Source organism: Uloborus diversus, chromosome 2, assembly GCF_026930045.1.
Source record: "Uloborus diversus isolate 005 chromosome 2, Udiv.v.3.1, whole genome shotgun sequence".
NCBI lineage: Eukaryota > Metazoa > Arthropoda > Arachnida > Araneae > Uloboridae > Uloborus > Uloborus diversus.
The window spans coordinates 87,815,109-87,885,963 of NC_072732.1; the positions used below are offsets into that span (position 1 = coordinate 87,815,109).

The following is a 70,855-nucleotide window of genomic DNA, read 5'->3' on the forward strand; positions in this document are numbered from 1 at the left end:
TAGAAACGAATTAGCACAAATAGGGCACAGGTACATAGTCGAGATGAAGTGCGAAACAAATTTAATCCAATGCTACTCAGTTAGCGTTGGTAACCAAAGTTATTTCCATGCTTAAAAATCGCATATTTTTTTCGAATATTTAAAAATCATTAAACTTTCTCAAAAAGCTAAAACATCGAAGATTAGCTCTTATAGCCTCAAAAGATAACAGTTTATTTATTCTGAAACACCATTTATTTCTTACTGATGAAATACTTACAGGTGTAAAAGCTTTCTAAACTATATTTGGCAAAATATCCCAAGTTAGGGTAGCGTCCCAAGTATGCGGGCACTTGACTATTATTAATATTTATAATAATACAACAGAAAAAAACACCTTATTGTTACATGTTTCAGGAATGATACATTTTTGTTTTGAAAAAAATAGTTTTACAATTTAAAAGCAGCATTGTACAGTATTTTAAAAATGCATCTTAAAATATAACATCCAGTGTAATTATATTGAAAAATTTTCAACCAAGAAGTAAGTAAAAAATGCACTTTAACAAAAAAAAAACTACCAAACGTGCATTGCTCTTGAATACACTCTACTTTGCGGCATTTTTCGAAAGAAGTGTAAATTCGATAAACATATAAATGTTCCACTATATTCACGTCTTTTACAATTTCCTGTAGCATCACGTCTACCATTCAGCAATTCTTGACTTCTGCAGATGTCGCACTTGCATCCATATCTTTATCCATGCATATTGCAGAGGGGGAGTCGTAAGTCCGCTCATATTTCTTTCAGCAGCTAGCAAACATTCCGTATGGATGTATTCTCTGGCGTCGTGAATATCTCGCGGTCGTGAAAGCTTTTACCTCGACTCTGTATTATTAAATCTTTCATTTCCTGAATCTACATTTATCCATGTTTATTGTTGGAAGAAAGAAAGATTTTTTTTTTATTTTACATAAAATAAGGAATTCGTACATCTGAGTCCATAAATGTATAACTGAAATATTCAAACGTAATGCAAAGGATTACAGCGATAGTTATAAATAGAATGTATATTGATGTTTAAAATATTTTTCTGGGTATGAAAATTGTGTAAAACAAGGAAGAGGAAAATGACGTAAACATAATTCATTCATGAGGAATGTAAGCGTCTTTTTTATGGGATTTCTGAAAATCTGTTTTGTTTCGTGCTGGAGTTATGTTTTAAGATACAAACACTGATGCATATTTTTCGAGCTTTGATCCACGTCTTCGTTTTTGTGTTAAAGGAATAGATTTCGGTTGATTTCTTGCCATGAATCTCAAATTTTCTTTTCCCTTCCAACCACTATATAATTTACCTTTACATAATTTTTATAAAAACTGTATTGCTTTGCATAATAAACATTTCAAGCAATGGTAAAATATTAGAAGCTTATGTTGAGAATTCAAAATTATTATGTTATGTAAAGCTAATGTTTAAATTTCGTTTGATACATAGACATGGCTCTGGAATTTTTCTTTCATCTTCCAACCACTATATAATTCACTTTTTAATCATTAAACCAACCTTTGTAATAATGTGTTGCTTTTCATAATATAAATTTGTTGCTAGAGTAAAAATGAGGAACTTTTGTTGCCAGCTTGAACTCGTATGAATCGCAACGTCAATGTTATAATCTTTAGTGAACATTTGTTGGAACGGACATGAAATACATGCTTTTAGGACTGCTTAAATGTTAAATAACTCTTACAGAGTGGAAGTTAAAGAAAAAAAAACATTGTGCTGTTATTCAAGCAAGTTGTCATTTAATGCATATGGGAAATGATAATCATGTTCGAATTTTAAGACAAGACATCTGACAAGTCAAAACAGACAGCAATTATATTTTAAAAATTGTTCATTCGTTAGTACAAACTTAAATTTTCAGATTTTCCAAATTGCATACAGGTAATAACTGTGTTTAAAATATAATTTTTAACAATGTGGTTATTGATGAATAAAACCGTTACCAGAGCATGAATTGATATAAACTGTTGGTACAAATGAGTACTTTTATTTAAAAATTACTGCAGAACAAATACATACTGCAAACTGCTTTGACTCGCCTGAGCACAGGTCATCTAAAAACCCTCAGATTTTCCCATGGTAATAGGACTTTCCCAATTTGCACCAAATGTCATACTGAAGAGGCTACTGCACAACATCTGAATTTTTGTGTTGGTTTGGTACGACAGGATCTACTGAAGAGACCTGCTTCTGTCTTGAAGTTGATTAAGGCGAACAACCTCATGGATCTGATCTAATTCAGAACAAAGAGATAAGAAAGAAGAAGAAGAAGAAAGATTGAAATGTTTTAAATATTTTGAACTATCGTATATTCTTGGACGAGTAAAACGACATTGCTGACTTTAAAAAGATATTTGCCACAATAGCGTCGTAGATATGGACGCTTTTTTTTTTGTCAAAGTTAAATGGTTAATTTTTCACAATCGATAAAGTTCTTAAAATAATTTAAATTTTTGATGATGAAAATGCGATGAAAATTCTGAATAAAAATCTAGGTCGTGAGATAAAGCTCTGGATCTAATATTCAACAAATTAAAAAAGGAATCATGTGACTAGTCTGACCAATCAAAATACAATGGAAATCGACAGAGTATGGAATATAAACGTTAGATTTTCCCGAATTGAGATCAATTGGCAATCTTTTCGATTTCTCAAAATATTAGGTATGTGAGGATGTGATTATTCGAGTTACTAGTTTTGGTGAAAGTCTTTAAAAAAACCTTTTGGTCCAGTTGGGAAGATCTCCAATTTGAAACATAATTTATTTTAACATAATTTGAATAGTTTTTTTATTTTCAAATGCAATTAATCTAGCAAAAACGTTTGAGTGCACAGATTCTCATTGTGTGGCCTTAAGTGGTCGAGGAGTGTGGAATGTGAATAAAGTTCAGTTTAGTTGCTAAAAGATTCAGGGTGACACGAAATAGTTTGCTCAGCTTGAACTTTTCGGATGACATCAGAAGCTGCTGCAAGTTAATACAATAGGTCAAGAATATGAGTCACGTCAAATAGGGGATCTTATAGCATTTACTTTTTTTATTTCCTTAGTGTGTGTGATCATTGTTTTTCTTTTTCTTTTCGTTTAAAATCACCTCTTTTGTTTCTTGAGAAAAAACAGCCAGCATTCACTCTTGAAAAGAAAGGAAAAGTGACTCAGTTCTTACTTTCTGGGGGAAAATTCTCCTTAATACCAAAACTTATTTCAACATTGATAAATTTCAGTTATTCAAATGCTTATCTCTGCTCTACCAGCAAGTGTGCATGGTTCGAACATCTGTTTTCGGACTTTAAACGTTTGCAAATATCAGGCAAAATAATAAATAAATCGGGTAGTAAGGTAATCTTCATGTAAAAAACTACTCATTAGCTACTGTGGTTAAATAAAACGAAACGGCAAAGCACAAAAATGAAAACCTACCTTTCTTTTCACATTACATTGCCCTCCGGTGTCCCCAGAATCCACCATTTTACGTGGCTCAACCAGTAGGACGGTGCACTGAAGACAGCTCTGTTTTTTGATCCAAAACTAGGAGTCGAGTAACCCCAGAAAATTTGATTTCGAATGGCAACTTGGAAGAATTTGTGACCGCGAACACATTTAACGTGTCTCAATCACCGGGGGATCTTCGAATGGCCGGCATTGAACAGAAAACCCTACAGTTACAAGTCCGGCGTCTTACCGATTAGACCACAACGACCACCATTTTTTTCACAATCATTACCCATTAACGTATTAGGATGAGAGTACATATTTATTATTTTTTAACTTAATTTTCTTGACAATAACTCCTTGACGTTTTTTTTTTTTTTTTTTTTTTTCAAGTAGACCATTTCAAGATCTGAAACATCTTCAAATTTCCATTAATATTTATTATTTTTTAACTTAATTTTCTTGACAAAAACTCCTTGACTTTTTTTTTTTTTTTTTTTCAAGTAGACCATTTCAAGATCTGAAACATCTTCAAATTTCCATTAAAAATCTAGAAAAATAATGATAAACTTTAAACAAAACCCCCTTTTCCTGATCAGTTAATAATACGCACCAAATTGATGCAGAAGCGAGTAAAGATTGGAATGAATCAATTTATTTGAAGAGCTAGAAAGTAAAGGTCTACCTTGACGTAATGTAAATCAATGTTGCTCACCTACAAGAAGCACGTGTCTCATAACCAGAACAGAGATAATGACTGAGTGACTACATTTGATAGGAAGGGAGTCCACTATTTGGGTAATTGACCGAGAAATATCTACAATAGGTATCACTGTCATTTGACGGATTTCGAAAACCTACCACAATTGTAACAATATGGATGTATGATTAACTGGGCAACAACATTTACAGGTAGTAGATTGGGGAACTAAGCGAAGTAGTTAAAAAAAATAACAATTTTCAAAATTAGTAGTTTGGAATTTATTAAATACATATAGTGCATAAAGAGGAGAAAATGTGATATTCGTTATTGAAATAGTAATGAACTGTCATTTTTCAAATTTTTGCAGTAAATGTGCACCTTCAAAATAAATAGTAAAAATGTCACCTTGATCGATACTGGTACTTGCTCGATATAGGGGTAATTACTCGTGCAAAATCTCAAAAAATACTTGCAAAAAAGATAATTTTTAAAAAGAAAGTTTGTTTTAAAAATTCATTAATGGTTGAGATTTTTTTTCTCAAGAGAACATTGTATGTATAATAGTTGTTTCGTTATTTTTAAGTTAAAAACTTAATTTTTAGGATTGGAAAATGTCAACATTAATATTTTCTTTTTAAGAATTCTTTTATGAAAGTGTATTTTTTTAAACCAATTTATAGGTTGCTTCTTCTTATTAAAATCCATGAAAATGGACAAAACATAAAATATATGTAGCATTTATCAAATGTCTACGCATTTATCAAAAATGAAAAAAAATGAATTAGTTTTTTTGAGGTGCGTTTTAAAGCAAAACTTATTTCCTAAAAGCGTTCATTTTCCCGATGCAATGATTATAAGTTACTCCAAGGTTGAAAAAAAAACACAAATTAAATCATCACAGCTTTGCCCGTTTTAAAAAAATTAAAACATCACTTGGTTCGCTTATTTATTAACAGTTTACTCCTATTATTCTCAGAGTTTTTTTTCCCCCAAGATCTCTGCACAGGTTTTACAGATTTGAAAACTTAGCAATACGATTTATAATAGATTAGCTTCTATTACTACAACTCTATTTTTTCTAATGAAAATATAAAAGAAAACAGAAACGTTGTTGCATATGCTCTAGTATGCAAGAAACTGAATTTTTCGAAGTATCTATAAGTTGTGGTCAAATGTTAACCCATTTATGATCTCATTTACTTCCGCCATTCAATTTTGCCCATTACTTTCATGATTTCACTACCAATGTTTGTTGAAATCTCACCTTCATCGGGCTAAAAGTATTATAACTTAAAGATTTGTGAACTTCAAAAATTTTTTTTTTTTACTGAATTGAAATTCGTTACAGCAGTTTGGTTATAAGTATACTACCTGCGTTGCCCGGCTTTGCCTGGTCTACCTTGAAGAAAACCATTGCGTCAAGTGAAGTATCTTCAATAACCAGGATTAAATGAAAGAAAAAAAAAACATCATGCAAAATTTTCTTGCCAAACAATGACTGATACTAAAATACTTTTAAGAAATTAAAATAAAATGAGAAAGATGGATTTAAAAGGCGTAACCATGAAAACACAAAATAAAATAAGTTTAAGAATTGAAAATGAGAAAGATATAAATAAACAATGGATTCAAAAAGCGTTACCGTGGAAACGCAAAATAAAATGGTTAAAAACTTGAATAGAAAACAGATTTTCGAACTTCATTTAATTCGCTTGTAACTTTTTTTCTGATGGAGATAGAGGGTTAAACTTTCCTACCCTAGGTCGAATTCGATGTGGAGTAAAAAAAGCAGCTCTTTCCAATGCTGTCAGAAAAAGAAAACCGTGGGACGATTCCTTCACTTTTTATTGATGGATTTAATGAAGAAAGTAGTCCCTAAATTTCACTAAGCCTAAAAAAATTCGAGCTAAAAACGTAAAAAACTCCAGCCGCAATTAAGTTAGAGTATTGGAATAAATTTCGTAGAACGCGGAAAATTCTTCCCTTTCCAACGATATAAAATATTACTATTTGCGAGTAATTTTTCACCCCCATATTTGGGATTTTATGTAAAAATTGGACCTAAATTGGAATACAAAAAGAACTATTCATCGAATTTTTTTCGAACGGGTCTGCAAACTTTCTCAGGACTTAAAGGAACAAACTGTGAAAATTTCAGCAAAATCGGCTGGGTAGTTCTCGAGTTTTGAGGGTTCAAACACACAGACGCTTTTTGGAGACTTCATTTTATACTAAGTAGAGATGTAACGATTAATATAATAACGTGCCACTTAATAATAAATCATACACCAAATCATAAATTGCATAAACTCTAAAATAAAAGAAAATTGTCAATTTCTTCCTGGAATTAGCTTCAATTAAAAATGCTTTTGGTATTTGGAAAGAAAAGTTAACATTTTCAACCAGAATCAGCAGGAATAAAACAAGCTCGTAACACTTAAAGAAATTTCAATTTTAATTTAACTACATATTAGGGTAAGCAATTCGAAGCATTTTTTTAAATCGATTTTATTCTTTTCCATTCCAATTTTGAGCTCGTTGTTCGTATAAATTTCGTAATATGGGGGTAAAATATTTTTTGCACATTTTACAATTTTAAATCATTTAAAAGTTTGGACTTTTTAAAATGAGAGGAAGTTTTAGCGAAGTTTGTGTAAGTAAAAAGGGCAATTGGTTTTCGTTAGCGTTTTGTTTTGTTGGCATGGTTGCGTCTTCCATTACCTTTGTTTCGTTTTGTGTTTTTCTTTCATTATTTCTTTCTTTCTCTTTTTTTTTTTTTTTTTGTTTTAAAAATGACTTTATTTTATAGCTATCCAAGCACTTCAGTTCGCAACTTCTGGAGCTCGAATACGCTACCTTGTGGTGATTTACAAAACTACAGAAAAGAGTAAAGCATTGATTTCCATGTGTAACTTTTGGGGTAAAAAATAGACAACTTGTGATGCCTACCATTTTTTACTTCATTATTCGTTATCATCAGCAAGTAGTAGAGACTGGGGAGGTTTAACCACACGGGAAGTTTGAATATTTAAGCACATTTTTTAATGATGAGCACAGAGGGCACCATGATATTAAGTCAAATCAAAAGCTGTTTCTATTTTGCAGCCATTTTTAAGTACAATTAAGAAAAATTGCGTGTGATAACTTTTTTACGCAAAAAAAGTAAAATTTTTCGTTGCAAGTACATCTCCTCTGTGCGATTTGACATTCACTTTTATAGAAATAAGTTGCATTATTTATATATTCTGATTAATGTGCTGAAAGCATGTATACTTACTTTTAAGATTCACAATTCACTTTAATACTTTTCAAATTATATTTTCTAAAATGGCTATTAAGGGAGGTTTGACCAACGTCAGTTACGGGAGGTTTGACCAGGGTCAAACCTCCCCATTTAATTTCGTTTGATGGTGCAACATTTTTAAAATGATGTATTTCGTGTTATTTGTTCTAAGTAAGATTGTGTTTAGTTCAAATGAAATAAATGTTGCTCTTAACTTGTAATTAAAGTCACTTTACATAGTATACTCCTATTTGTGAAAATTACAACACCATGAAGAAAGCATCATAGTTGAATGAAATTTAATGCACAGTTGAGTGGTAACGGCACAAATAAATGATTACATTTTCAAACCACACAAACAATAAAAAGAGATAGAAATTAGTATTTTGTGTGGCCACCACGCACCGCATCAAGAGCTGCTAAAAGACTCGGCATGGAATGAAAAAAACCTTGAATATCTGCATGCGGAAGAGTATTCCATATTGTTTGTATGCGTAATCGAAATTCGTCTGTCGAAGCAACAGGACGATGATCACGAGCGAGACGCCGCCAAGCGAAATCCCACACATGCTCAATCGGTGACATATCCGGGGAATATGCAGGTCAAGGCAGAAACTGTACATGTGTGAATCAAAGAAAGGATTTTACAGTCCTGGCGACGTGTGGACGGGCATTATCTTGCTGGAATACAGCCCCTGGCAATCTTTGCAGGAAAGGAATCGCTTGAAGCTGTAAAACTTCGTTTATGTATCGGGTACCGTTCAAATTGCCCACAATGCGTAGCAATTGTGATCGTCCACGATATGCTATGGCACCCCAGACCATAACTCCAGATATTCGTCCACTGTGGCGTTCGTATGCACTTCGGAATGTGCCGTTCACCGGCATAGCGCCTGACACGACTTCGGCCATCATGGTGCCAAAAATTGAAGCTGGATTCGTCAGAAAATACGACCTGCTGCCAACCAGCACGCCAGCTCCTATGCACATTGACCCATTGTAGCCGCAGTCGGCGATAATTTTGCGTGAGAGGAATCCTGTATAAAGGAATCCTTGCGCGCAGCCCATGCTGCAGCAGACGTCTCCGAATTGATGAAGCACACAATGAAACACCTGTAGCTGTTGACCACTGTGCTGCCAATTGTCTAGAAGAAGCTGTGCGATCCGTCAGCGCCATACGAACCAGGTGTCTGTCATCGCGAGTTGACGTCACATTTCGGGGTCCACTCCCGGATTTCAGAGATGTCCGACCCTCGTCCGTCCACTGCTTTCAAACACGCATGATTGTGCTGCTGTTACGCTGCACACTAGCAGCTACTGCACGATAAGAGAACTCAGCTTCACGAAGGCTGACGATTCTTCTCGTTCAAACTCCCAAATTTGCTCAAATTTCGCTTTCTTTCGTCGAAGAGGCATAGTAAAGATTCAGTTAACGCTTACTCTAGCATATAACCACCGATAATCATACACGCCTTGCTACAACTGTCTATTTATATTCGGTTCGTTCCACCGTTCAGAGGGCGCTGCTCAGCATACGCATGCGCTACCGGTCTGCAATTTTCAACATTTGCATGTCATGCTCTTCTTTACATTTTCTGCAATTTTCAGGTCACTCGCGTAAGTCCTTCGGGATGTTGCAATTTTCACAAACAGGAGTGTACCAAAACTAATTTTTTGTCAAATTTCAAAAAAAAAAAAATCGGAAGAACGGTCTAGTCCCTACATGCGTCACACACATCCAGACAAACTTTCTGCTTTATTTTTATAGAGTTAACTTTTCGATCAAAAAAAATATATATGCAAGATTACTTTAGAAATAAAATATTCAAAGTTAAGAAGTTCTAAACTATTCCAGCATTTCCATTTCCAATTATGTTACAATGTTATTTTCTGACAATTTCCCTACAGTTGCCGTAGATGCACATTACTTTTAGATGTTTTCAAAACACTTGCTTTAGCTGAAGCATGATTGGTTATTCAAGACACATCACCACGTTCCTAACGCAGAAAAAGAACAGTTCGAACCTATTCAGAATATATTGAGCAGAAGAAGAATTCAATTTTCTGAAGAATATTCGGGGAAGATTTATTTCGGGAAAGTCTTTTGTTTCTTTCGGGTTTCATCAGAATATTGTGAACAAGAAATTTGGCTTTTATGTGTTTCTTCCAGAAAAGAGCACAACACTGCTCGATAACAAATTGTCTTTTTACTTTATGGTCTTTTAACAAGCACTACGGCACTACTCATAGAATGATTAAGGGGAAAGTAGAATAATGGCGCTTATATAAGGGTACACATTAATATGTGGTCAGATTTACACTATTTTGAGCAATTACGAATTACCTATTTACCTCACTTGACCGTACTTTATGTTCTTTTGATATTTCAAATTACCATGACAATGAGAATACGTGTAACCCGTTGTTTTAAATATTTATTTAGAAAGACTAATTTTTATCATCATGGTTATAAATTGTCTGCAGTTTGCTTTTATTTATTTATTTTTACCTCAAGATTTAACTCAAAGAAATTTTACTTTAAAAAATGTGTCTTTTTTTCCGTTCAAAATCATGTTTTTCAGGAAAAACATCTTTTCTAGATGAACTGAAGTAGCAAAACTTCATTTGAATACATAGCTTTTAAATTACTAATTCTCATCGTTTAATAATAACAAGAGAAAAGAAAACACTATAACAGTGTACGCTGTACATAACCTTTATAATAAGTTTATTCGTTAAAATTGACCATAATAACCATCTTTTTACTAACGCATTTGAATTACCATTTACGTTATTTATTTATTTATCTTTTAGGGGAAGCTGCCTCGTATAAACTAATCTATGAAGTAACCAAACATAACAAGACGGGTGCGAATTTCTTTCCCATTTCCGTTTCCTTCCACTTGTAGAAACAAGTACTCAGACAAAAGTAATCTAAATTGCCATACTGTAGTTTATTTTAAATCTTTGTTTTTTTTAGGTGCAGTGAAAATATTCAAATCAAGATTTTCTTTTTTTAGTATTTTTTACGTCGATGACTGATTTCGAAAACGTTTGTGCTAAGCATATATTGGCCTGTTAAAACAGAATAGATATAGGATTTGAATTTCATCGTGGGAATTAATTAATAAGGTTATTTGAACTCTACTGAATTTAGCGAAAAATGCTTCTAATCAGAGAAAGGGTTTGAGAAGTACTAGCCTTTTTTTTAAGCAAAACAAACCGTTCATTGAACTGTTATCTCAAAATTATTGGATCACGACAGTCTTCTTCAAGTTTTTGTTATTTTTCAACATCAACTTGTTGGGGAATTGAATTAATGTTTGATTTTTCTTCCGGCTATTTGTTAAAAGGAGAGGTTGGAGCTGATGAAAAAAAAAACCGTGACATTTTTTTTCCGTTATGCGAAATTATTTCCTTCATTCCATTTTACAACTTGTCATGGTTTATAATACATTTCTAATTTTGCAGAACCTAAGCATTTCAAATAAAATAAAAGTATCACAGCTAAAATTAAGTATCTGTGAAACAAAATTGTCAAAAATAGCATCTTGTAAGAAACATTATGAGTTTGAGTTTCTTTTGAAGAAAGTATATAATCTATCTTCTTTTATAAACTTGGCAAAAGAATCAGATCCTCCGTCAACAAGATAAAGACACGCTCTCTGAGTTCTTTCTTAGCACATACACTGAAAGAAACCCATTTATCAAGATACTCAGCGGGAAAGGATCAACTCATATAACTATCGTAATTCTGAAAAAAAAAGGACGGAAAACGCAAAAGAAAGTGTAATAAATATAAAGGGATATCGTTACTTTTCCTTTCCATACAGGAGCAGTTTCATTTTTCATACGTAACATTTGGACATATTGCTTAATGTTCATGAAGAAAAATGTAATAGTTATTGTTTTGTATTTTTAAACAAAGCATATTATGAAACAGCATGGTATCAGTTGTTCAATGGTCTATGCAAAATTTTAACTGTCTTATGAAAGATAATAATTGTCTATTTGTCATTCTTATTTAAGGTATTTCTATTATTTCCAAGCATATCTCTAAATGATTATATACTTTGACGATTATTAAAACTTTACTTTGAAAACATTGCTGGTGGTTGAAAAATAGTAAATCTTGGAGGAACTAGATAAACTCACTCAATAATCGCAAAACTTTAAAATTTTTATTGGAGCTACGAATGAGCGGCGAAACTATAAACTATTTAACCTCAATTAATTACTTATTCATTTCGAAAGTCTATTTCTAAAAATAAATTTAAAGATAAAAGAGCAAGCTTAACTGCAGCGCAATATATCGTGTTTAAGTTTTATATAACACAGTGATTCTTCAAATCGGTGATAAATATAAAAGTAAATCTTAATATGCACTGTCGACCCCGCTTAAACAAATAACGTCGATTCCAAGAAATATTATTTGATTAAGCGGATTCTTCACCTTTCCAAATTGACAACATTTTTCTTAAAACGTAAGAATAATAAATCAATAGCTACATAAAGAAAGTAGGGGAAGAGTGAGTACAGTGAGACACAAACATTTGATTGCATTACTAAAAAACGGGGAAATTTTTCAAATGATACACTATTTGATACTATACTAGGGAGCATAACGAGCTGATGTGTGCATCACATGACTTCCTTTCACTCCAATTTAATGTCATTTCCCCATTCCTGGCAATTTTAATGTGATTCAATAGTTTACTCTCTAAATACCAATAACAGTAGCCAAATTATAACAGATTAAAAAAAAAGAAAAAAAAAACGCCAAATTTGTCACCAAGTTGGCGACAAAACTTGGCGACCAAAAGACTGGCGATATATCGCCAAGTGTCCGCCCAGTTATAACACCACTTGAGTTAACATCGATTAACAATGATTTACCACCAAAGAGGGGCAAAAGACCCTTTTAGAAACACCCGAATGCAACCAAAAAGGGAGGTGCACAGCCAGACCCTACTAGAAATTTACGTACCAAATTTCAACTTTCTAGGACTTACCGTTCTTGAGTTATGCGATATACATACGTATATATTGACGTAACGAGAAAATTTGTTGTAATTAACTCGGTAATCGTCATTATGGATATTTCTCGTGTCTATATGTTCTTAGGCACTTATCCACGTGTGCTCGAGTCGAAAAAAAAAGCTCACTATTCATTCGGGGTTTGAGTAAAAGGGAAATTAAAGACGATTTTTGAGTGAAAATTTGTTCCCGAATACAATACTTCCTTTTTTGCAAAAGGAAGTATTGTATTCGGGAAAAAACTGCGAATTTTCCCGAACTACAAAACAAAATAAAAATATAATTTTATTGCTATTTCTATTTGAGCCTTACAAGATACATGAGCGAGACTTTCCAACACTTAACACATGAAATCAATATTAACATATACAGAATTTAACATCGAGTGCATAGATTTATTTACCAGTTTGAAAGATTTTTATAAATTAAAGCATCTTACTATATATTCGAAGGATTAATTTGAAGAGCTAAAGTTTTCGTCTTAAAAATTAAATCTTGACACAATGTATTTATTTACTGCAGTGAGAATAGTCTTTATCGGTATCATTCGCAAAACAAAAGCTTAACAAATTAAATGCAAACCAATTCAAGTCTCGTAATGAGTTAATTTACTTGCAACGGGTACTTATCTTTTGAAATCTAGTAAAGTCTTTAAGACACCATTGTCTTTTTCTCCTTGGAAATTGAAATTCAGTCACGATGTTATAAATTCGGTATTTCTTAACTGACTAAACTTTAATACATTAGATGTGTTAAACTGATAAATATTTTGCATTCTTCGCAGCATAGCCGAAATTTACTATTCACAATTTTTTTTCCCTATTGTATCCAACATACTTTCTTATTATGCGCAAAAACTTCGAGAGGCGTTACTATGATGTTAATGCTAGAGTCAAACCGCCCTTTTTTTTGACACTCTAAAAAATCGTATGGGGCGCTAAAAATAAAATTAATCATGATGTGCTATGCAGTGATTATCAAATGACATGTTTACGTCGAATAAAAACATATAAAAAATATTATTATTACATTTTAATTTTCCCCCGTAATAATCACCCGTATGTTCTGTGCAAGACGCCACACTTGTGCGGAAGTTATGCCGCGCCTGGAATACGAACATAATTTTAAAATTAGGTACCTACCTGAAGTATTACATACTAACTATAAATAAACTCAACGATTTTCGTGTAGTAAATTTAACAATGTTTGAATATTCGTTAATATCTGATCCTTCTTGAGATCCACACCTCATTGAAACGTAAATTCTTCGTCTTTCTTTTGGTAAGTTTTTACATTTTCGGAATTTTCTCTCTGAATTTGATTTATTTGCATTCCTATTATCAGTAGAGGCTAAGAATTGTTTTCTTTATTACGTGCTCTACTATTACCTGAGTTAGACACGTAATGAAATGTATATTTCATTTTGGTTCTCAGTAGGTCAAGATGGTTCTAGACCTATATTTTTAGGTTGTGCTGCTGAAGATTGATTTGAAGTATGCTAATGAGTACCTTACTTCAGAAATTTTACTCATCTTGTGTTGTATTTTTGGCACTAGCACTTCTGTTTGCGCCAATGTCTGAAACAGTTGATATCGAAGATACTATTTATGAATAAGAAATAGAAGAAAAACGTTTATATAATTACATAAAAACACAAAACCTACTCCAGTAATATAATAGTCAGTAGGTAACATAGTAAAATAAGACATGGTTTAATCAATTTTACTATTAGCGATCTTACGTAAAGGAAAACTGTGACATGTATACAAGAACGTAGTGCGGCATCTATCCCTAAGTGTACGGTTCAGACGCTGCACACAATAGCTGCCTACCTTTCTAAAGGATAATGTATAATTCATACGCACAGTGGTCTGTATAAACCATACATTTAGTTTTGAGTTCGAAATCATGCCTGATTGCGATATGTAGAGGGGGAAACTATTTTAGCTTCAGTTTCGGTACGAAAATCAAGCACTTAACTCAAAATAACGACTGTACAAAAAAAATAATCATTGAATTCAAACACATGCTGTATAATGCGAAAAAAACTACTTTTGCTCGTATATTGCGCGTTTGGATGATCAAATTACTGCCATCAAATAGTTTAATTTCAGATGTTTTTCTATTCTTTTTTTATGCCATTTTCTACTACGTACCTAATATTAATCTCTCTACAGTACATAACTGTCTATTTAACAAGCACACTGCTACTGGAAAGTGCAATGTCTGCATAAATGAAGTTTCGATACATTTGAAGAAAGACGACTGGAATTCCAATGGCGAAAAGTTGGAATTTTACTTTTTGTTTTCGTGCTTTATTTTCAGCAGAAACCAAATCAGACAGTTTGCACGGTAAAATTAATACACTATAGATGACAACACTTGTAAAAAGAAAGGAAAGAAATCCTTGGAGATATTGCCCTTTACCTTTCCATGGCAAAATACGGTTGCTGTTGCTGACGTGTCCTACGAGTAAGTAAAAACTTAGGTAAATGGGCCCCTAGAAAGGTTGGATTTCTGTATCATATTTACATAGAGGACAGCACAAGACAGATTTACAACAAAAAGAAGAAACTTGCAACCTAAGCTCTGGAGGGAATCAAACCAACGACCTCCGGCTTACAATGCCAAGCTTCTTCCACACAGCAACGGAGGCCCCGGCGGTATATGTTACAAAAAGTTTTAAACTGATGTTAATTAGGAAAAGGCTCGAAATACAGTATTACTTGAAACGTTTTTAAAACGATAATGTCTTCCAATCTATGCTTGCTTAAATTCAGCTTCGAAATTAGTTTAACTTTTACCAAAATTTACTTCGTAACTACTATTGTTAACATCTGTTTTTGGAAACGATTCTCTCACCAATCAACTAATGACAGAGTAAGTTTAGCAAAAGCTAAAAAAAAAAAAAAAAGAAGGAAAGACCTTATTTTGTTTTCAAAATAGTTGAATTTCTGTACTGCAATCCATTTGTCATTTTGCTATTCATTTTTCAACCACTTGTATCCTTATTTTAAATAATATGCTTCAGAAAAATTAAAATAGAAAAAAAAGTAATTCACAAAATAAATTACTCTTGTTCAATTCAAATTTGCTCAAGGAGAAAAAAAATCATCACATTCATAGCATACAGAATATATCAAAGCTTCTTCAGTTCATCGCACAAATCTGAATTGTACGAACTACAACAAAAGCATATTACAAGCATGCATTACATAAAAGGGAAGAGATAAATCTTACCTCAAAAGAGAAATATTTTTCTTGCTCTAATACCGAATACTTGTCATTATTAATCAATTTCATCTGCTTCCAATAGGAATATATTGAGTAAAATAAATCAAGTAAAAACGAGCTGAGTTGTTATTTCTGACTGTTTGTATATGAAAATACTTGAGCACAAGAAAGCTAAAAATAAAAGTTTAACATTCTCACTAGACTATGTTTTTGGTAAAGATTAGAATAAAATTTATAAGACATAAACTGTCAACGATTCCTTTATCAGAATGCTGAAAATGTTACTTGATATTAACTATCTAAAATTTTTAAACGCTTAAAACAAAAATGTACCTATGGTTTTGTTTTACGCACTTTTGAAAATATTCAAAACTAACTACACAAATACTATATAAACTTAATTAAGTTCATGCGGGCGTATTTAATTGGTACTTGGCAGATATCGTTGGTCAAACAACTTAATGGTCTTTTAATTGGCACAAGTAAATGATTGGTGGACATGTTGTTTTGGCGACGTCTGTCTAATCTGTTGTTTGATATTCAGACAGTGATGCCAAATCACTGTGATAAGTTACACGTTGAGAAGCATGTCCAAAGTATAAAACTTTACAATCAAAATTAATGTTCGTTTCAGTGCGCTCATTTTATGGCAAATGCGGTGAGCCTTCACAGCCGTACATGGAACAATGCCAATCCATACGTGATTACCCAGGTGTCAATGCATCCACTAAGAGAGTATTTTGGGTCGGCGGCATCATTGGTCTGTACATTTTGAAAGCGATGCTGGTTACATCATTATCGTTAACAGCAAGAGCTATAAAGCAATGACAAGCGATTTCTTCTGGTCCAAACTGAGCTTTGAGGTTATAGGCGGCATGTGAATCCAGTTGAACGTTGCGACTTGCAACACAGCGAACGATACGATGCACTTTTGCATGAATGGGGGGTTTCTTGCAGAAGTAACGTGAATTGGCCTCTTAGATCGCGCAATGAGGCCCTGCTAGAGCTTCTCTAGTTGGTAAGTTCTGTGTTAAGGATTCCTAAAGTCAGAGGTCTATACAAATAAACCGCGAACGATCGATGCTCTTAAAGCCAACTTAACCCAGATCATCACCCAAATTGAGCTGGATCTTTGCAACAGAGTCACTGAAAATTGGACCACTTGGATTCGTGGCACCATTAGAAGCTGAGGTAGACATTTTTATGGTGTTGTATTCCATACATAATGTCCTGGATCTTTTAACTAAAAATGGATTTCGTTAATACCTCAAACAGAGATTGTTTTCCTCCATTTACACATATATCCCTTCTTGTTGAAATATAGTTTATGATAAATGTTTATCATTGAAGGATTTCCTAAACTTTCCGAATGCGCTGGATATTCTTACGACTTTCAAAGCTAACTCTTGTATAGTATGCTTTCTCCTATCTCTATACATATATATACTCTATAAAAGGAAAATTGCAACATCAATAATTTATTAACTCATTTATTTATTCTTTTTTTTCACTTTATTTTCATTTATTTATTTTTCCTTCTATTTGAGAAATAATACCTTGAATTTCCGAATGGAAAATATTTCAATCGAAAATTATTTTATTTTTCACTTTGATCCATGAAAAAAAACGTGAAAAACTTCAACTTTTTTTTGGAAATATATAGTTACTGCTAAAATTAAAAAAAAATAAATGCAAGGTTTATTTAAAAACTATTGTTATTTCTTTATGTTTCGTAATTTTCAGAACAAATTTCCATTTTTTCATTTTGAAAAAAAGTAAGTTATCTTAACTATTTCACTTTCCCCACATTCCCCTGCTTATTACTTTGTCTGCAGGTTTATTTAGGTTTTACGTTTTAATTTCATCAGATTAAAACGTAAAACATAAATAAACGTAAAACATAAATTACGTTTTAATTTCAAATTTTGAAGAAAATACAGCATATAGCTATTATTAGTATTTCTTTTCCTTACTAAGAAAATATTTTAATCATTTACTCAATGGATAAATTCTGAGGTTATTTATCTTTTTTAAAAATACTCACTCAGAATCACAAATAGACATACTCGGCTCGTGCGAGGGGGCATGGGGGGCAGTTGTCCTCTCACTTTCAACAGTAAATGGATTTTGCCTATCCACTTTTCTAAGTTCAAAACTAAGGGTCGAATGAAAAATGATAGTGATGATCTATTCACGAGTTTAAAGAAAGAACTGACTTAATACCGTAAAACGGTACAACGTTGTGCCAAGGGGGAAACAATGGGCCACTGTTGCCATGGCGATGATTTTGCTCTCTAGTGGCTTATTTTTCGAACTTACATGCACCCAAAAAAATCACCAGGTAGTGTAACCATTTAGGTAGCTAAAGACGCTTTATCAGAGATTGCCATTGTTTTTGTATACCTTAGATAATTTGGCCGTTCTTAGTGCGTGATTCGACTCACTCGTGGAAGAGCCAAAAATCTCCTTTGGGCAGACCACTTTTACTGTTTTCCAAGAACTGGCAAGTTCAGATTTGCTTTACTAATTTGTCAATTTTGTGTTAAGCTGCTTGTTGAGTTAATATGTTTTATAGTTTTCACAAGTTCTCAACATTTATCGAAAATGGGAATGTTGGGGTACAACAATGGGCCACCTATTTTTCAAGGTTTTTAGTTGCTTGGAGCTTCATTTTATTCTCTGTAGGGATACTTTCGTCATATGTTGTGTTATTTATTGTAAATAAAGGCAAGAAAAGACAGAAGAAAGCTTGGGGGTCGCCCTATCACCCGTACTCATAGGAGTTTTTGAAGAAGGTGCTGATAGAAATCCGGACCAAATAGAAACTGAGATAATTTTTAAAAATTATTTATTTTGATGAGATTTGGAAAAAGAAATGTGATTTCGCATTTCAGTTTTCAAAAAAAAAAAAAAAAAAATATCTCGTTTAAAATTTGTCACATCTACGTATTTTCTGAGAATTAAGTATAGCAGGCACCTTTTCTCCGCATACACTCCACCTCTCAGCTATCAGCCCTAGTTTAAGTATAGGTACCTAGCCTTTAATTGTTGAGATTTTTCTAGTGTTCAAATGTTTTTATGTCAAAATCTAGGCAGATAATAAAGAACGTTACCTACGTTTGCTATGTTGAACTTTACTAATCACTCAAGACGACAAGTGATGATTAAGTCTTAAAAAATTGAAAAACAAAACGGTAAATGATGGACTAAAAAAATTCTTTATACAGTTTCAAGCATAGGACAACGTGTAGTCTCAGACAACAATAGGCCAGATTACGTTTTCATTGTGTTTTCTAGGTATAATGAGGTGGCCCATAGTTGTACCTCGCAGGGTTCCACGGGGGAAAAATTCCCCTTCTTCTTCTTCCCAACTTAGATTTTTTTTTAAATATTTTACTCGAAAGACGAGATGCATAGCTACCATCCCTAAAGTCCTCAAATTTCTAAATCAAAGATGTACACGGAATTTTCATTGAAAACATCGGAAAGTGTCCCAATAGTTGGACCATTTTGACCTTGTTTTATGCGTTTTTCATGTTATTATACCGTAAAAATTAAAATAGATCTTCGATTTTGTAGGAGGGAATCTTCTGTGGCCATCTGGTCCCGCTTTTTAACTCCGTTTCGCAAATTTTCGGAAGAAGATCAATTCATTAATGGGCGATTTTTGAAAAAATGTTCCGTGCATAACGCTGTGTTTTTTTATTTTTTCCAGCTAACCAAAGTCTTAAAAAAATAATGCTGTTGGGGAATAGTACATGTTTTAATATACTATCAAAGCATAACAGTTAATCTCATATTTAATTAATAGTTACTTGAATAAAATAAAAAACTTAGCGTAATGCACAGGACATTTTTTCGAGAATCGCCCTAATAATGACGAAAAAATTCAATTGTCAAATTTTGAAGAAAAAAATTAGCATTAAGGATGTGCCGTCCACCACACCTGCCCCCCCCCCCCCCCGCACCTCCTTTGACTCTCACGTTTTTGGGACTTCAGCCGTCTATGCAAATAAGAGTGTTTTGGTGTTTTATAATAATAAATAATATTTAGCAGTAAGCAATAATTACCAAGGTACATAATGAAATCCCATTATCAATTTAACGACAAATAGTTAATGTGATAGTCTGAGATAAGAGCCAGGACACCCTCTCAAACAGAAACTTGGCTACGCCACTGCAAACTATTGACAACATACTAAGGGTTCCACGAAAACAGTGAGCATTTAAAAGGGTTCCACTGATCAAAGAAATTAAGAAACGCTGTTCTAGTTAATAAATAAATGTATCAAGGATATGAATGTAATAGGTATTTGTAAAATTTAATACCTTTTTTAATTTTATTAAAAAAAAGAATCAAAGAAAGCTGCAATCAGACATTTTGATAACATAGAGCTTTCTGTGCAGTACGATTTTTACTTGACAAAAAAATCTCATTCTGTGAAAACAAGCCAGAAAAAAGATGCAGTAATTTTAAAACAAATAACTCTCAAATTTAACTCCTTTTTATTCAAAATGACATTTTACCTCAATGTCTCACTGGTCACATCTTTCACAATAAATATTCTTAAGACATAGCAGTCCTGTGTAATTCGATATTCTTAAGAGAATTACATTGCGTTCCTGATTAACTAGATATTCAAGACACAGAATATCTCATTCCTAGGAGCTAAATTGTATAGTTAGAAACTATCTGATAGAGGCATTAGTTTCAGTTGAATTGGCAAATATTTAATTCCCTTTGCTTCCAGTAAGAACGCGTTACATAATTCTAATTTTATTTTTTATACTTTCAAAACAAAAATAACGAAATTCTTAGTGGATACCTTTATTTAACAACTTATGTAAGAGGAAAAAAAAATTTATTATTTTTTTCATTTTTTATCTATTTAGTAATGAAAAATAATTGAAATAAGGTACAATAATTCCTAGAAGCATTTACTGTAAATTGCATGAATACTTTTCAGAATTATACGAATTCTTATTACGTGAAAGGAAATTGCTAGCCATTTTTAGAAATTGCAAGTTTTAAGATTTTCAGCCTATGTTTTCTGTAGGTATTAAGGGCGATCAGTTACAAAGCTTTTAATTCCCGTTACAACTATCATTATTAGAAGTATCGCTAATGAAAAATGATTTGCCAACACAGTAGGTTTAAATACCAATTTGTTTTTTATACTGAAACTTCTGTCAGAAAGTTACTTATGATATAATTGTCTGTTGATATGTGAATCAATATAATATATATATATATATATATATATATATATATATATATATATATATATATATATATATATATATATATATATATATATATATATATATATATATATATTCATGAATAAACAATCTAAATAAAATTGAAGATGCAAAACGCAAGAACATAAAAATAAAAAAAAGGTGAACCAGGGACCGACACCGACACTTTCTCAAGGGGAGGATCGGTCCCTAAGTTCACAAGGCTCTTTCTGTTTAGCAAGAGGAAGAGTCGGTCCCTGGTTCACCTTTTTTCATTTTTACGTTCTTGCGTTTTGCATCTTCAATTTCATTTAGATTGTTTACTCATGAATATGTTTGTACTGTTTTTGTTTTTAGAAGCTTTGCGCTGGCATTACAGTACAGTTAAGTATTTATTCTTTCACTTTTCAATGTCTTTGAATTTGTACTTAAAATATGTATCTCATGTTGTACACACACACACACACACACACACACACGCATATATATATATATATATATATATATATATATATATATATATATATATATATATTTATTTATTTATTTATTTATTTATTTATTTATTTATCTTTCCGAAACCTAGCTAGCTTTAGTGTAAATCCCATTTATTGCCAGATGTTTTTTATTATACGAGATTAGCCTATTCTAAGTACCTTGAAACGTGCTTACAGTTAACACTCCTGACCGAACATCCCTTTTACACGACTATCAATTCCAACGATTAAAACTTGATTGAATAGAATTCGGTCACTTTAATTCTATTTAAAGTTACCCTTCACCCATCAGTCATCCCAGATGCCCTCCCTCTGAAATTAACCGCATTTTTTTCCACTAAGAAAAATAAACAAAAATATTACATCTATTAACTTGTTTCTGAATTAGTGGATTCATCCCAAAGCGGTAAGTGATCCTCTATTAGTTTAGCATACAATAGTGACAATTCCACGCGGAAAATAAAATGCAATCATATCGGCCGTTTTCCTAGAAATTCCTCAAAGGTAGTTTACGAAAACATGCGATTCAAATTGATTTCATGTCCTTTTCTGGAAAAAAATAATCTTCTTAATATAGGCAACATGATCCAGATGACTTTAATTTTTCTTCTAAACAGAGAGAGACATGTCTAAAGTTGTTTTTATTGTTTTGAAAACAAATTTAAAAAATACCAATTATGTATACTTATTTAAAATTATACAATATGTACCTTGCATACTTGTTCATGTTTATTGGCAGTTTCACACGTTTAATGAAGTTCATATTATATTCTGACATATCTAATAGTATAATAATAGTTCACACTTATTTTCTTAATCCCTATTTAATTCACTCATTTACTATTTCTCATATATTCATTCATTTTTATTGATTTCATTTTCCATTAACTTCTTCATAAATTCTTTTATTTACTGATCCATCAGCCTAAAAATATTTTTAATTGTTAAACAAAAAATATGTTATTAGAAAAATATTTTTATTTTTCACTTTGCCCCATGAAAAAAAAAAAGAGTGAAAAGTTTCCATTTTTTTGAAGGCTCAAATTTAGAACCAAAATTTTAAAATAATATTTCAACTCAAGTTTTACAATAAAATACATTGTTGTTCCTTTGTGTACCCCAATTTTCAAAACAAATTTCCGTTTTGTTAATTTTGAAAAAAAGTAAGAAATCTTAACCATTTCACTTTGCCCCACATTCCCCTACTATTCAGTGATATTACTGAATGAGAGATAATAATATATATTAATCGACTCCAAGGCAGTGGAAAAGATGTGAGTATACATATTGATTAACTCCTTCCGTCCAAGCCGAAGAGGAATGCAAGCAATAAAGGAAGCCAGAACTCATTCTATTGGCATTTCCTTTTTTCGTTTCCCAACTGAAATAGCTTCCATAGGGTTACAGCTTTGAACTGACGTTCTATTGACTCTCACTTTTTGTTCTTTCGAATTGGAATTAGTTGATATATATTGCTTCTACAGTAGTTGATATGAAGTTTAGATAATTTATAATGTAATAGTAGAGGGTTTATCGTGTACGAGTATCTAGTTCGAAAACTAAATGGCATTTAAATCACAAGGTTTAATCTTCATGCTCATCAATAATTAAGTGTCTTAATTTAGTCAGTGCTTCCATTTGGAATCAGCAATTATTGGAAGTTAATGAAAAAATATAAATACATAGACTAATTTAATAGGAATATACGGAAGAATGAATGTAATAAAGTTAGAAAAGACAGCATATTTTGGGTAATTCATTATATTTTCTGTAGTTTAATTAGTCTTACATAAGTTACTAAACCATCATCAGTAGTAACAAAAATGTCTAAATTCTATTGGTACTTTTATTTCGGCTCAACAATTCATGGAAGTAAATGATAATACATAGATATTTTTTTTTAATGTAATAGAAATATATAGAATAACTAGCTGACCCAGCCACGCGTTGCTGTGGCAAAGAAGTTGGATTAAAATAAACTTGAACTCATTATTTTGATAGAATCAAATAAATATTTTTAATAGAGCTTAAAATAGTATAGCCGATTTTATAACATATGAGATTGATAATGGGCGTTATTCAATTTAAAAACGATTCCTAAATGTTCCTGGAAAATTATGGGCAGCTGATGTGGCCAAGTTCTGCCAGTATCATGTCAAGCCAAAACCCGTAAAGTTTTAAACCGATAAAAGTTAATAACCTTCCTGAAATCATCTCGGAAGCCTCTTGAAAAATTCGAAGATCTTCCCGTTTGAAGTTAGTCGTGTTTCTGGAACTTAAGTGTAAACTTAGGAAGGGATACAAAAAAAAAGCTTAGCACCTTTCTGATTTATTAAGGAACTTCTATAAGCAGTAATGCAAACATAGCCAAAGCTTAGCCAGAACTGCAAGCAATTATCGAAAATTTTTACTCAGTAACGTTTCGGATTTGTTTTTTTTTTTTTTTTTTTTTTTCCGTGCAGGCTGAAGAAAGTACTTATTGAATTCAATAAGTACTAACTAAATTTTCTATGGAAAAAGCACTATACTTACGCTTAGTAAATTTTGTAAGTATAACTTCCGCAAAAAAAAAAAAAAAAAAAAAACTTGAAAGTGATAGTAAATATCGAAACTGATTGTAAAATAACCGAATGTAGAAACTAAGCGTAAACCACCATACACTTTTAGATTGCACACTACATTTTATTCACATTAGCTTTCTCTATAGTTTGTAATCAATAACTTCTTTACAAAATACACTAACTAAATTAAAAATGTATAAAAATTAAATTTTTTCAATGAAGTAGATAACATTGACTTCGAACTATTGTTTCTATTATTTGAAAACTGAAAACTGTCTAAGCACTAAGTTGTGCACAATGTTCTTGATCAACCAGTCTTTTGCTAATACGAAAAGTATGATAACTTTCCACGTGTGAGTAGGCAATATTTCGTTGCCCATAAGAGAAATATTTATGTTTCAAGAACAAACCGAAAGAAGACATTTTTTGTTCTTTAAATCTATTTATGGTCTTTGCAAAAGCTAAACGAATCAAAAATTGAAGCCTTTCAAATGTGTTTGAAAATTATGACGCTAATAATGATTACGTGGCAACACAAACATTTCTCCTTTAAACTTTTCCGACAAATATTGTTGACTTTTAATGCAGAAACGTGTACCGTTGCGTAATTTAGGTGGGTTTAAAGCGCGAAAAAGAATAAATTGTTGAGCTAATTTTCAACCGGAAATCGTGTAGACGCATTCCTGGTGTATCCAGGGAATTTAAAAATTCATTTGGAGTGTTTACTGCTTTGTTTTCATCGACAACTTGTTCAGCATCAATGGAGAGCTTTTTTTAAAGCCGTCAGTAATGGCTCATTATTCGCAATAATTGTAGCTAAGACAGAGTCATTGCTCTGTTGTTATACGTTGCAAATCAGTGTTAACTAAGTCGGTGGCCCAACTATCAAGTGACGGCATATCATAATAACTAAGTGGCAAATTTGAAATTGAAACGCAAAAACCTTCAGTTAAAACTAAAGCTTCATATTCATCTCTGGTGTAAAATCTGGATTTGGACATTTGTGTGTTTGTTAAACTTTATGAAATACGTCTTCAAACGTGAAAGTAATATAATTTCTCCTTAAAAAATAATGATTATGTTGGATAGTATGTCGTCAAAATTGTTTTTAAACAGTTGACGAATACTGTTTCTCCTTATGTCAAACCTGCATTAGAAAGTGTCATCTCCCAATGACTTTGTGCTACCAATAAATACAACTTGCGACATGCATCAGGATATGTATTTGACAGTCGACAATTGACGATCCACAAATATTCCTATCTGTTCGGGAATGTTTACCGAAAATAAAACTGCTACAAAACCAGCGCGATTACAGAGGCAATTATGATTTTTAAAAAATTAAATTTATCTGGAAATCGACTCTCAATTAGTTCACTTTTCGTCTCAACGGCAGTGCAGAAATTGTCTGGCTATTTGTTGTACTGTATATTTTGATACAGTTCAATTTCACCGTTTCCAATACTCAGCAATTGCTTAGAAAATACTTATGCGATTAGATTATTTTGCGTTTATACTCGCATGTTCATGGCCAATCGCATTATCTCGTCATTACGCTATAAAAAACGTTTTTTTTTAAACATGCGTTGATTTCATCGGAATAACTGGTAATGTCTGACGGAAGTCCCCAGACAGTATTCAGACAATTTCGCCTAAAAGTTTATCGTTGCCATTCAAATCTTGCATAATCCTATGATGTGCTGCGAATGAATGCTTTTACTCATGAGCCATAGTACACTCATCCCAAATTATAATTTCACTCTCTTGCAACACTACAGCCATACCACGTCTTTTTTTTCTTTATTGTACACATTGTGTTTTGTTTGTTATGAATATCTAATAGGCAACTTTAAAGTTGAATGTGCTGTTCGTGTACCATCTAAAAAAAGTAGCAGCAATGCCTGACGATGCAATTGTCACTGCAATTTTCTGTTGCGAATGTATCTTTGCAAGAATTAATGATATTAAAAATTTCCTGGGGAACAAAATAAAGAAAATAATTGTTTTCCGCTTAAATTCATTAACTTTCCTGAAATAAACCTGGAATATTTTTGAAGAATTCAGTAGTTTTCTTGGTTAAAAAGGCAGTTATGATTCTGGCACCTGCAGAGAAGCCTAACGCAGGATTAATATAATAGCCTGGAACCTTCCTGCTTTTCTAAGAAAGCTCTCAAAGCATTAATACACGCATTGCCAACGCGAAGACAGACTCTCAAGCAAGTAGCTCGAATGTAGTTCCTCTGCAACTCTTGCAAAGCTTCGTGATCCAGATAACTTTTCGCACTCATTGGGTGTTGAGTCAATCTGGACAAACCGCAATCGCTCCGAAACCGATACACCTATTAAATACGTTTAGTTAATCTTGATACTGGTGGAGAAAAATACTTTTCACAACGGTGTGAAATCTGCAATTTGTAGCAATTCAAGGAAACGTTTTGAAAAATATAGTTGATTTTCTCAGGAAGTAAATAATAACCTGTAATATCCCGAAACATTATATGGAAATTCTAGGCAACATCTCTGAGCTTTTTTTTATCATGGTGTTTTTAGCAGTAAGTCATACGATGTTAGAGTTATATCGATTAATTAACTTACACCGCCATCTATTAAGAATTTTTAGAACTAAACAATTAATTCACACTATTATTGCATAATTAATATGAAATTTGCAGTAAAAAATTATAAAAACTATCCTATCTTTTAAGTTGGACCAAATGACACATTGATATGAAATTCGAGAAAAATCGGTTGAGTAGTTTCGGAGTTTACCCCGAACAAACATCGTGACACGAGATTTTTATATATATAGATTATTGTAATGAAATTAAAAGGCACAGCATATTTTGGATAATTCTTTCTATTTTCTGTAATGAATTTAATCTTGCATAGATAACTGATTTTTTTTAATGATACATGAGTTCACACAGTTTTTTAACTAACTGAAAATTACACGCTTACATATAGAAACATAAAATAAACCATTCATGGTAATATTCGCGAAAATGTTACTAAACTACATGAATAAAAAAATGCAGGTAAATGATTTTTTTACAATACTGTTATTCACATAACTGATTAATGTATTTAAATGTATACAAATCTCGTCGAAAGATACTATATCTACTTACTATTTCCTTTTATTAGTTTCTCTCTCTCTCTCTCTCTCTCTCTCTCTCTCTCACATTATTTCTCCGTCTGTGCTACGAAGAAGGAATCTTTTATGCATACCTTTGCCAATTAGATGTTTTTCGGGATTAAGAAAAATTGAGAGTTATTAGGTGCAAAGAAAAGACGTTGCTGCTGTTCTTCGTTCTATATATTCAATGAGTTTTTTACTCAAAAAGCACGTTATGGTCATAATCTTGGCTTTTGCATCCAATTGAAAATGTTTAGGCAAATAAAGTAATGAAAACACTTTTGAAGGAAAATAAATAAATAAAATTAGCAGCTGGTAGTACGTTAAAGACGAAGCCCTGCTTCTCGTAAATTCGCACATATTACATATAAAGGAAAGGGACAAACATGCAAACATTTGTTTCCAACAAATATTGTCAATTCCCAGCGCAAAAATATCTTTATGAGTGAATGGTCTTTTTTGTGTCATGGATTTTTTTTTTATTTGTTATTTAAAAAACAATATATTTATGTATTTTATGATATTTAAAAAAAAAAGTCTATTTACATGAGACCCTATAAACGGGCAAATTTATGAACCTAATTTTTTGGAAAATAAATTCCTTGAAAACTAGCAATCAGTTCATTCTTTTCATATCAATTCATTCTTTTCATATCAATTCATTCTTTTCATATCAATTCATTCTTTTCATATCAGTTCATTCTTTTATACATTTGGTCCTACCACCTGTTTTCTGTCAGACCTTTCAAAGCATTTCAATTATTTCTACTCTACTAGTGCTAGTTTAGTCAGTTGTTGGGATCACAGAATGGCCTCACGCGTTGTTCCGTTTTTTCTACAGACCAATCAATTTGCGCAGGTAATACGATGAGTTTCTTACTTTTATTTCTGCAGTTTAAATTTTTACTTGTTTTTAGTAATGGGTTTTTAGTAATTACAAAAAAAAATTGGACTGTTTCCGCATGATTTTTGTGTAAGATGAATGAAATTAAGATTTGGCCAATGAAAAAAAAATGAAGCTTCGGATTTTTTAAACGATATTTTTCCAGATCATGAAAATTTCAGCGAACAAATGAAGTTCCGCGTGTTGCGAACTTAGATCAGGATCGATATTCTGAAAATAAAGTAAACAACACGGAATGCATGAAATACACCTCCAGCTCAGTCATTCCAGCCGAGGACTTGCTGTTTCGTGCTTATTACCACTCATCAGCCTGGCATTGGAAGTGACTGAGCTGGAGGTAGAAACCTCTAAAGGAAGCCAACAGTGCAAACAAACTGGTAGCTAATATAGAATTAGCACAGATCAGACGAGTGACCGAAGCAATGGTTCGGTTCAACTCGAAGATTGAAGGCAAGGCATGGCATTTTCAATAAGTTACCGCCCTTTACCCAGGGCTAAGACAGAAATACATGAAATACACCGCCAGATGGGTGATTCCAGCAGAGGACTGCAGTTTCGTGCTTATTAGCACTCGTCAGTCCGGCATAGGAAGTGACTGAGCTGGGGGTTGACTGAGCTGGGGGTGTATTTCATATATTTCTGCCTTAGCCCTGGCTATAGGGCAGTAACTTACTGAAAACACGGAATGGCTTTCAACAAAAAGGCAAATAGGAATACATTGAATGTAAATTAAATTTCTTCAATATTTTAATGCTAAAATTAAAAAAAAAATTACATCGATCATGAAATATTATGCATTAAAAATGTGAGCTACAGTATACGTGTTGCAAAATTTGTAAAATTTACAAAAAAAAAAAAAAAAGTACCCACAGGGATTTTATGGACTTGGTTAAAGGTAAAATGTCAAAATGGTTTTAATATGAGAACGAACATGACTGATTTTTGAGCGCATTATGCCACAAAACGTTTCACCATTTGCTGAATTAAAATAATAATAGGCATTAAATTACTAACCACTGGACAAAAGATGTTTTCCACTGAATAGGATAAGATTTTCCATTAGATTAATTCAATAATCCCTGCGTGTTTTAATGTTAGCTCAGGAGATGCGCAATATGCGAGGTTAATAAGTTGTAAATTAAAATTCCATTGAAACTATCTTATATAAAGGAGTGACTTGCAAACATATTTTACTTTGAACATTTTTTTGAACGATTTAAAATATTTACATAATAGATTTTAGTTCACCTCCTTTTAATATTTCACTATAAACGAATCATATACTTTTTTAAGGGTAAAATGTAAATCAAATGCTTCAAACCATTCTAAATATTTGTAGAATTAAGGGGATATCAGAACTAAAGAATATACAAAATGTCCCATTAATATTGGTCTCTTGAAAAATCTTAAATGTTCGTATCAAATCGTTCCGGCCAGCAACTTTTAATAAATCATTTTTCAAGTTTAAAAATTTTTTAATGCTTGGAAATTGCTTTGATAAGAGTAAAACAAATGCGCAAGAAAGTTGGTTCGCTTGAGAAATACATCAGAAAAACAAGCGACGATTAATTCGTCTGTAATTATCTCATTGATTGACAACCTTATCAGTCACTTTGTTAACAAAGGTGTTGTGGTTGACATTTATTTTATCGTATACCTTTTGTTGCCAAGCACGTTTAGACGGCTGATAATTTTGCCAGCAGGCTAGAAATACAATTAAATCAATTCAGAGAACAAGCACTAATATTAAATTAAAAATTTAGAAAGTCCCTTATCATGATTGTCGGCCTCATATTAAGACGAACTTGGGCGGCCAAAACTGAAATAAAATTTTAAACACGTTTAGATTTTTCAAGAGAGACATGGGAAACACGGAAAAGGCCATGGGACAATTAACTAACAGGTCAGTGTGGTAATGCGACTATAAGGATCTGCGTAGTCTTCCCTATGCTGCCAGGCTAGGTTTGCTCCAGATATAGTTAAATTTACTAGTCGCTAATGTAGAATCAAGAAGGAAACTTAAAAACCCTTATAAATGTCCTATGCTAAAATAATTTACAAGTATTTTATATTTGGGGGACAACCGACTATATTGGATTTTCAGCATTAAAACAAATACATAGACTTGTGTTACATTTTAGCAGCGGAAAAGCAAAAGCTTTTGGTCTGCAGGTAACGAAGATGAAAGCTTATTACGACATTTGGCCTTTATCTTTTCAACTACACCAAAACCTGTATTTATGCGGTGTATAAGGATAGGGACCGCATAAAAAAAGGCTCGCATAGAAAATAACCCAAAAACTTACAAAAAATTAGGAATTGCTTCTTTAAACTAAATTAAAACAAACCAAATGATGATAATTTTGTAAATAGTCGGACAGAAGTTTCTCAATAAGCAAATTTTTGGGAGGTTATAGTGATCCCATCGGGATGCTTGTGTCGCACTTGAATATACTGCCTCGCATTCGTTTTAAAGATAGTTTCGTCAATTGAATCCCAATTTGAACTAAATTTTCATGTACCGCACAGAAAAAATCGCATAAAAAAAGACCGCACAAAAACAGGTTTGAGTTTGTAGCTGTATGGTGTTTTCTCACCAGACATAATTTTCACAATTTTGTACTAATATACAAGTCATTATTTCTTTAAAAACAGAATAAAACCTCAATTATTTTCATAGTTTTTCCTTATGGAGTTGGGATATCCGTAAGCGATCATTATATTACCCTTTTAAATTTTTTTGTAAATTGCCTAAAATGACGGTTCTACAATAAATCCAGCGTAACACAAAGTTTTTTTTACATTGACATTAGAATTTATTGGGATTATTGTTGCCCGAGAAAAAAAAATGTATGCTCAAGATCTCCACATATAATTGTTTTCTTAATTGTTCCTCAGTTTTTGACTTGATTGGCTAAACGTGAAAATCTCTAGAAAGCCAAGCACATCAGCTAGTTTCTATAATAAAATGAATCATTATACTCAAAAAAATAATGAACAATGTTATACGTACGATGTTTTTAAAATTGACGTGAGCGGAGACACATTGCGAAAGTGCAAAAGTAATCATTTTTCAATTTACAAAAGTAGTTTTCGCAATTTTTTTTTTTTTTTTTCATTCCAAGAAAGGGATAGTTTCGATTCGAAATGGAAAACATAATTGCAAAACATTTCATTGAATCATGAAATACCTTTCCAATTTTCACAATTTATCTTTTCTTATGTAGTTAGACAACAATGGGAGACGTTTATTGAAGATTATCATCGTAGTACGAAGAAATCACGTACCAACTATTATGATAATGCTACGAAGCAAAAAGTGAGAGATTACCAATTTTTTTCACGCAATAAAACGGGAAAGTAGAGTCGATATGCACTCTAGCGATAACTGCATTTTGCATTCTGAATTACAGATTAAATTCTCTCAATAAATAATAAGATTCGAAAGAAAATTAAGTATTAAGATATTTAATTTGAATGTATAGAAAAGGCGCAACTTTTAAAAATAACTACAGATTAAAAAGAATGCCAGAATAATAAAACATAAAACTTGTTCTTATTTTGCAAGTGTTCTTAAGAAGCAAAACTACACAATTTTAAAACAAAAATTACACTGTGTGACAAAAACTTTACTTTTGTTTTCTATAACATTGAGTTTAATATCTGATTTATGTACATTCGGGCCTACTAAACATAAATATATAAACTAAATTCCTGTAAAACATACCGTTTTAGAGTTATAACAAATTTAACCTCCATAAATTGCTAAAAACTTAAATTGCTTTTTAAAATCAAATCTAAGCATTTTTGTTTACTTATACTTTGAATTTCAATGCAAATATAACAGTAATATATACTTATACTTGAATTGTGTGGAGAAATATCACAGGTTAAACGACTTTACGAATCGGCATTACGGAGAAAAATAAGTTACATGTTATTAAAGAAATAGATGAAAAATTAATTTTTCCTCAAATTATTAGTAAAATACTATTGAATTTGAAACCTACAGTAATCTCCCAACATTTTTGCATTCCATTTTCATTAGTAGCGTTCTTCTGTACGTTTAATATAGTGACGAAAGTGCTCACCTTGCTCATCACTCGGCATTGCAAGCTTAGGAAGGAAAAAATCGAAGTGAGAATGCAAATGTATCTTTAAGACATTCTGCACCTCAATTGTTTCATATTTTTGCAATTTTTTAACTTAAAACGAAGTTCTTCCTTTAGAGATGACCGAAACTCTAGTTGTTCAGTGGTGAGATTTTCATCGAGTTCATCGATCTTTATGAGCTTTCTTAATTGTAGGTTGATAAAAATGCCTTACTTTTAATTTAACATGACTCAATTTGGGAAAAATCTTTTTTAAATGCCAAAATTTTTGCCATTTTTGTGCGTAGCTTCGACGAAAATTTTCGTCAATCCAAGTTCAGAAAATTACAGGAATTCTAATTTAAATAAAATATTATGTTAAAGAACAACTGTCGCAGATGATTTTTTTTTACGCTACATACTAAAATAAGCTGTTTTATACTTATAATTATTGAACTAAATATAGAGTCAAAATTTTTCTATCTCATTATAAACGAGGGTGCAGGAAAATGTTATAGGGGCTATAACTACGAAACGTGACGTGTTAGACTTCTAAATAATTTCTCAATTTTGGTTACAATTATGTAAGTACGAGGGCAATTCGGAAAGTAACCTCCTAATCGCTGTAAATAAGACAAATCAGCAGAGACGAAAAACATTTATTTACATCAAAGGTACAACTTTCCTCTATTTTTCAGGGTAGTCGCCGCCATTATTTAGGCACTTGTCGAACTGTTTTACCAATTTATCAATTCCATCTGCATAAAAAGCGGCCGCCTGCGATTTAAGCCAATGTGTCACTGCGCTTTTTAATTCCTCGTCGTCAGCGAAATGCTGTCCCTCAAGCCATTTCTTCATTGCAGTGAACAGATAGTAATCAGAAAGAGCCAAGTCGGGCTACAGACGGCCTTCCACTCCGTGATTCGTCATGGATGTCTGTTCCTCCGTCCTTGAAAAATCGTACCCACTGACGCACTACACCTTCACTCATAATGTTTGGGCCGTATAAGGAACACAATTCACGATAGATATCCGCTGCTGACATTTTTTTGGCCAAAAGAAATCTTATCACTCCTCGCACCTCACTTTTCGCGAGACTTTCTATGGCGGCACTCATTTTGTCACGCTATAACTAGCAAACTCTTGGTCCTACAACGCTCTCACTCTCCCACTGGAAGCTTAATGAATCACAGATTGCTCGTGCATTCGATTGGGGGTGCTTTGAACCATACTTCAAGCGCCACGCCCAAACGACGGTTACTTTCCGAATTGCCCTCGTAATTGAATACACGTAATATTACTAATGCTAGAAAAATCGTGTCACACAGTGTTATATAAGCTTGCTTTACAAACTTTACTTGTGACAATGCACGCACATATGTTGTTCCTTTACTTTATAATGAAATTTTTTGCTCCCTGTTCTTTCGTGTTTCGTCATTTTTGCACCACCATATACCACAGTGTTTTTTAAATTGTAGACCCCTTAACTCCAGATAAATCACTCAAGAGATCAACGAACATTTCCTTCCTTTAAATTCAAGTTAATCACTTAAAAACCGCCAGAAATGTAGGATATAAGTGAAGCAATTAATCAGTATGTTCCCGGTGAATAGCAGAAAACATCAAAATTAATTTAAGATTTAAAAACAATTTATTTTAGCAAACGAATTTTAAAAACGTCAGTACAAGAATATTAAATTTTTATTCAAATGACAACTGATTCATCCTTTCAACAGAAATTAATAGTAACGTCGTTACTGATGCAATTTAAAAGATGCTTATTCTCAATGTTCACGATTAGTGGCAATGGTATTTTTTAACATTTATGATTAGGGGAATGGGGGGCAAAGTAAAATGGTTAAGATGACTGACCTTTTTAAAAATTAACAGCCTGCAAAATTTATTTTGCAAATTACAGTACATGAAGAAATAACCTTCTACTTTATAACAAAACTTACTTGAAACAGTATTTTTTTTTTTTTTTTTTTTTTGGCAATAAATTTGCGTCTTCAAAAAAAAAAGTCTGAAATTTTTCGTTTTTCTTTCTATGGGGCAAAGTGAAAAATATTTTTTTTCTAATGAAACATGTTCTATTCAATTATAGAAAAATAATATTGTTGATTAAATGAATCAGTGAATAAAAAGTTTATTTAATAAAAGAAAATATGCTGAAACATTGAACTGAAAATACTAATTATAAAAAAAGGTACGAGTAAAGGAGTGAATGAATAAGAAAATAAGTAAATGAATGAATAAAACAGTGAATTATATTTATCTTTTGATAATAACAAAAATATTTTTCGACTTGCAGAAAAATATTACAATATAAGTATCATTTTTTGGAAATTGACTGTATTATCATATGCTCTAACCTTCGGTGGCATTATTTTACTACTGTAATAGATTACATGTACTACTTTTTGGTTAAAATATTACCTGATAAATGGTGCTAAAAGCAGAGTAAATATTTCATCATTTTACTTTTCCCCGCTGTTTTACTTTGCCCCACATTCTCCAACTATTTGTGTAACGCATGGTTCTTTACTTCTCTACATTTTGACCAGCATAAATAAATACTGCACAGTCAAGTGGGTATGCCTGGGACAGGTGTGAACTTTTACCTTAAAAAGCATATTAGTCACTGGATTTCAATTTAAACAAAATATTTTATTTTATGAAAGAGTCTTAACACTTTACTTCAAGACAAGGTATCGATGCGTAGATATGTCCTAATTTATTTTCCAATGGCTGGCATCAAGAAAAGGTTACAAAAACAAAATAACAAACACAATACACAGAACAAGGAACAATACAGGAGCAATAAAGTGAAATATTTAACTGCCGATACGCTCTCTTGCTTCCCAATAACGGTCACACAGGCTACGTCTGGAAAGCTGTGTGCAAGTGTGCAGGTGGCGAATGTCCATTTCTTCATTTGAATTACAAAGGGGACAATTGGGACTCTTGACATCCTCAAGCGGTGAAGATGTTTTTAGTAAACAGTCATGGCCAGTTAAAAGTCGAAAAAAAAGCTACTGACTCTGCTCTTGGTGCTGAAGGGACAAAATCACGGATTATAAACAAAACTTTGTAGCTTTTAGGAGAGTGCCTGCAAAAGTTGTAGACCATTCTGCCGGTTAAACCGTTGTCCAGGGTGCACCACGTGGAGATAAGTCTACAATGCACCCCATGTCCTAAATTGAACATAATTTTATGTCCTAAAAATTATGTTCAATATCTTAACTTTGCGATTCTCTCCTCTAAATTGGAACAATTAACATTTTAATCTTTGTTTAATGTATACAGCAATAGAAATAAACTTCAGACACCTATCACCGTTTGCAAACTCGGGAAATTTCATATTTAAACTTTACGATTTCACGATTTCAAAAGCTCATTTTTGCAGACTTCCAAAAATAAATAACTCGTATTAAAACTTACAAATTTTGGTTTCGAAAAGTTCATCAAATGTAAAATTTGTTTTGTACCTTCTAAAAAGTACTAGCTCTTAGATATTCCTCAAAATATTTCCTTCTTCTAACTCCTTAGATTAAAATTCAAAAACTTTTCCCTAACATACCTCAAAACCTGCCACTACAGAATTTAGCGAAGATCAGTCAAAGCATGTTTACCGACACCAGAGGGAATTTGAGTTTTGCGGGAAAGGCTTTCTTTTCCATTAAAATTGGAAGTTGAAAGAGAAATTAAGTCAATCCTAATAAAGACGAGAAGATGAATTTTGAAATAACTTGAGTAGTTTATTGATGCATATTAAATTAAAAAGACTCAATTTCAGAAACTGCTTTTATGCCTTTAATGATCTGACGATAGGTAAACTAATTTAAATAAATTGCGTATAGCATGGTAGAAAACAAAATTTAACCAAAATATTGAACTTGTTGAAATATTTCGTTATAAATAGGGAAATTAAATCTAAAAAAATATTTAAAAGTTTTTTCCATAATACATCTAACATTCCAAGATGGGGGGGAAATTTTCAAAGATACTTTTTTTTTAATTTAAAATTATTTAAAATATCCGTGTGTTATATGAGACGGTGAGAAGCAATGGGATCTCCAAAACTTAAAATTTGGAGATAATCAGTACCAACGGTAGCAGAACCCCTCCTCTGTTTTAGGACAAGAGACGGTGCTTATAGCTTCTGTGGATGCTGCTATACAGAATTATTTCGAAAAAATTCTCTGAAAGGATACCAAGAATCTGAACTTTAAACGCGTTTTACTTGAAACTTCAAAATGTCCAGTTACATCTCTTTGCTTCTCACTGACAACATATTTGCTTGAATTTTGCGAAATGCAATGCACCTACAATGTGTAATGTTAATTCTATCAATATTTCACCTCCTTTTTTGTCATTCAAGTTTTGTTTAACCACAGTTCTGAAAATGTTCACGTTATATTATGCTCTATATTTTCATTTTATTCCTACTTCAATTTCTTTTTGTATACATTACTATTAGTTATATATTTTAAGCACTTAGGTTTTTAAAAATCAGTTTTGAAATTATACGTCATATTGTTTGTGTGTGGGTTTTTTCTTTTTTATACATTAAAAAAAAAGGAACTAATGCGCGGGTTTAAACGCAGCTCGACATGTGGTGTATCTCAATCGGGATTTAGCGCAGCTTTTTTTTGGTAACGATCGCAATAAGTGGCGTGACACCATCGATATTTTTTTCCATAAGCATGATAGCCAAAATTAAAAATTAATTGAAGGATTTTGGAAAAAGTTGGTATTGAAATGAAAACTATTAGGAGCAGGTGCTGATCAGTTTTTGGCTATAATTGTTCTGAGAGGTGATAAAATCTAACTCTTATTTTCGCTATGCATGGGACTGCTATATCTCAAAAAGCATTTCTAGGATTTTCTTTTTTTTAAAATGCGCAAAAGTGGACCTGAAATGGGAAAATTATTCTACTTATTAGGTTTTGGCACCAATCTGCGTAGGATTGTGAAATCTAATGTTTTACTTGTTGAGCTAGATTACTACATCTCAAGAAATCACCAGAAATCACCCAAAAATGGATAAAAAAGTTGCTCATGATAAAAATAGGTTATATTTGATACCAATTTCTCTAATTGGGTGTAGCACAATAAATTGGCTTCCCCGTAACATCTAACGCTACATTTAAAAATTAAATTTATAAATCATTTATAATATAGGTAAGACAGTCTTGCGATGGACTGACCACTTTTCCTCCCACCCCAACTCTTAGCGCGTAGGTTTATGCATTACCACACGAAAAGTCAACGAAGGCAGCGTTCGGAGGCCGACAGTGGTCGGCGTTTGTTGTGCGTCGCTCCGAGAAATGTTCCACAATGAGCCTCCCAATTTGGAGTTGACCCCTTAATGTGGGAACCTGACACACCGTGATGTATACAACAAGATCCCGTGAACGCCAGATCTACGTCAGAGTATACTGTCGTGTGAAGGTAAACGGCAGTATCTGCTGAAATGAGTTTTCGAGATATTTGAAAAAAAAAAAAAAATGTGGTGGATTCAATACTAACAATAAGAAAATGGTGGAATTAGACATTTATTTCGCGTCTTTTTTTTCAGCAGAAACCAAAAAAGTGAACTTGTACTTTAAATATAGCGTACCATGGATGACTAAAATACAAAAAAAAAAAAATGAAAAATGAAAAATTTGCAGTTACTGCCCTTTACCTGCACACGGCAGTATAAAGACCTAAAATTGTCTTGCGTAACACAGGCAAGAAAGATTCGCTATTATTTAAGCTCCGTCGCGCTGGCTTTGGCAGTAGCTTCAAAAACTGAGTCAATCCATGTGAAGTGACCTCGTTGTCTCCACCCGACCATCTCCGATTTTAATGAAATTTTAAAGACGTGCAGACACGCTTTTGAAACTTGCCTATACAAATTTTCAGCTTCCAAGACTCAAACCCTAAAGACCTATAATCGATAAAAATAAAAAGCTCCAAAATGGTGGATCAGCTTTGGGAAACGAATTATCATGTTTAGCACGGTTCCGGCAATGGAGGCCATTTTGGAACCCAATTTTTTCCCTTTTTGATGTATCCTAGATCCTAATGATTTGTGTCTAGGAAGCTAAACATTTGCATAGGTTAGTTTCAAAGGCATATCTGAACCTGTCTAGAACGTCCTCCGAATCAGAGATGATTGGATGAAGACCAGCAGATCACGTGACATAGAATGAATGTATGATATTTAACTCTTGCAGTAGTTTTACGCACCTTTGCAACCTGTTTCCTCCCAAAGCCAGCTTGACTCAGCTTAACTAATAGTGAACCCTTCTCACCTGCTGTGATGTCCTTACGCAGAAAATTTTTGGGCCTTTATACTATGACGTAGGTCTGGCACTCATGAGCTCTTGGACTAGTATGTACCATTCCTCGTTGGTGCATTGTGGTTTCCTAAACATATTTCTTGAGATCAGAGTATGAAATTTACAGGCGTTAATGACTCACATTTTAGTAGAGGCTTTGTTCACAAACCATTTTTGTACAAGCTTCAGGTTACAGTTACGGTAAATCGTGATGACGAAATGCGGAAAGGTATTTACTTCATCAGAACATATTTACGTTTCATAACTACGAAGTAACATTAAAGTTTCTTACCAATAAGAAATCTACGTATTTTGTAAAATGTCATGCAATAAAATATCAGGAAATTAAAAAAAAATGATTTCAATCGATTTTTTTAATCAACAATTTTGATATAAAAATTAGATGCAAAACATTACGATGCAAAATGTATAATTGTGTTTTTAAGTTAAACCAACCCTTAAAATTTACGACGCATATAAATACATGATTTTAAGTTCTATTTGAAAAAAACATACACCAAGAAAAACAAACCATACAAAACTACCATTTTACCCTAGCATGAACTTATTTTACTCAAAGCAACGTCACTTTTTATAAATCTGCATTGATGATCTGCATCCAACTTATATTTTCCTGTCTTTTTTACCGCCATGTATATAAAGAAGTAGACAGAAACCAATGCAAAGAAGAGAAATGTTTGTTTCTGTTTCGAAATTCAAGCGACTGTCACAATTCATCATTCGTAACTTCTTTCGCAGAGTTACTATTGTCTTCTCCCCAATAAATCAAATAATTTTGTTTTATGCTTCTTTTCCTAGCATATAAAACGAAATATTGACAATGTTTCTGTTCCTCCTTACTTATGAAATTCTTGCATGCAAAATCAGTTCATTCATGGCTACGGTGCTCAGAAGTTTTATAAAAACTTCAATAGAATTGCTGATTATTTATTCATATTTTTGTTAAATGAAAACTAAAAACTATTTGCAGTACAATTTTTAAAAGACCACAAACTTTAAGGGGTCGCAGATTTTGGTCTTTTTTTTTCAATAGTTTTCTTACAAGAAATTCAAGCAATGTGATGGCCAAGGTAATGCTAATAAACATTTATTTCATTAATACTTATATTTCATTGTTTTGATATTCGCTGTAGTGAGACTTTTCTGCGTATCCTTATCTCTCCCCCCCCCCCCTAGCTTAAAAAGCAATCTCTCTAGCAAAAGTTTCTATTTACTTTTTCAGTTATTTATTTATTTACTTTTTTATGTATTTTCATTGTTTTGTCTTGATCAGTTTATTTTGTAAGACGTTGCCATCAAGCATGACTCTAATGCTTTTTCCATCTGTTAGTTTGAGAAGCTTTAAATTGGTTGATTTGGAACGGTGGAACATTGTTTAACGTAATGATTTATGATGTGATTTGAGACCAATATAAATCGCGACGTCGTGAATTTGCTTGCAGCAAACGTAGTCAGAAAGAACTTCGAAAGTACAATACGTGCACAATTAGATTTTAAAATTTTATTATTACAAAGTTATACTATGTACTAGTCAAAAAATTTCATTACAGGAAAGGAGAGAAATGTGAACATTTTTACATGAAAATCAATGACATTTGAGAAAGTTTTTTTTTTTTTTTTTTTTTTTTTTAACAATATCGGAAAGTTTTGTAAAAAAAAAAAAAGAAACAAACATATAGTAATATTATTTAAATCGTATCTTTATTATCACCTTAAAGCCTAACTAAACGTAAAATGATACAACTGACACAAAAAAAAAAAAATGTAAATGATATCATAAAAGACACTTGTCGAAATTGCCTAATCTTATACAGTTAATTTTTTTCTTTCACTGCAATTTACTGGTATTAAAATTTGTAAATTGTTCAAGAAAATCTAATTTATGTAGTTGATGAATTCAAAAAGAGAAATGCTATGAATCGTCATTTTTTTCCTGTGGTTTGATAGCCCTATAAAGTTATACTGTAACCGAATAAGGCCATAGTTGACCTTTTTAAGACTAAGGTGTCCTTTATGAGACATCGCAGGACCGAGTGGAGCCTATGATTCTATGCTGCATAATGTTTTTGAGTTTATCAAATGTGGCTTAATATGTTTTTACATTGACTGTAATGAACATTTCAATTTATTCTAGTTTGATTGTACTTTTTCGTGTTTTTTGGGACATGACTTTATTGAAGACCAGTGTTCATATTAAGGTCAAATCAACTTGCCTTGTTAGAACTTCCGAAAGACAAAATTGAATTTTAAATTTTTACATGAAAGAACGTTTCTCTTATTTTGTATAAGTCGTGTGATAACTTCCTCAAGATTTGGAGCTATTTGAATAATAAATAAGCGAGATACTAGGCCAGAAACCTTATTGTGGGCTTATTTCGACCACTTACCTTATTAAATAAAATCGAAAAACGTATTTTTTTTAATCACTTGTTTTTTTTTTTTTTTTTTTTTTTTTTTTTTAATTTATTTGATGCAAAACTAAATTAACAGGGGAGAATAGCAAGAGAACTTTTCTCGCATGACCCTCAGGGGGCAACAAAAAACGTCCCCGTTTCTGAGCTACAATACACAGAGCTTCAATATGTATTATAGTTAAAACAACGTAAAAATTGTACACAAAAAAAAACATTAATATAGGCTGCAAACTAAAATCATGTAATTACAAGTGAGAAAAATTCAGATAAACCATTTTCTTTAATTATTATTATTATTTCTTTCTAAACTGGTTAATACTTCGCGTTCTAAAAAGAATGTTCATGCAGGAGAAATAAGGTTTTTTAAATATTAAAAAAAAAACATTTCTTTTTACTTAAAAATATATAAAATATATATTTAGCAGTTAGTTGAAAAAATATTTTTGTAATAACTTTCTTACAGCCGTAAATATCAGGAATGTTTTTTTAGAAGTTCCTAATGATAATTTCTGTCTTTCTTCCCTCAGTCATCATACGCTTCCTTTCTAATCCAATTAAACTCAACAAGATAATTCAATAACTGCAAAACAGCAACTAGTATTACTCAAAGTAACGGCTAATTAGTGTTTACCTCCTGCAGATGCTATTTTCATTTAACTAGCTTTTCGTTAAATTAGAAGTACACTACCAAATTTAATTTTTATATCAAAGTTATCTTGTAGTAGTTTATGTCTAATTTACCTTTTTTTCGACAAATATTTAGAAAAAGTTTATTTCTTAATATCTAACTTATTTGTAAGCCTCTTTTTACTTCGAACCAGATTGTTAGAAAATAAATACGATAATAGCAACTGAATAATGATTAATATACACACTCATACTATAAATTAATGTTTTCGTTCTCAAATGAGAAGTGGATGAGGATATTAATATTTTACTTAAGAGTACATCTGTAGCATAAGCCATTAATTATAGTAACTGAGAGTTATGAATAAAGTTTAACTACTATACCAGGATAATTAAATAATTCTGCTAAGTCAATGAATATCACAAGTAACACAGACCTGCAAAATTGGTTCATTAAAAAGTGTTTGCGCAGTAATGGCTGATTTTTATGTTATGTGGTGCACTAATTTCTTAAATGATATCCAGTTTTCCATAATACTTAAGGAGTTTCAACAAAATGAACAAAAATACCTATTTTACATATCCAGAAAGAGACAAGTTGGGGAATGAGAGGCTGAGTGAGGTACAAAGTGAAATGGTAAAATATTTTTAGATATCCTGAATACGGATCACTAAATATTTTCAGTTTCCAGCGCCACCTACCTAACACTATTTTACTTAATCTCCTACATATATAGCTAATTCCAGTCAAAAAAAAAAAAAATCTGAACATTAAGAAAAAATAATAAAAATAGTCATTTTCCGAATTTCATACACATGCTGCATTTGTTTTTGATTTATCAAAAATACGTTTTGATATTTTAAAATGCTAAAAACTTTGACATTAATAATTTAAATATTAATTAAAGTTTACTGATGCCAAGTTTAGTACTTATTTAGTTACTAGGGATGCTTTAGTTCTAAATGCTTAATGATGTTTGTCAAGGGCACGCGGACAAAGTTAAGGGAATGAGTGAAATAGTTAACATTGCTTACTAATTTCTTTATTCACTTAATGACTTATATGTTCATTCATTCATTTACTTTCTATTAATTAACTATTTTATTTAATCATTTATGTTTTTAAAATAACTAATATTTATATTTATTTATTAGTTTGTTATTTCACAACCCCCCCCCCGTGTCCGTTTACGTTGTCATGGTGGTGGGGGGGGGGCTTGCGGTTTGGTGAGTTCGGGGCGAGCTGTTGGGTGGAGTGGTGACCCCCAGTTGCTCAAAGAAAATATCGGCGGCAAGGGATTTTTGTTCTCTTCCTTCCCTCATCACACTTACCAAATTCGGACAAAAACCATTAAGCCAAGGTGTATCAACCGTGCCGATTGCTGCGTGGTACCGGGGGTAGTTGATGCCGTAAACGGTTGACTTTAGGGATAGCAGGCGATCACTGATGTATTATCCATACCTCTGTGTAGGGTGCTACACATTGGCTAGACCCTACTGTTCCCCCAATTCTCCGGTTCATTTATGGAATAAAACATAAATAACCCTTCTCCCCCTTGTGAGGAGCGTCAGAACGTATCGTTAAATGCTGCAAAAAATTTTCATAATAATACGCAATGATCCAAATTTAAATTTAACAAAAGTTTCTCCATTTTTAATAAACAAAGTACTAACGCATTTAATTGGTGAATATCAATCCGTTAAAAAGTTACGCAACGGTGAACTTTTAGTCGAAATAAAAGACAGCAAACAAATAACCCAAATAATGGCTATAAAACAAATAGGCTCATATCTTGTGACTGTAGCAGAACACAAAACTCTTAATTTTTCAAGAGGGCTCATTTCCGAACCTGACCTTGTTTTTGCACCCGAGGAAGAAATTTTGAAGGAAATGGAATAGCAAAACGTAAGTGGAGTGTAAAGGATCACGATAAAACGTAATGGCGAAATGATAAACACCAAACATGTCATTCTGACATTTAATACACCCGTCCTTCTGCCTCGTGTTAAAGCTGGCTATCTCTCTCTCTTTCAGTTAGGTCATACATCCCGAATCCGCTCCGGTGTTTTAACATTCAAACATTAACATTTTCGATTGCGGTTTGGACATTGGAAGTTTTTGTGCCGTGGGACTGACACCTGTGGCAGATGCGCACAGTCTAGTCACGATAGTAATACATGTACTAAGACCAACAAATACGTAAACTGCAAGGGGATCATCCTTCATACTTCAGATCTTGTTTAAAATGTCTCTCAGAAAAAGAAATTCAGGTGATATCCCATCCAGATGCAAGAAAATTGGTTAAATCTCGCATACCTACAACATGTCTTTTATATGCACCAGCCATTAACGAGATATTTAAGTCTGAAACAATTAAGCTGAAACTTCAACTAATACCAAAACTGTAAATACAATAAAATCAACAAAACAAATCATTAGCTCCAAATCTTCTCTTAAGAAAGCTAATCAAAATCAACTACAGATACAAAAAGCAAATACTGTAGCTGGCACTGTTAATGAAAACAAACCTATCACAGAGTTCGAAAAAAATTATTGAAAAAAAAAATTATGCAAACATGCGCTAAAATTGGGGTGACCACTAAACAGAGGGCCAAAAATATTATAATTTAAAAAAAAAAAGGACTTTTTGCTTTCCAGCGAAAACGTTAAATTGACTAAACCCCAACAACTTCCTCCCCAAGAGGAAGACGAGGATGTTGAATTCAAAGACTATCCGCCATCTGACGATGAATTTATCTAATTTTCTATCTTTACCTTTAATATATAAGGCATTTTGTAACAATATAGTAAATTTTATTGTGTTATTGACACTACAAATAGTTTGAAAAATACACACATAGTTTTGAAAAAATACTTACTAAATTTAAACATTATTTTTCGCTTAATGCACTTTTGAATTCATTAGCTTTTCAAAAGCTAGAATGATTTAAAGTGTTCTAAAAATGTAGGGGTGTAGGGAAAATAAAAATAATAAAAATGTACGAATAACTCGGTGTCTGTAGGTAGACTTTCTGCCAAGGGTGACCTTAAAGTGATATTTTTTTACTTACTAAAATAATTATAAAAACATAAGTAAGTAAAAAATATTTCTGTTAATAAAGTTTCGGATAAACGAGGCTCTTTTGCACATCGTTATTAAAGATAATCACAATTTAATCACTGATAAAGAAAACTTTCGAATATAGCACGAAGTAAAATCGCAGTAACAAAGTAAGAACAGTTCAGTGTTTTAATGCATAAAATGAGCAGATTAAAATTATAATTTGAATTTAAATATTATATAGGATGATTTTTTAGGTATTATAAAATTTTCTACGATTTCCATGCTTTACAAGTGGATATATAACCCCAATATGAGAGCTGTTTTCTTTTCTTAAAATCTCAATAACATGTCTTTATATCTAATAAAACGCAGTTTGAAGGAAGTCAAGCAGAATGTCTTAAAAACAAGGGAAAAAATTACATTCCCTCAAGCGTAATTAAATTCCTTATTTTTATTCTTGTCAGTGCATTGTGAAACACCTTAAACGGTATTTCTTACTGAGCTCGAAAAAAAAAACATAATTATATGTCTTCCCAATCGACTCAAAGTGCGTGTTAAAAATTGATAAGCAGTAATTGCAAATCTTGAACAAGAACAATAAAAACGTTTGGTGCTATCAGTTCCAATGCACACATTGTCAAATGTTTTTATGTGTTAGAAATATCTGTAAAATGCTCAATTTATTCAAGAGAATTTTCAGGATTAATGCGTTTAATATACCATGAAGATTATTTTTTAAAGGGGAAGAGATTTTTCAATAATTTGAAACGTCATGCTTTAGCAAGCCTAGCTCCTTTGTTTAAAAAAAATACACATCGGTTGTAATAGCTTTTAAAAATGTTAGTTTAATGAAGTAAAACCAAATTTTATTTAAAGTCACATTGTATGCAACTTTTCATATCTTGCAAGAATATGCCATGATATATCATTATTAGTTATAATATGGTGCAGGGTGTGCAAGTAGGTAACTATAAGTCAGTTTTTTGGTTTCATACTGCATCGAGAAAACTCAACAAATCAATATTTTTTTCTTGATTTTTGAGGAACGTGAAGATTTTATTTGAATGTTCTTAAACTATAATTTAAAGATGTTATTGAATTAAAAGTACTTATGTCTTTCTTCAAACAAAAATTTTCAAGAAATGTAAAGCATTCTATTTTTTTTTTTTTTTTATATATATATAAATTATATTTTCTTACTCGTAGTATTCAACCGACTTGATATATCTTTGCTGTAACTAATATATTATAATAACTCATTTTTAACGTTTTCAACTTCGTCCATAGTTTTCTAATATAATTGATAAACCATTGTATAGTAAAGTATAATTTATATGTAGCATCATTTAATACACTATCACACACACAACGCGTACACAGTGTATTTGAGTGAACAATTTTAATGCATTATTTTTCGTTAGGGTATACGATACAGTATATGGAGATAATCATAAGTTTTAAAGCTTTTTAATGATATATCGTAGTACATGCTTACTGGAATTATACCAGAGTGAGGGCGAAGATTTGTTGAGAAGCCACAATGTAGAATATTAGAAAAAATGCTAAAACTTAGAAAATATAAATGTCTTCCCGCTCATAATGAAAAAACGTTTTTCAATTTTGTCTGTCGCCATCATGTTTAGATATCAAAGACCTCTTTAATATTTTCTGCAGTTGTGCTTATTCCTTCCCCAAGTAGAACTCACTTGTTCATAGGTTCTTAGCATTTATTACAAAAAAATATCTGAAACGTAAAACTTGCACATTAAAATCACTTTAAAAGATTTCAAGACCATAAAAAACACAGCACGTTATTGCTTTTGTATTTTATTTAATATTGTTAATACTGATTAAAGACACATAACTGAGGTTGTGGTGAAACATTTGTTTGATATTAACTGGAAAGTTGTTTGTAGTAGCGTCAGATCATAATTTAAAACTTAGTTTCCGCTGTTAATTTTAATTGTAATAATTTGCAAAGTGATGTAAACCCTACAAAGTTTGCGTTTTAATGCCATATTTTGTTTTCTATTTCACCTCAAGTGCGTTTTTGCTAAAAGTCATGCAAACATGGGGCAAAATGTAGTTAAAAACCATTAATCAAAACTGCTCACAATGAGTAATGTGGATATCATTTCTAATTCTTTCACATTACGATCAATTTACGTAGTAAATCAGTAAGGATGCGGGAAGATGTGATGTACGTTCTATAGAAAAATAAAAGGGCTAATTGATTCGTATTTTCTGAATTTACATAACCAAGTTTTGATGGCTGTCTGGTATATTGCATGTAGTCTGCCTTAAACCTTGCTTAGTGGCGGTAACTTACTACTAAGTATAAAGGGCATTCAAATGAAACCCGGTCAATAATGTAAAGTAACGGTAACGATTTTATTAACTCAAAAATAGTTGCCAAAACTGTTGCCACATTTATCCCGTTGCGACATTAGGCGATCGACTTCATCTCCGAAGAAGCTAGTAGGTTGCTACCAGATCCATCCTTGGACACAGCCACACACTTCGTCGTCCGTTGCGAATATGTGTCCGCGAACAGCTTGTTTCAGAGATCCAAAAATATCTGACCTCTGAAACATATGACCCATGAAAGTCACACGGTGAAAGGTCTGGACTGTACTGCGAATATTCCAGCATTTCCCACCGATACTGCAATGTCGTCTTTATCGCATTGCCCGCTAAGGCCCCTACAACTAGGGAGCCGACGCATCCACCATTTTGGATCTAAGTGACCGTCTGTTCTTGAGCTATTGCGATAGAGTGAATTATTAAAATGCGCAAGAAAGAATGTTAAGATCATAAAAATAAGTAAATGTGCCGCAGTGTACTGTGCTAATAGTTCAAAGAAAGGATTTTGTTTCTTTAAATTTCAATATTAATAGCCCAAGATAAAAAATCAATTTTATTGACGATTTGCTGGAAATCCGAAGCTAAAACTCGGCAGTGCGAAAGCAGTAAACATTGTAATGTAAATTCTCGGTGCTATTTTTATTGCTATGGAGTAATTTAGTTTGAAGAAATATGCTTTTTTTTTATACAACTGTTACATTTTTAAATCAGTTCTTAAATAATTGCTAAGATCCAAAAATGTTATACTGCCAAAAATAGGACTAATTTATTTTTTTTGGAAATTCAAGTATATAGTATTAGCATATAAAAATAAATAGTTACACTAATACTACTAAGAGCATTAATAGTGTAAAGTAATTGTAGTTTCTTAATTAATTAGCAAGTTAATTAATCATGCAAATAACCGAGTAATAATAATATATGTAATATTTCACCAATTGAAATGTGTTCGATTTGTTAGTGTTTTGTTGGTTTGTTTATTTTTTCAAAATGTGACACTTATTGTTCTAATGTCAATTTGGGACAAAACCGAATGCATTGCGCTAACATAAAATGAAGCTGCAAGGAAGCAAAAGCACATCTAGTGTGGTAATATTTCTCCTTTTGATTCAAAATGGCGGACAGTTCGGCCTGGTATATGTAGGGGCTCTATTGACCGCGTGTGAGAACCTTTGGGCAACATGCCTGGCCGTTTCGATTGAATGGCCCGTCTAGGTTCTGTAAAGTGGCTTGATAACAGTGGGCATTGAAGAAGATTCCCCGTTCCAGGAACTCGACAAGCGGTGGGCGCTTGTGCTTAAAAGCAAGGACATGTTCCGTAGTGCACGATAATTTGTGTGACCACCTTTTCTTTGTTGTGAAACCTCACTGTCGCTATGCAACATAAAACGTTATCGATGATTCAGTCCCTGTACAAATAGATGGTGCCTCCATACGCGCAGTTACGTAACATCCTCTAACATCTAATGTGAAGTTAGACGCATTGACCGGGTTTCATTTGAATGAACGTTATATATTTGTTTTATTTCTTCAGTCGTTTCACATTTAAAGATCCTAAAAAAAATGCTTCTCTTTGAACCACGTAAAAAAAATTTTAAATGCTTGCATCAAAGTTTTAGTCTTCTGGTATTGGATTTTGGATAACTGTAACTTGTTGCTGAAAAAAGCAAAACCAGTCTCAACATTTGTGCAATCGAAACAGCGTAATAATATATTTTAGGTGCTGCATTACACAAAACTTTTAAAGTTCATAAAACACTAAAAGGTTCTTAAAAGCTTTCTCCTTATAATCTTAATAACCAGTTCTTAAATTAGGTGTTACAATCTCGTGTTCTAAAACTAAGAATTTTTTAAACTTTTTCTCAAGAAAATTAGCTACCTTCTTGGACAATGGTTTTTAAAGAATCATATGTTATGATTTTGAAAGCAACTATTAATTTTTAAGCGTCACAAGTACAAAAATGACTGAGAAAAAAAATTTTAAAAATACTTTTATCTTAATAATTTTGCGTTTGGATTGAACGAAAAAAACATCAATTTCCATTACAATGAAATCTGCAGTCATGGATGAATACTGCAGCATAATACGCGAGAAAAAGAAAAAAAAAAGCGCTGAGTATTTCATTCGTGTTTTTGAAATAATTCTAAATGAGTCATTCACGAGCGAAGTCGGTGACTCCACGTTTGAAATATTAATTTCCTTCAGCTGTTAAAGATAAATGAATTTTTATCTCATTGTAATTGGTTTTTATCAGCTGCAATTGAGAAAACAGATTCATTGATTAAGTGGGCAATTAGAACAATCGAAGCTGTCACATGAAAAAAGCAAAACAGCATTAAACGGAATGTAAATTGGCGTGCAATATGTACAACGATATTTTTGGTACGTGATTTTTATTACATTTCTACGTATCTGCCCATAGACAGCGCGACTTGAACTCTCAGATACCTCCTTAGGGGGGAAAAAAGCTGAATATCAGTTTTCGTAATTTCCGTTTGTAAAGTAATTAAGTTGGCAACAGAGTTGCAATTGAACTTACTAAAGGAAGGGAAATTCGATATGAAAAGTTTTTCTGGAAGTCACCCCTGGCAAGAGTGTTGATTAAAAAATAACAATAAAATATTTTTAAAAAGAATACACGATTACTTTTATTTTAAGATGTTCTTTTTAAAATTTTTATGTATTTGTTGTTTAATTTTTAGCGTTTTTACGATGCACGATTATGATATTAGTTTACCATGGAGTGTGCCTCAATTTATTGATGCAAACATTATTTCCTCTTGCTCTGGAGTTTTGCTTTTTACAAAAATGGTAAAAGTTTCCTCAAATAATGGTTAACCAGGAAGTAATGCGATCGATTTCAGTATTGTACGAAGTCCTTAGGTTTACAATACTTTTACATCTGTAGGATATTAGCTTGCAATTGTTTAACCCTCTTGGTGGTAAGCCCGTGTGGAAAATTATTTGATTTGAAATGGCAACAGCCATTCAACGCTTCCTAGCATGAACTCGAATCAAGAGTTCAGTCGCCACTGAATCACCTTTCGATGAATGTTGAAATTTCGATGCTTTGATGTGACGAGAGTCACCCCTTTTGATGGGACTTATGTTCCCAATTTTCGATATAAATTATGTGCACTGTATATACGTTTCAACTAACAGTTCTTAATTAAAATGTTTTTCCTAACCTTCAATTCGTTTATCGATTTTTGAATTTGATGTGGCAAGTGTTTTACCCATTGAATCATTTTACGATATGGTGCATAGCGGCCGAAAAGTAACGCTTGCATTCAACTTTAGTTCGTTGCGTGTGACATTTGTTGATTTACAACACTTTCATATGGATTAGCACCTAGTGCGAAGACTGCAAAAGGTAAGAGAGACATTTTTATTTTCCAAATGGATTTCGAAAAGCTGAAGAAAAACCGAACTGTTATTAGAACAGCAGTCACGAAAATAACGAATACTATTGAAGGTTTAATTAAAGAAGATCAAATAGATTTAGAGGCCCTAGAAGAGCTATTGAATCAATTGCATATTAAAGCAGAAATTTTAAAGAAAATTGATGAAGATATCGAACCGTTGTTAGAATTAGAAGAATACGAAAAAGAACTGATATCAGCATATGAGTACGGGGGGGGGGGGCTGAAAAAGTTTCGAACACAATATTTCGCGCTCAAAGAAAATTAAAGGAAATTAAATTCTCTAATAATAGCCAAGCGAACATAAGTTCGAACATGAGCGAGAAATTAATATTCGAAACAAAACACGTGAAGCTTCCAAAATTGAACATTCAAAAGTTTTACGGTGATTGCACTCAATTTTATTCCTTTTACAACACTTTCAAAGTCTCGATTCATGAAAATGAAACGCTTTCAAAAACTGAGAAATTTAACTACCTAAAAAGTTATTTAGGCGGCCCTGCAGCTAATGCAATTGCGGGTTTTGAAATTTCAGATGAAAATTACGATTCTGCACTTCAAATATTAAAAGAACGATTCGGACAAAAAGATGTCATAATTAACAGCCATATGAACAAATTGCTTAACTTATCTCCTGTTTACAAAATTACCGACATTCCAAAGCTAAAACGGATTCACAATGAAATAGAAGTTAACGTTCGGTGCCTTTCCGCTTTAGGATTGGAGTCAAATTCCTATTCTTCAATGCTGTTAGCAGTAGTATTGAAAATAATCCCCCATGAATTGGCATTGGAATATAATCGACAAAATAAGAAAATCTCTTGCGTTCCAGACATAAATCAATTCTTGAATTTCTTGCAAACAGAAATATTAACAAGAGAACGAACTTATTCGTGTAGGTCGAAGCCAATTGAATCAAACAGTAAGAATAAAAATTCACCTTTGTCTAATAGACAAGATAGCGCTCTAAATTCCACCAGCGGTTTTTTCGTTGCTGCGAAGAATGGAAATGAAGCTTTCGCTGATAAGAAAACGGATAATTGTTTATTTTGCAAAAAAGAACACGATGTTCTCAACTGTCGCTTAAGTGTTGAAAAAAAGAGAAACGTATTGAAGAATCAAGGTAGATGCTTTTTGTGCCTTGGATTAAGACACCGTTTGAAAGATTGTTTATCGGGAAGGAATTGTAAGTACTGTTCCGGTAAACATAATGAAAATATTTGCTACAAGTTTAACAATTTGGCTAACGATAAATCTAATAAAGAATCTCTTGTGGGCAATGGGACGGAAAATGTAATTTCTGCTGTATCGCATATGGGAAATAGAAATAGGACTCTTTTGCAAACGAGTTACGTGTTTGCAAAAAATGAAATCTTAGATTCGAACTGTGGTACACGCGTTTTGCTGGACTGTGGTTCGATGCGTAGCTTTACCACGCAAAACATAGCTAATAAATTAAAATGCAAAGTACTAAGGAAAGAAAAATTATCAGTGTACACGTTTGGAAGTAAAACCCCGATCGAAAAACACTACGATGTCATCAAACTTACGTTAATCAACAGAAACTCTCCCGACTTAAAAATAGAAATTGAACTGTTGGTTACAGACGAAATATCAGGATCAAATATTCCCCCTCCCGAAGTTGAAGACTCTAAGGGTATGAAACTCTTAAAAAATATGACACTCGCGGATTTTCCAGAAAGTAAAGAACCCATTACAACTTTGATTGGTGCTGATTATTATTATAACGTTGTAACGGGAAATATTAAGCATTTGAGCAAAACACTAGTTGCAGTTGAAACAATTTTCGGTTGGTGTTTACAAGGGAAAAAGAGTGAAAATAACTTTTCCTTAATGATGAATGTAGTCGTAGAAAATAGCGCGATTTCAGAACAAATTCAGAAGTTTTGGGACTTAGAAACTTCAGGTCTTATTGATTCGAAGCAAGATGCTGACCCAACAGAAAGTGAAATCATGAGACAATTCGAGTCTCAGATCAAATATGAAAACAAAAGATATACAGTGGGGTTACCCTGGAAGTTAGAAAAGCGGGATTTAAAAGATAATAGGAAGATAGCTGAAGAGAGATTTTCTAGACTTAGAAACAGATTTTATAGAAACCCAGAGTTGTATTTTGAATACAAAAAGGTGATAGAAGACTATTTACGACAAAAAATTATTGAACCAGTTATTAACACAGATGAGGAAGACGAAGTTAAATTTTACCTGCCCCACAGAGAAATAATTAGGAAAGATCGTGAGACGAGTAAATTGCGTATAGTTTTCGATGCCTCCTCTCATGATTCTAATTGTTTATCTTTAAATGACTGTCTTCATATAGGTCCAAATTTATATTCTGAAATATTTGATATTTTATTGAGATTTCGCTTTCACCCCATTGCTTATACAACGGACATGAAACAAGCATTTTTGCCAATTTCGCTCAAAGAAGAAGATCGAAATGTTACTCGTTTTTTCTTTACCGATGACCCCTCAGACGAATCTATTGCACCCCAGGTTTATAAATTTACTCGCGTCCTATTCGGCATCAGTAGCAGTCCGTTTTTTATTGGCAGGAACTTTGAAATATCATCTGAAACAGTATACTGAAAAATATCCGGTGACTACAAAATTTTTAAATGATAATATTTATGTCGATGATATCATCTGTAGTCTTGCATCTGTAGAGGAAGCCTTATCTCATACATTAGAGTCCATAGTAATTTTCGAAGATGCTAGTTTGTCACTACACAAGTGGCGCACTAATTCGAAGACCCTACGCGAATTGTGGAAAAAACATGGAGTGATTTCGAGTGATAATGCCGAATCCCTCAAAGAAGAAAATATGACTTACAAAGTCTTGGGTATAGCATGGGACAACTTAAAGGACATTCTTTATTTTGATGTTGGAGATCTAGTCAAATTTGTTTCTAGAAGAACTGACACTAAACGTTACGTGCTCCAGGTCATAGGACGCATCTTCGATCCTATCGGAATTTTAGGTCCTTTTACAGTGAGAATTAAATGTTTGATGCAACAGATTTGGGCGTTACGTATTGATTGGGATGACAGATTACCCGAAGATCTAAGTTCGTTATGGAGAAGCTGGTGCGAAGAAGTTTCTCAACTGACGGAAATTTCAATCCCACGCCATTATTTTTCCGAAAACCTAAATATTGATATCAAGACTCTTGAACTTCATTTCTTTTGTGACGCAAGTATGAAAGCATTTGGAACAGTTGCCTACATGCGTGTTTTATCTCGAAATGAAGACGTTCGAACGGCCTTTGTAGCTTCTAAAAATAGAGTTGCTCCGATAAAATCTCTTACATTGCCTCGGCTGGAGCTCATGGCTGCAGTACTGTCAGCAAAATTAAGTTTTAATGTTTTGAAATCCTTGAAACGTGACATTCCGTGCTATTTCTGGTCTGACTCGAAGATAACAATTTTTTGGATAAAAGGAAATCCTGAAAAATTCAAACCTTTTGTCAAGAATCGGGTTGAAGAAATTCGCAAATTCACAGCACCTTCAGACTGGTTTTTTTGCCCCGGAAAAGTCAACCCCTCAGATACCTTGTCGAGGGGAGCAAAAGTTTCTAAACTGCTAGAAGATCCAACCTGGCTGACAGGACCGCAGAGGCTAAAAAATTCTCCAGAATACTGGCCGAAGTCAGAAAATGATGAAGCAATAAATACAGAAGAATTAGAATACAGAAAGAAATCGAAGGACATCTTTCAGTGTGAATGTCTTGTTGAAGAAAAGGAAAATCCAATCAACATTACTAAATTTAGTAATATGGAGAAGTTGGTAAAGATTACAGCTTGGGTGAAGAAGTCGATCATGAAATTTAGAAAGATTTCTAATATAGAAAACACATTGACCGCTGAAGAATTAATAGAAACTGAGAATCATCTGATAAGATTAGAACAGAAGATCTTTTTTAAAGAAGATTACGAATCCTTGAAGAATGGAGATCCGATTCAAAAAGACTCTGATTTGTTTAACTTTTTGCCATTCATGGATGAAAATGAAATTATCAGACTAGGAGGAAGATTAGAATTTGCTGAATTATCTACAGAAGAAAGACATCCTATTATTCTTCCAAAACGGTCCTGGCTGACATTTTTAATCACAAGAAGAGAACATGAGAAAATGATGCACGGTGGAACAGCTTGCACTTTAGCTCGAATTCGGCAACGTTTCTGGATTCCAAAGGGACGGCAATTAGTCAAGAGTGTAATCAAAAAGTGTCTAATCTGCCAAAAATATCTTTCGAAGGCTGCTAATCAAATTACAGCTCCGTTGCCGTTTGACAGAAGTAACGCCTCGCCTCCATTCTCAGTTTGCGGATTAGATTTTGCGGGACCGATTTATGTGAAAATTTTTAAAGAAGTTCGAAAATCCTATATAGTTTTGTTTACCTGTGCGATTACTAGATCAATTCACCTTGAACTCGTTAGCGATATGACTACAGATTCCTTCTTATTGGCACTTCGAAGATTTTTAGCTAGAAGAGGAAACTGTAAGGTAATATATTCGGATAACGCGAAAACCTTTAAAAGGGCGAGAAAAGAAATAGAAGATTTATCAAAAATTATTTCTGACAAATTACTTTCGCAATTTCTAACTAAAGAAAGAATAGTTTGGAAAAATATAATTGAAAGGGCGGCTTGGTGGGGAGGTTTTTACGAGCGACTTGTGAAATCCGTAAAAGATTGCCTGCGGAAAATTGTAGGGAAAGCTTTATTAAATTTTGAAGAAATGTCTACATTGCTTACAGAAATAGAAACCGTCCTCAACTTGCGACCGCTAACTTACGTCTATAATGATAATAGTGAACCTTTGCCTTTGACACCAATGCACTTCCTAAATTTTGGACGAGAACCTCAATATCCTATCAATTTCGCAGGAATAGTAGAAAATGAATCGAAAAGATCTTCACTTTTGAAACGGAAAAAATATCAATCTCTTCTTCTCCGGCAATTATGGATAAAATGGAAGCAGCAATATTTACTTGACCTCAGAACTGTTCACTCTTTGAATAATCCAAACAAACAACCGGCACTTAAGATAGGAGATGTAGTGCTCATCGAAGAGGATTCCAAAAACAAGCTGCTATGGAAACTCGGAAAAATTGAAAGAGCGTTTCTCGGACGGGATAATAACGTACGCTCATACGAAGTTAAAACTGCTTCTGGACTTTTGCGGAGAACGATACAACACTTGTATCCCTTGGAACTTTGAACTTTTGAAATTTGAACTCTATATTAATTTAAATTGAACATTTATTTATATTGATATTTTGCACTAACCTTTAAATTTGATGCTTAATATTTAGCATAGTTCACTAACATTTTTAGAATTATATTTAATATTTGAAATTTGAAAATGTTTTGATTCATGCATAATTTTGATTTATTGATTTAATATTTTGTGTATTTGAAATTTCGAAATTACGATTTTGTAATTAATACATTATTTGAAATTGAGATATTGATGAACTCTTGAAAGAGTTCATGGTGGGGAGTGTGTGGAAAATTATTTGATTTGAAATGGCAACAGCCATTCAACGCTTCCTAGCATGAACTCGAATCAAGAGTTCAGTCGCCACTGAATCACCTTTCGATGAATGTTGAAATTTCGATGCTTTGATGTGACGAGAGTCACCCCTTTTGATGGGACTTATGTTCCCAATTTTCGATATAAATTATGTGCACTGTATATACGTTTCAACTAACAGTTCTTAATTAAAATGTTTTTTTCTAACCTTCAATTCGTTTGTCGATTTTTGAATTTGATGTGGCAAGTGTTTTACCCATTGAATCATTTTACGATACCCGAGTATATTCGAACTGGTCTATTATAGAGTTGATGAGTGGGCGTGGTCCTGACGCATACCCGCTTCAAGCGAAGCTATGTATCATGAGTTTGATTTGGCAAAGGTTTGATAAAATGCCGTTATTTATTATTTGATCCGCGATATCTGATACATTTCAACACACTTTCAAACATTATTTTAAACTTTCCTTACAAACAAAAAGGTGAGATGGATTTCTACGTGGAGCTTGTGATTAATCATTGAAAAAACTGTTCATGTTTATTTTAGACAGCTATAAAGATATTTAGACCTCAGTGGATGATTTTAGTGTTAAAAATTAAGTCATTAAAATCCATTATTATTTTGTTTAACTTGAAGCTCTCCCACATCTGAATGCTGTTCAAAAAACAATTCTTCATTTTTGCTATTTTTCGTCCAATTATGAGAAACTTGTATAATTGCAAAGTATGAAGGCAACATCTAACTGAGTACATAAAATACACCACCAGCTCAGTCAATTCAGTGCTAATTCTGTATTAGCTACCAGTTTGTTTGGCACTCTTGGCTTCCTTAAGAGGTTTTCCCCCTCCAGCTCAGTCACTCCTATGCCGGGCTGATGAGTGCTAATTAGCATGAAACTGCAGTCCTCGGCTGGAATTGACTGAGCAGGTCGTGTATTTCATGTATTTCTGCCTTAGCCCTGGCTATAGGGCGGTAACTTACTGAATCTAACTGAGTGTACCAATCTTTACCTACTGATTATTTTCGATTTGACGCAGTTGTTACTCATTTTATTCAAAATGATTGAAATAATATAAATACATCTATGGCAGCCATATATATGTTTTATTATACGATAATGAAAAAAAATCAATTAAATTTTATGTTTCCTACAATCTAATAATGCAACTCAAAGCAGCTTTTTTTATTAGTATTTTATTTGCTCTAATTAACAAGAGCTGCAAATGAAAGATGCATAAAAGCTCTTTTTTCCTAATACTTCGGTATATATGTGAAAAGCTTTATCAATATTATTTTTCAAAGTACATAAAAAGTTAATTGCATGTCTTTCCTAATTTCATTGTATGAATTAAGAATTGATTGGATGGACTTTTGATAATACAGGAAAGACGTGATGAAATATCGATTTTCCGTATTTTAATCCACACTTTGAAGTATATCGACCGAGAAGACAAGAATTTTCTTTAAAGGTAGTTTGGTTCGGTTTAAAGTAATATTTTTTTCTTACTAATCAGTTAAAAAGAACAAATTTCTTTTAATACAGAGTGATAAGCGTTTAAGAGAAATTCCATATTTTATTAATGTTTTATTAATAGCAGAATTCCCAAATGGTTCCTTTTACCAAAAATGGTCGCTTTTCATAATCAATTCCCCAAAAGTGTTTTTCTTTTTTTATTTTTAAATCCAGTACTTGGTTCACTTTTAATTTTAATATTTCAGATTCCCCTGCAGCTTTTTGTTATCCATTTGCTTTCTTTCTAGATAATAAATGTGTGTAGTTTGTAAATTTTGACTCAAATAGGGGTATGATATCTAGAGTTTAAAACTAATAGAAAGTGTCATAAATTAATTCAATATAGTTTCTTGTTCTAGCCAAAAGTAGTTTTTGATCGAAAAATAATTTGTTATCCGAATAATTGGTTAAAACCGGACAGTTATAAACATTTAGCTGAGTGCCGGATTACCAATTAATCAGTGCATCCATGTTTTAAACCTTTAAATTTAAGATTAAGGTTATTTTCCGTCTTCCTTTTTTGTAGCATTTAGGTTCCTTTTTTTTTTCTTAGAGCAAACTAAAACTATTGGGAGTCATCTAATAACCGCATGATACATTCCTACAGACTACCGGACGTTTGATAATACATCCGAGTCCGCTTAATAGAATAGCCTATATTGCACTTAAAATTCTTCTAATACGGGGGATATTCCATTAACCGGAATCAAAATAATATGCATTAAATGTTTGGTGCATTGAAAATGTATTACATTAAGCGGTGTAGTCTTTTAACCGATATTGGCTGTTGTTTACTGGGCTAGTAAACAAACTGTACAGAAATAAATCAGTTTATTCTACATAGTTTCAAGCATTTCTTTATTTAGTTAAAATTTATAAAAAGGCGATCAGAAAAAACAGAAGCAAGAAAGAAGGCTCAAAATCCAGTTAAAGTATCCATCAACCAAATAGGCCAAGGAAATACATATTTAATAAAATACTTTGAAAAGTAAAGAAAATAGTATAATTGCTAAATGACATAAGGATAATTTCTGTTTCCTTTTGGTCTATCTCCTGTTATGCCTCTCTTCTGGCTTCCTCTCCTAAACTTCTGAGAGAATAGGTCAACTCCAAAATCAGTTTTTGTTCCAAGTATTGTTGTCAGTGCACCTCATTATAATACGTTTCATTTCAAGATTTGAACTGTCTTTTGGCCAGTTCGGAGCTAACTCAAGATATTACTCGGGAAACGTACCGCCTGTCATTGTAGGCCATAACTTTTGACATGATGTCAGTCGATATTACAACCTGTCAGCTTCCTGCTATTTAACTTATGACGGAACGATTCAATTCTAAAAATATTGTTTCGTCAAATTAAATCTATATGTAAGCATACCACAAACAATTACACAAAGTCCACATTTTATTGCATGTAAGCTTCATGTATGATGTGTATTAACGCATATCGTAAATAACAACTATGTACAGGATGCGGAGAAAGTTCCCACAATTTTATCAGATCTTTCAATAGGCTGTAACTAACACATAATTCAACAAGTCAACAAGTTAAAGCAATAAAAACTCTTTATTGAAACAAATAATAACATTAAACAAAAAAAATTATAACAATTGTTCAAAATTGACTCTTTGGGCTTCAATACATTTACGGAGCCGCAGTCTGAAATTGCCGACGATGCTCGAGCACGCATCCACCGTTATCTCATTCCAGACACGCATCAGAGCCGTTTTGAGCATGTCGACCGTGGCGTATCGTTTTCCGAGATTTTTTCCTCCAAGATTGACCACACCGAGTAATCCATCGGATTGAGGTCCGGTGAGTTAGGGGGTCAAACATCCTAGCCCAAAAAACCTGGGAACAGATCTTCGCAGATGGCAATCGTTGATCGGTCCGAATACGCAGGAGCCTAGTCTTGAGTGTGAATCCATCTTGGCCAAAGTGTTCTGTTGCCCATGGCCTAAGTATTCTCATAGAGCCCGCTGCTGATAACTCGCAGCATTAATTTTGACGTTTCTGTCAATGAAAACAAGCGGCGTCTTCCCAGTGGCACAAATGCCAGCACAGACCATTACGGAGGCTGGAAAGTGACTGTGTCAGATGATGTTTGCAGCAACGGTCCTCTTCTGGCCCTTCTTACGCAGTTGGCGATGATTTTGACGGTTATGTGTGATGTTCGATGGTGAAGATCTTCTCATCGGTAAAGTGAACCTTCGAAAGGCGAGCACCAGCGGTCAAGCGAAGCATCCGTCGAGCTTTTATCAATATTTTCTGCTTCATTTTGTCATTGAGGAAGTGGAGGCGATTGATCTTTTAAGAACGAAGTCCCAGCTTGTTTTTCACGATGGTTCGGACGCTTTTTCCACAGATCTCCAGTTCTTTGGCCATCTTTCGCATTGAGCGCTCTGGATTGCGACGGATGCGACAGCGAAAGTTCTGCACATTCGCTGGAGTCGTTGCAGTGGTTGGAAGACCATTCCGTAGACGGTCGGCAGTCCCTCCAGTCTCCTTGCGTTATAGACTGTTTTACTCTTGAATCCAGTCGTTCGAATAATATCGGCTCTTTTCATTCCCTTCTTGCGTAATTCAACGACAGTAACACGCACATTTTTACGATTCATAGCTCACTAACTTAATGAACTAACAAAGAACAAATGATTAAACCTCAAATACTTTTAATGCCAATAAACAATATTTACCAAAGAAATCGTCAATATACGATTTTAACGCCAAAAAAAAAAACGTTTTAAACAAAATTGTGGGAACTTTCTCCGCACCCTGTATATTTATTAAAAAAAAAAAAAAAAAAAACTCTTGGGATATATTTTACTGTTCCTGATTTTCAACAACTAAAATGATAAAACAATTCTGTACCTCAGAGCCAGAAAAATGTAAGTTCAAAACTGCGATTTTATGTTGATTAGTGCATTGTATGTACAGGGTGTCCTAAAAAAGACTGACTGTTTTCAAAAATTTATAACAGGAGAACGGTTAATGATGGAAAACAAATTCTTGTAGAAAATTTATGTGGTGGGCGCTAAATTTTTTTCCTCAGAGTTCCAAATTTTAGTTCTAAAATGTTTCAATAGATGGCGCTGCACATAGTAAACCGGTAAGTCGGAAGAGAAAAATTGAAATTCATCGATTTTTCCTCCGATTGCGACATGGGATTACGCCGACGAGTGTTTGATACTATTGTTTTGTTCTTTTGTTCATTATTTTCGAAAAATTATGATGTAATATTCAATTTTTTTTTATATGGGCTTACTATCTGCAGCGCCATCTATTGGCAAAACTTTTAAAATTTCGAACTCAGGGGGTAAAATTTACGGCCCACCAAATGAATTTTCTGCAATAAATACTTTTTTACCATTTACCGTTCTCCTGTTATATATTTTTGAAAACAGTCAGTCTTTTTCAGGACACGCTGTAGAAGCCTATTCTGCATCGAGCTTTGAGAACGTAATTCTTTAAAAAAAATAATAACCTTTTCAATTTTTTACCAGGGTTAAAGAACACGCGTATCATACATTGCATGGGCCAGGAAAAACATTTTTCCCCTGTCCTGTAAAATTATAATAATGTGACATAGAAGAGACTGGTGCTAGTATGCCAAGGGGTAAGTGTATGAATGTTAAATTAATTCTCTTTTTTTTTTTGTTTGACAGCTCTGAGTGAGCTGTCACGTAACCACGTACATACGTCCATACTTTCAGTTATTTTCAGTGAATTTCTGTGAAATTAAACGTGTTGCACGAGAGAAAGTTGTTTTTTCCCAGTGTTAAGTAATTTTTTTCATCCTTAGTTATTTTCTTATAAAAAAAATATAATAGTAGAGTAATTTACCAAAACTTATTAATATTGAATAGCTCATGCTTCTATGCAACAAATGACGTCTTATTCGGATTATTTAATGAACTCATTTTAAAATCAGTGTAACTTGATTTCAATACGGCGACTTGGGGCTAGTAGGCGAACTTTTTTCGTGGTAACTGTGCGAATTCGCATATTTGTCCCAAGAAAAGTTTTAAGATTCAAAACATTAAACAATTGAAATTTAAATTGTGGAAAATCTCAATTTAGTGAAATAATTGCATAAGTTACACTATTCTTGAGCTTATCATTTCTTGTATACATGCTTATACAATAGCCTACACACGTGCTCTTCTTTCAGGAAATGAGAAATTACAATAGAAAAACCAACAACGGGAAAACAACAACAGATTTAATTCTGCATGAATAGTGCATTCTCTCGTTGATGACAGCTGAAATGTTTCCATATTTCTTAAAGTATTTTTCGAAAAATTAGTAGATGTTCAAATAAAAATCTTAGGATTCCGACGTTAATTAAATGGGCGTGATTTTTGTAAGGAAACTACAACACTACAAAAAATGATAATAACACTATTTTCTTTCCCACCATATAGTAGCCATAAGTTTCTGCCTCTTGATAAGATTCTACATGGCCAATTGAAAAATTATGTCAATTCCGCCTGTGATTCTTGGATGGTGAATAATCCAGGAAAGTCAATGACGATTTACGATGAACCAACGGTGGCGGCGGTAACAGCTACTTTTCCACAAGAAGCAAGCTCCATAAATATTATAAATGGTTTCAAAAGAACTGGTGTGCTTCCCTGCATTTCAAACATTTTTAAGGATTGACTTCATGCCAAGTTATATCACTGATCGGTCAGACTCCCAATCTTCTGGATCTATGAGTGAATCTGTTGCTCCCAGCATCAACCGTGTTGGAAGAAAGAAATAAAACTGAGTGTACCTGTCCTAGAGCAGATTCAGTTGCTAATTCATTGAAAAATTCAAATTTAGAGTTTCTTACTGAAGATAGCGCTATGTCTCAGCCAAACCCACATACGTCTCTGAGCATTACTCTAGATCATATACGACCTTATCCAAAAGCTGAAGAGGGTCAGATCAAAAAAGGATGGAAACGGAAGAGCTGTACAGCAATACTCTTTAACACTCCAGTCAAAAAGGCTCTTCAGGAAGAAAGAATCTTAGCAGAAAAACGCAAATTATATCACAAAAATTCCTCAAAACATACAACAAATCTATCAATCCAAGAAAAACGGAATGTAAACCCAAAAGAAACGCAAATAAGAAGAACGGAAGCAAATAAAATAATTCATTTCAAATAATGTTTGCATTTTTTCAGCATTTACTTCTAAAATCAGTTAAACCTTTTATATGGTGCAACGTACCTAATTTTAAAGCGAGTACAATACTAATTTCGCTTTTTTTTCATTCATTGGTAAGCTTTACTTGTTTATTTAAAGCATCATTGAGACTTTATGTGAAATGTATCTATTATGAGTTTTTCTCAATTCGCTAACTTACCCCATACGGCTCGCCAACTTACCCCGTGACAAGACAACTGTGCCAACTTTGTGAAGGTTCACAAAAAATTAGGTAAAAAATAGACAAAGCATAGTACTGTCGAAACAAAAATAGGACTTATTTGTTGATACCGTACAGATTATCCAAGCAACAAAATATTTTTTTCTACTTAATTTACAACATTTAAAAAATAAAGTTTAAAAAGTTCCCAACCCCGGTCTCCTTTACGTCCTTCTCGCTCTGAAGTGCAGAATATAGCTTTGCTATTTAAAATAGTACATTGAAGAATTACACAACAATCAGCTCGGTACGTACCGGTAAAAAAATGCGTAAAATCAAACGAAGGAATAAAATAATGATTTTTAAAACTAATTAATCAAAAACCGGGCTACGAGTTGCAAATCACTGAAGAAAACTACTTACATGCTGTTTTTCAAAACGAAAACTGCGTGCGTCTGTGTGTGTGTTTACGCAGCAAATCATCGAATGAAATCTACAGAGGGAGAATAAATAGGTCTTGCGTCATTTTGGGGAAACTTTTTTTTCATCTTAGGGATTTTTTTCTTTCAATAGACATCTGATGGAAGTGCTCTGAATAATGGACGGTTTCTCTATTTTTAAACTTTCTGAATTGGCGTAAGATAAAAAAAAATCCAATATCACTCAACGATCTTACCGATGCAAGGTGCTGGCAGGTTCTTCCACCTCCCTTTCGAAATATATTTTTTCCAATATTGACTTTAAGAGTGACTTTTTTCTATTGAATCCAAAAGCTATCAATTTAAATACTTCGACCTTTTTTATGAACTCAAACACTAGAAAGGTATGAAATTTTAGCACTAAAAATGTTTGCAGTCGGATCCCGACTTACGCGAGGGATGCGTCCCAAGACCCCTCGCGCAAGTCGGAATTTCGCGTTGTGGAACAACGTATGTTTAGAAATTTTTTATAACCATACCCAATTATTTCAGACATGTGTTAACACCCCTCAAATTGTTTCAAACCATTTCTTAATTATATATTACCGTATGTTTTATAAAGAACTAACTTTTTACTGTATTTTAGAAAAAGCGTAACTTTCTAACATGATTACTCTGTTATGAACCACAAAATCAATTATCAATAAGATACATGTACTTAAACAGTACGTGTAGTAGGGCACTTACAGAAAGAACATTGCTGCATTATAATAGCACTGAACTGATTAGATCCGCCTGTACCTATATCAAAACGGGCATTTTCTATTAAAGAAAAAGACTCTCTAACTGTCCAAAGCTATTTATGTTAAAAGATACACTTTTTTGTATTAAATTAAAAATAAATATGTTCAAAAAAACTATCTGGGGGTGAAAAGATTAAATAAATAAATATTTAAAAAAACGCCATAACGTACTAACTTCGAACAATTATATTTCCAAAAATAATAGGAGTGACACCGATTTTTTGTGTGCAAATGTTAGACAAACATGTTGGTTATCAACCTAATGTAGTACCAGATCTCTCCTATGAGGGCGACAGTTGTAGTTAGATTTTAAATATTTGTGTTTTTGTGAAATTTATCGAATAAAAGTTCCAATATCTTCTGGCGCCCTTATAGTGACACCCATATTGATACATATTTTTGATGTATGTAAGTGTGGCTAGAAAATGATCTAAAATGTTGGTGTCATCATGAAGGCGTTTTGAGAAAATTGGCCTTGAATATAGAAAAAAATTCATTTTCGGTCATTTTTAAACGGAGTTTGTGGCCGTCGCCCTCGTAGTGTCACCGATTTGACAGCTGTAACAGTATCTAACAAGACCATATAGTAATATGGAATTAAAAAATCCATGTCATTATAAGGGCGCTTCAAGCAACAAGCACATTAAAATCTGCAAATTTGGAAAACCAGCAAAAATGTGCCACGCCCCTAAACAAAAAAAATTGTTTTCTCAAAAACGGTGAGTCAGACAAAGCTCAAATTTCGTATTTACATTACATTCATGACAAGGAACAACCTATGTAAAAATAAAGAAAATTAAAAATCCCAACAATCACAACCTGCCTGATCCTTACAGACAATGGCTCTTAATCTCCTCCCCACATTTTCTTGTTTTTCCATAGTTTGGATTTATGGAAAAGAAAATCGAGCTAGTTGTTCATTGACCATCATATAGGCATTGTAAAACATGATTATTATATCTTTAAAATTTTCATTGGGAGGATTAACTTAAAGAGGATCTGCAATCAAAAAGGTGATGATTAGTTCAATTAAGCAGATAAAAATATCACTAAACACATACGTAAATGCAATCATTTGAGCTAATTGAGGCATTGCATGCAAGTAAAAGACATGTTTAAACAGGGAAACAGTGCTCAAATATAAACTATATTTATCTAAACATATAGTTGTTTCTATAATTAAATTTATTGGATCTTTTCACTTCATTGCCCCACTTACGTACCACTTTTGGGGCTTAACCAGTTGAATGGGAACCTGAAGACAGTTCTGGTTTTTTTATCCGGACCAGGAGCGGAGTAATCCCTGGTCCAGCACCCCCAGGGTATCGTTTCACTTGGAGGACTTTGTGACCACGAACATATTTAAAGTCCCCCAATCACCATTAATGAAGACGATGGATCTACGCCCGGCTAGGATCGAGCCCGGGACCCACCGGTCACAAGTCCGATGCCTTACCGATCAAGCCACCAGGCCTATAATTTATTACACCTGAAATGTCACGTACTCAACACCGAATACTGTGGAATGCGCCATCAAATAAAATTAATAGCTTTTGCACTCACACGTGAAAAACAAACCTTAGATGAAAAGCTCCTCCTTATTTATCAAGAATGTGACAAACTACGCGATTCGAAATGTGACGGAATTCCCGCGTAAAAAAACATTGTTTTCTGTAAATACGCACTAGAATAAAATATTCCATCAAGGCCTAACACCATCTTGAAGTTCCAAAGCTTTGTCCAAAGCATATCAGTTCTCATTTGTCAATCTACGTTGAAGTTTGCTTTAACAAACATTCTGATTTATAGAGTTCATTCAAGAAGTGAAAGAAGAAATGAAATGCACAAAGGTTTTCGTTTTTCTTTCTTTTCACATCCAGTCTCTTATGCTTGTCATAATTCATCATTTTCTGGATACTTCTTTTTATCAGTATGTCCAGAAGACGGTTAAAAAAGAACGAATCTCATTTCTTATGCATCTTGTTCTATGGGAATACTTTTTAAAGTACTTCTACGTTTAATATTTTTTTATTCAGGTTTATCTTCTGTACTTAAAGCAAGAATTCTTCAAAAATAAACATATGAGAAAAACCATTCAATCTTTTTTCCAAGATATTATAAAATAGCAAAAGTTGAGAGCTAACTGAAATTAGAACATTATTTAGTTACAATTAGTAAGATTTTAAGAACTAGATACGTACAGTAGTACGTACGGAACATTTCACAGCAAACTTTTAAATGTTTTTAATTTTTTCCCTGCAAAAATAAAAATAAAAAATTGTTCAATGTTTTTAACTCGCGCTGAAATGTTATACTGAATAAAAAAAAAATATGTTTAAAATTCTGATTTATCATTTGTAAGAATATAGTACATGGAGAAAAAGAAAAGTAGTATAATAATTACTACAGGTGAAACAAAAGTTAACTTTAAAAATGTTTAAAGTTCAGATCGCCTCATGATTTTTTTAAAAATTCAAATTTCTAACAACAGAGAATGAGACTTATTATTCATTTTTTGTTTTAAATTAAGCAAGTAAGCTGTTAAGCATGAAAGTTAATTTTGCATCGTTTGGCTTGTAACACTCCAATCCTTCTAAGCAGTCTTGGGCATTTATTGAAGCAAATTAAAAAAGTTTTTTTTTTTTTTTTTTTTTTACATTTTTCATGTTCACTTTGCTTCACCGTTGGCACCTTTTCTGCACTACTCATCATCAAACTTGAAAAAAAGTTTTTTTCGGCCCACCCTACTGTACATAAGCAGTGTTTATAAATCGTCATTTAAAAAAAAAAATTTTTTTTTTGCTAAAATTGATGATTTACAGTGTAATTACATACTGGTTAATTTATTATTGAAAGTAAAAGCTAAAGTACTAAACTCCGGGAATTAAGCGTAAACATATACGCAAAAATAACTCACCCGTGCAAATGAATTCAGAACAATTAAAATTTTCTTCTCGGTATATTTAAAAAAAAGCAATCAGTTAATCAAAAATTAATAAAGAAATGAAGAATTACTATTACGCTTAATTTTAATGGAAATCTGAATAATAAATTCTAATTTAACTAAATAATGTGCCATGCTCATTAACCTTCAACTTTTGTTACTGTTTAAAGAGCAGTTTATTCCAGCGTTTTTGAAAAGTTTTTTTCAACAAGCCTTCATTTTACTAAACATCTTAAAAACCAGAATAAAATAGTTTCACTGAACCCTAAAATACCTTTTTCGATCTTTTGAATTCACCTTTCCCTACAAAAGCAGACAACAATAAGATACGCGTAATAGTGATTATATCCGGAGCACAAAGAAATCACGTCCCAGCCATTATGATAATGCGCTGAAGCAAAAAGTCATAGATTTCGAAGTTTTGGCTACGGCGGAGTTGAATAGAAAAGAAGAATCGATACGCGCAAAGGCGATAATCGCAATCAGAATTACAAATAAAATCGACTCTCAATAACCAGGTACTAAAGAAGAAAGATAATACTTTTCGGTAAAAAGCCGATACCCTGGTCTGAAAAATATAGGGATGAAGAAATTTTATAAAAGATTTGCTAGGTGTAAGAACTTTCACCTTGAATGAACTTCGTAGAATTTAGACAGAAAAACGGGCAATGGGGTCGTTTCTGAAATTTTAAATTTTTTTTCTGAAAGAATATGATTAAAAACAAAAGATCTGACCATTTTTAAATAGTTTGACAAAGTTTAATATTTAAAAAAAAATATTTTAATCGGTGCGCAGATTTAATTTTCTTTTTCACGCTTCTGCACATGACATCACAAGTGAAGAAATATCATTCACGAAGCGCAATATTTAATTCGAATCTTTGCTCACATGTACTGGCAACGTAGAGCGCAATATTTAATTCGCTTCTGGATTATCATAAACTGGAAACGTGGTTGAGAGCAAGCGTCAGCATTCAGCATACCAGTAGAGTTCGCGCCAAAGATCATCTCATGTGACATTATAACGGCCATGCCTTATTTCAAAATTCGGAATTAAAAAGATACTTAAAAATTAAACGTTTTAAAAATTAAAAAAAATTCACACTCTGTTATTTTTTTTTTGTTCATTCTATCAATTTCGTGACTGAAAGTAGTATTTTTGACTGATGGAAAAAACCTCATTGTTTACACAAAATCAGTTGAGAGATTTTAAAAGGAATGCTTGAGTTAACATAATGTTACTTTTTTCACACACATCATTTTATATTATTATATTGTATTTGCTTATTTTCGTTTTTCTTTAATTGTTACTACTAGGATGCTTCCGCTTGCCAACACCTGGAACTGATTACCCTGCACCGGAGCACTTCGTGGTTGAAACTCGCTTCGATCGCTCATCGGGCTTCAAACTATTTAGTCTAACTAATCCAAGAAATATACTGTCGTGGACAGGCAAACAGCAGTATTTGCTGAAATCGGTTTTCGAGATATCTGAAAAAATGTGTGTTGGATCCAATACTAACTATAGGAAAATGTTGGAATTAAACGTTTTTTTTTTCTTTTTGCGCCTTTTTTTTTTTCCAGCGAAAACCAAATAAGCAAGGTTATACAATAAAGCTAACGTAAAATAAATGACAAAAATTCAAAAAAAAAAAAAAAAAAATGAAAATGAAAATGAAAAGAAAAATTTACATTTTCAGCTCTTTATCTGCCCACGGCTGTATAAAAGTTTTATGCGCAAATATTGTTAACGTTAAACTCTATATTTCCCTAAGAAATTCTTACAACTTGCGAGCTGCTGCCAAACAACGTTCAGTCATATTTCAACTAGCACTTTGTTATCAACATACAAAAATGTATCAAAAGTAACTACAGAGGAGTCTTGTTTTACTTCCTGCTCTTATTTTACAGTAAATTTCGTTTCTTCCCGGTGCACTGCAGCTTAATAGCATTAAAAAAAAAATGTTAATTGTTCTAGAAACCCTAATTTATGCGGTTAAAGAATAGAAAAAGGAAAATGTCGTTGCATACAGTCATTTTTTTCATGTGATTTGATAATCTTAGAAAATTGTATTGCAACCCAATAAAAGTGATGATTGACATTATTAGGATTCCGTTGATCTCATTAGGTTCCCGAAAATGTAGGTTGAGGATATGATCCTGTGCTCCATATGCCAGGGTGTCCTCCTGGCGGGTAGGGTCATGTGGCGCAGACTGCGCAATTGAAATTTTTAGTGGGAGGGGTGCTTTGAGGGGTATTTTTCTCTTTTTTTTTTTGAGGGGGTTCTTCGAGATATTTAGGAGGTGCAACTCGCTTTAAGGGGTGAGAACCCCTGCGTATGCTGCATAAGTTCATGTACTGTGCGCAAGAATTACCAAAAAAAACCCAGAAAATATCGGTGTTATAAGTTCATTAAATGTGTTATTGTATTGGCAATACAGAATTTTGGCATTTTTTAAAGTTTGATAATATTTTTTAACGTTTTTTTTTTCTTTTTCCAAGTTGGCCCAGTTGGGAACTTGTGCTCCTAATAAGACCAAATCGACTTTATTTGTTAAAACTTCTGAAAAACAAAATTAAATTATGCATTTTCATATGGAATTTTTATTTTTTAATTCAGTCTTAGTCATTTGGTGAATGTGAGAAATTCGGAGTCAATTGAATTTCTACTACTAACTAACTAATTACTAGTTCATGAACCTTTAGGGTCGACATAATTAACACACTTACCTTACATTTTGGACAAGTAAAAGCATAAAAGTCAACATGTCAAAACAAAATTAGGAAACTATTTGTGCTTCTGTTATATTAATTGAAGACCTCAGATGGTTCCACAGTGCTTAACAATTTGGTGTGAACATAAGTTTATCTCCATGGATGAACATTCAACTCAAAGACTGGTATTTTTGCATTTTTCCTATGCTAGTTCAGTAGATTTTAAATGGTTCTGCTTGATTCATTTCAAGCAAATGAGATATATTGTATCAAACATTTCTATACACAGCTTGTCCCATTTTAACCTGAAAGACCTCTGTTTTGTCAATCCTTAGTTCTACATGCATACTTCAAATTACGAAAATAGTCAGATGCAGAGTTGAGATATTAATAGCTTGAGGAGAAAAGCAATTGAAAAAATACGAGATCTAACTTTTTATATGGTCCCTTAGTTGCTTTTAGGTAAATCATGAGCATGACAAACATATAGAACATACACAAAAAAAAGAAAGTTGCATTAGTATGACCAATATTTCCTGAGGTGTGAAACACAGCTTTTTGTTACATACACCACTTCATACTCCAGCCAACTACATGTTTTGGGGGAAATATAGCGACTTATAAGGGTTTAAAACTGTATGCGTGCAGAGAGTGTTTTTTCTGCAAATCGTACAAGATTTTTCAGTGTGTTTTACGTATCATAGCGTAACATTCGCACTTATTTTTCAATATCAATGAAATTTTTTTTTAAAAAAAGCCTTTCCTCAACAATATGTCATTCTACTAAAAGGACGAGATCCTTAATCTTCTGCACGGTCCTACTTGAATGTCTTCTTGATATTTTGGTCGCACTTATTTCATGCGTGTCAGTATTTTTGAATGAATATTTTTCCCTGAATACAGTGTATGTGTATCGGCTACTATATAAAGAGTTAGATCTCGGATTGTATCCCTCACTTACTTTTTTTGCTTCAAACTTTTACTATCCTCACTCTGTATCTAATTTTGACCACTTTTGCAGCTGGAAGAACTGGCATCTAAGACTGACCGTAGCGAAAATACAGGTACAGTGAAACGTGTGTAAGTTAACCACTTGCGGTGCCCTTCTTTAGTGGTCAACTTACAAAGGTTGATTTATA

At 32.8% G+C, this 70,855-nt stretch overlaps 1 protein-coding gene across 1 annotated transcript; it reads left to right on the forward strand.

Annotated features, from left to right (window-relative positions):
- The first annotated feature begins 50,722 nt into the window (after positions 1-50,722).
- Positions 50,723-55,652, forward strand: LOC129216409 (uncharacterized). The gene is made up of 2 exons (XM_054850624.1): positions 50,723-52,924; positions 53,010-55,652. The coding sequence occupies exons 1-2, from the start codon at positions 50,723-50,725 to the stop codon at positions 55,650-55,652; spliced, it is 4,845 nt and encodes a 1,614-aa protein (XP_054706599.1).
- Positions 55,653-70,855: the final 15,203 nt, after the last annotated feature.

What these genes read in the sequence shown, in the direction of transcription:
- LOC129216409 (XM_054850624.1), top strand. Translation starts at nt 50,723, where the DNA reads ATGAGCGAGAAATTAATATTCGAAACAAAACACGTGAAGCTTCCAAAA. An exon ending in ACGAATCTATTGCACCCCAG is followed by an intron (nt 52,925 to 53,009) that starts GTTTATAAATTT and finishes CATCTGAAACAG; the next exon opens with TATACTGAAAAATATCCGGT.